This window comes from Coregonus clupeaformis, chromosome 40, assembly GCF_020615455.1.
Source record: "Coregonus clupeaformis isolate EN_2021a chromosome 40, ASM2061545v1, whole genome shotgun sequence".
NCBI lineage: Eukaryota > Metazoa > Chordata > Actinopteri > Salmoniformes > Salmonidae > Coregonus > Coregonus clupeaformis.
In genome coordinates, this window is record NC_059231.1 from 32,858,861 (window position 1) to 32,928,360 (window position 69,500).

The 69,500-nt window shown below is 44.3% G+C and overlaps 1 pseudogene; it reads right to left on the reverse strand.

Annotated features, from left to right (window-relative positions):
- Window positions 1-43,056: 43,056 nt before the first annotated feature.
- LOC121554941 lies at window positions 43,057-57,782 on the reverse strand (annotated as a pseudogene).
- Window positions 57,783-69,500: the final 11,718 nt, after the last annotated feature.

A 69,500-nucleotide genomic window follows, 5' to 3' on the forward strand; every position in this document is an offset into this window, starting at 1 on the left:
TATATATTCTTACATTATGGATGGACAGGATGTTGTTACATGTCAACGTTGAAGCTTCCATATGAGGTTTTTACCATTAAAAGAGGGGTAGCACCGGACACAGAAATCTGAAGCTAGGTTTGAAATTGGATGAAAAGAGACATGGAGACATGTCATAGTCTTCAAGCCTATCATTGAAGGATGAGTCTAAGGGAGAAGGGGGGACTTTTTCCATGATATGGTGTAACATTTGGGAAGATCATATTGATAATGTTAGTTATACTTTGAGTCCAGATAGTTCAGATATTATCACTAGGGTTATATATGCATTGAAGAATATAAGGGATGCATTTGGTATATCTGAAGGAGCTGGAAGTCAGCGAAGACTTGGTTGCAAGATCAGTTAGGCCCAGTAGGGGCAGTGATGGTTCAGATTTTAGTTGCAGCTTTGTTAACACTGTGTGTGATGTTTGTAATTTGTTACTGACCTTTGAGAAAGCTATGATATTGAGATAGGTTGGAGAGTGATGCCTGGAGACAACACTCAGATGCCGTTGTTGACTGTTCCTGATCTGGATGAAGATGGACAAGTGGAACTGAATGGATAAATATCATTTTTGATGATTTGATCATTTTTCAATTATTATTATTTTTTTTCAATATTAGGGTGATTTTGGTATGATTTTATGAATCAAAGGGGGGAAGTGTATGAATGAATAATTATCCTAGTTCATTATTCTATCATTAATGTGATTCATGCATCATTTAGATATCATTTCTATATTCTTAGTTGATATTGATGTTCAATTTGAAAGTGTTGTTTTGCAAAAGATACTGTTTGGTCTTTCCTTTTCTTCCAGAAGCATTTGGGGGAACATGTGGAGATTGAAATACTCAAACAAGGACAATATGAAGGGACAATGTAAAAGGACAATGACTGGAGGAGATGAAACAAGAAAGGTGTGGAGAGATTCCGATTCCATCATCAACAATCCATTGGAAGTCGAGACTACGGGGAGATGAAGTGTAGTGGACTACATTCCAGTGTCTGCAATGAAATATAGACATATTTGCATGTATAATACATAATTGTGTCATATTCTTACGTATTAATTTTTGTAGAATGATATTTGATGTTGTTGAATACATGTGAGGATCTTAGATGTTTTTGTTTATTTCGTGAATGCTTAGGGACAGGGAGTCTAGGCAGGGAGAGGTCCACTGTAGGGTCCAATGGGTTGACCAGCCTTAGAGTGGATATTTTTTGGATAGGATTTTGTTTGCAGGGGCTTACATGTGTATTTAATTGCATCATAGTTTCAAATGCATTTACATTGTTTATGAGTTTAGCTGGAGTACCGAGGTGGTTGCCTGGGGCAGAGGGACCGTGAGAGAATTTTACAGTCTTGATTGATGGATGGATATCTGAAAAGATGGCTGCCGGACAGTTTTTCGCTCTTACACTCCATAAAGATTTGTTCATATTTCAGAGTAATGTATTCACACTTCATAAACAGTTATTCATAGAAAGGTATTTACACTCTAGAGAAGAATGTTTTTGGTTTAATGTTAAAGATACTCAATAAGATAAATTGTTACTTGTCATAATCCTATTCTGTTTGTTTTCGAGACTTTTAGTTCGTCTCGAAGGGGGGAAATGTCGTGTATTGAGATTATGACGTTGTTAATGTTTTAAGTGGAACCAGAGAGGACGTTAATTTTAGTATCAAGAGGGAATGTTTTAGTGTAACGCCACATACAACAGACAGGAAGTGTGTTGTAGACAGGGGAGACTGGTGATTGGCCAGAAGAGGGAGCCCATCTTTTTGCATTGTTTATAAGTAGGGGTTAAACGAAGAAGAAGGGCAGAGCGGCCATTCTGAGGCGTCGCTCTCCGGATGTCATGACATCTGTCACTTATGCTGAAGCTTGTGATCTGAATAAACTTTATGATCAAAGTTCAGTATGAGCGGACTCCTTTGTTTATCAGCAATAATTGCCACCATTCACCCGATACGACAAGGCGTAAGGGAAGAAAGATTGCGGAATAGGAGAACATTGAGAAGACCTGAAAAATACAAGGGACAATATCCAATTATAATAAAAGGTACCCAGGCTCACTACAGTGGGGAAAAAAAGTATTTAGTCAGCCACCAATTGTGCAAGTTCTCCCACTTAAAAAGATGAGAGAGGCCTGTAATATTCATCATAGGTACACGTCAACTATGACAGACAAAATGAGAAAAAAAATCCAGAAAATCACATTGTAGGATTTTTTATGAATTTATTTGCAAATTATGGTGGAAAATAAGTATTTGGTCACCTACAAACAAGCAAGATTTCTGGCTCTCACAGACCTGTAACTTCTTCTTTAAGAGGCTCCTCTGTCCTCCACTCGTTACCTGTATTAATGGCACCTGTTTGAACTTGTTATCAGTATAAAAGACACCTGTCCACAACCTCAAACAGTCACACTCCAAACTCCACTATGGCCAAGACCAAAGAGCTGTCAAAGGACACCAGAAACAAAATTGTAGACCTGCACCAGGCTGGGAAGACTGAAACTGCAATAGGTAAGCAGCTTGGTTTGAAGAAATCAACTGTGGGAGCAATTATTAGGAAATGGAAGACATACAAGACCACTGATAATCTCCCTCGATCTGGGGCTCCACGCAAGATCTCACCCCGTGGGGTCAAAATGATCACAAGAATGGTGAGCAAAAATCCCAGAACCACACGGGGGGACCTAGTGAATGACCTGCAGAGAGCTGGGACCAAAGTAACAAAGCCTACCATCAGTAACACACTATGCCGCCAGGGACTCAAATCCTGCAGTGCCAGACGTGTCCCCCTGCTTAAGCCAGTACATGTCCAGGCCCGTCTGAAGTTTGCTAGAGTGCATTTGGATGATCCAGAAGAGGATTGGGAGAATGTCATATGGTCAGATGAAACCAAAATAGAACTTTTTTGGTAAAAACTCAACTCGTCGTGTTTGGAGGACAAAGAATGCTGAGTTGCATCCAAAGAACACCATACCTACTGTGAAGCATGGGGGTGGAAACATCATGCTTTGGGGCTGTTTTTCTGCAAAGGGACCAGGACGACTGATCCGTGTAAAGGAAAGAATGAATGGGGCCATGTATCGTGAGATTTTGAGTGAAAACCTCCTTCCATCAGCAAGGGCATTGAAGATGAAACGTGGCTGGGTCTTTCAGCATGACAATGATCCCAAACACACCGCCCGGGCAATGAAGGAGTGGATTCGTAAGAAGCATTTCAAGGTCCTGGAGTGGCCTAGCCAGTCTCCAGATCTCAACCCCATAGAAAATATTTGGAGGGAGTTGAAAGTCTGTGTTGCCCAGCGACAGCCCCAAAACATCACTGCTCTAGAGGAGATCTGCATGGAGACTTACAGAAAACGTTTGACCTGTGTCATTGCCAACAAAGGGTATATAACAAAGTATTGAGAAACTTTTGTTATTGACCATATACTTATTTTCCACTATAATTTGCAAAGAAATTCATTAAAAATCCTACAATGTGATTTTCTGGATTTTTCTTCCTAATTTTGTCTGTCATAGTTGACGTGTACCTATGATGAAAATTACAGGCCTCTCATCTTTTTAAGTGGGAGAACTTGCACAATTGGTGGCTGACTAAATACTTTTTTTCCCCACTGTATGTTCCGTGGGGATCACAGGACCTGGAAGGATTGGTTGCCCGTCTGCCAGATTTGCATGATGGGGCAGGAAAATGGATAAGGATTTTTGAGGAACAAACCATGGGGAAACTGCTGGCTGTGGGGGATCTGAAGGCACTGTTGGCAAGGGTGGTTGGAAAGGCAAAAATGGAGTATATACTGGGGAACAGTGACCTGGGTAGAGAAGTGAGTGACCCACAAGGAGATGGGATGGACTTTGATTCACACCGCCCTGAAGTCTGGCAAGCACTAAGACTAGAATACCCGGCGAGAATTGACCCCAAGTCACTGAAAGGGGGGACACTGGGAGAAACTGAGAATCCAGCTCCCTATTTACATGAACAGATGAAACGATGGAGACTGGAAACAGAACGAGATCCAGAAGGGGACCCACTGATGACAACTCTATTCCAAAACTCAATAATAGAGGCCATGCCCCAGTCAGTGAGAAGCAGGCTGGAGGATGTGGTGGGATTAACCTCAAAGACACACAAAGAATTCTGTGACCATGTGATACATGGAGTAGAAAAACACAGAAAGGATGAACAGAGACTTATGGAGCAGGGGGAGAGACATTAAGAGGAAACTGACTCAACTCCAATTGGAAGAACTGACAAACAGAGGGAAGAAGAAAATCCAGGCCCCAGTAACAGCACCTGCGAATGAAACAGGAATGATGGCTGCAGTCACTCCAGGAGGGCCATATCTGCCTCCCGCGCCACAGGCCCAAGTACAACCCACAGCACCAGTAGTGAATGTGTATGCACAACAACCCCGGCAATGGAATAATAACAATAAACAGCAAAAATTTCAGCAAAATAATCAGAAAGGAGGAAATCGGAGCCCACAAGGGCCACCTGTAATTTACTGGGGATGCCAGCAGCCAGGGCATACCAGACGAAATTGCCCCACAAACCCCTGGCAACAACAGGGGAACAAAAACCAAAATAATTGGAAGCAAGCAGACGGCTGGCAACCAAAGCAACCTGACGGCTGGCAACAAAATCAGCAACAAATCCAAGGTCCTGTGAATCCATGGGCAGGGCCCAATCAGGGGTACTAGGGGTGCCCAGAGAATCCTACCGGGGAGGGTCAGTTTCCAGTACTAACTACACGAGCTGATCAAGAACCTATGTTGCAGGTTCAAATAGAGAACAGAGGCACACCCATGATGGTTGACACTGGAGCCACTTACACCTGTGTAAGTCCAAATTATGCCTCTCACCTCCCCATGTCTGGCAAATATGCCAAAACTGTAGGATTCTCAGGACAAACGCAGTTAATTCCAATGACAGCTCCAGTTCGCCTGACAGCGGATGACAAATCCGCAACCCTCCCTATACTTGTATCAGAACACACCCCTGTCAATCTATTGGGAAGAGATGCCCTATGCAAAATGGGTATACAAATTCAATGTTCCTCCGAAGGGGTAATCATAGACAGGGCAGGGTTAAACTTACAAATGGTAATGAAACAGGATACAGCAAATGTCTATTGGTTAGGGGATATTGAGACAGAAGTAGATAGGGTAGTCAAGAAATGGGGTAGGTTTATTCAGGCTCAGATACCAGAAGCAGAAAGAGGAAAGTCAGAATATCACTGCACCATTCAATATGATCCCTATCGTGATTATCTTTTAGAGCAACTGTTGTTATTAAATGCAAATGGGAAATCAGTACCTATAATGTCTCAGTACATAATTATAGGAAAACAAGGAGCAGCAATGGAGGTGACGGACATGGATGGCTCAGACTTTGTGGCAAAATGGTACAATGTTTCTGAAGCTGCCCCACACATTACCTTGCTGGTGAACAAGGGAATGGAGGCCAAGGATTTGGGCCCCATGATGAAGCGAGCAAAAACAATTCAATGGAACAAGACAGAAAACCCACTGATTTATCACTCCAAAGATAAAGCCTTAATCAAGATACACCATACTACAATAATGACTGGGGACCCAAGGGAAGTGGACACAGCTAGGGGAAGCAACATAATTTAAGGACCAGCAAAAACAGGAAATGGAGATAAACATACCTCATGAGGTATATCACAACATGATACAGATGTTGGATTGGTAAAATCAGCAAGTCCTGTGTTTGTCAAAACAAAGCCAGATGATATAATAAGGATGCAGGAAAGAGCAGGACCTTATGAACAGACTATGTGGCACCAAAGAGGGCCACCAAAGATGTGAAGGGATTATGGAGATATCATGAAGGAACCATAGTAGCACCTAACCCTACTGATAACTGATGCGCATGGTTTTGACCATTGCGCAAGGGGGGAGATAATAAGGAAAATTAAAAAACAAGGATACTGGTCTCCATACTTACAGGCAAAAATAGATGAGGCATTAGCAAGATGTGAGGTGTGTGCACAAAACAATGTAAGGAAAGGAATAACAACGCCTATAGGGCACATACCAGTTCCTGAAGGACCATTTCGACACTTAGTCATGGACTATGTAGACATGATAAAAAAGGTGAATGGCAAAAGGTATATGCTAGTGATCATAGATAGATTCAGTAGATGGGTAGAAGCGGTACCCTCAGCAGATCTAGGATCAGGAGCAGTACCCTCAAGGCTAAACTGAATAAAATCTGTGCCAGTGCAAAGCTCAATTGGGTGGATGCACTACCACTAGCGTTGATGAGTTATCGCATGCAAACTAACAGAAATACGCATCTAACCCCACATGAAATGCTTACAGGTCGACCCATGCCAGTGCCAGTTCAAAGAGGGCCCTACAAAGGACCCTCATTGGAACAATTAGAGATGGAACTTAAAGCATATGTAAGACAACTAACTGCTATACATAAAGTGATCTATCTCCAGGAAAAGGGGCAAGAACCTGAACCTGGACCAGAGGAGCCAGGGCCGGTGATTCCAGGAGATCGAGTCTACATCCAAGTGTTTCGCAGGAAGTGGAACGAGCCCAGGAGAGAAGGACCATACACGGTGATCCGAGCGACGCCCACAGCAGTACAGGTGGAAGGAAGCACGACCTGGTACCATCTGAACCACTGCACCAGGGTCCCGAAGAGAACCGGTCTGCCGTCGGCGAGCCATGGGGAAGCGGAGGATGTCGAGGCACCAGATGGAGTCCAAGAAGAAGAAGCAAGCACGAGTCCAAGTGCCAACGTCGAAGGATAACAGGCACTCCCTCCTGAAAATCCGGAGAGTCGGGAGGTGGGGCCTGATGATGTGGGGAATACTGCTGATAGGATACCTGCCATGGCAGATGCCCCAAACACAAGCAGAGACCCAGGGAATGGAGGGACAACAGGAGAAGGAGGAGGAAGCGATCTTTCTACCATTTAAGGAAGAGTCTCCTCTGCTGTTGAGGAAGGGGACTTTCCCACCATTGACTTCTCTGCCCTCACATGGTCCCCGACAATTTAAGAACTGTGGAATTGCTCTAACGGTAATAGCAGTTAACCTAGGAGAGATGGTGGTGAGTCTGCCTACAACTATACAATATTCTAGAGATAGTCTTACTGAGCCAGGAAGAATTGTTGTTGTGAATAAAGAACAAGTATCGTACACAGGATGGCCTAGATAGGGGAAATGTCAGATTGAAGGATATGCAATGTTTAAAATAAAATGCCTAAAAAATCATTGTGTAGAAGTTGAGCTAAAAGGGAATGGACATGAAAAAATAATGGATATAAAACAAGCCAAACATCTCATGATTTCGTCAGTACTTAAGAAATTGGTTCCTGAAGCTAAAATATGAAATATGTACCTTTGGAAATAGCTCGAACCAGTATTTCTATTCCAGCCCAAGTACTGACAGCTACTGAAACTCAAAAAACCTTTTCAATACGAAGGATAAAACCTCTGCCAGAAAAATCACTTTGTGGGTGGGCTAATCATCAAACAAGAGGAGAAGCAATCTGGGATGAATATGGCTGCCAAATAGAAGTTAACAAAGGAGACACTAGTTGGGAAATTACCTTAAAGGAATTGACTCAAGAAAATAATGCAAAGTACATATTGGAAATAGTTAGCACTAAAGGGTCAGAAGGGAATAGTATAACAACAATGGACATTGATCATATTTCCAAACACCAATCTAGACAGGAAGAAGAACCTGAAATAGTTAATGTAACTATGACAACTACCCAAGGACCACTAATTACTATAGCAGTTGAACCAACAAAGACAGGATTAGATAAAATAGGAACAACTGGGTTTTTTCAAAATGTATGGGATTCTTTAACTAATTGGGGAAATCAGGAAAATAGACAATCTACCTCAGCCCCAACAGTAATACCGAAAGTAATGAAAGCACCAACAAAATTAGAAAGGCTATGGGAGGGAGCCATGCAAAATGATTGGTACAAATGGGCACAATATTCAGCTAAAACAATTAATAGAAAAACAAATTGTTTAGTATGTGCTCCTTCTCCATTAAAATAATTGATAGTAATACCAAATCCACACAGTTACAAGGACTGTGCTAACTTTAAACGAAGCTACTCTCATCTTAAAAGAGGAGAAAGGCCCTACTGTCCTGCAGAATGTTTATCATTTTTGGGAAATCCCTATCATTACAGATTCTATAATCAAGTAGGATGGGGAGAGTCGTGTAAAAAATTTGATATCAGAATAGAGCCCGGAAAATGGAAGCACCGGAAAAATACAGTATAGACTATAATCAAAATTATGAATGCTACAATAAAACGGATGGGGAGCACGATTTGGGAAAATTTAAGGGAAAGTGTGAGACCACATGGCACCTAAATAATGATATGTTCTGGAATGCAGATACCCCCCACAGAGCAGTTTATCAGGCAGCAGGGTCAAGTACTGGGGTAATAGCTACAAATGGAGGGCCGGGTGACCCTGGGGAATGTGAGAAGCAAACACTGGCAATGCCATTGATTTCTCCTTATGAGGATCAATCGGTGGCAGTGGCAGATTTCTTTTGGGTATGTGGAGAACAAAATATTAGAGCTACTTTGCCTAAAGGATGGAAGGGAGTATGTGCTAGTGTCATGCTCTGGCTCCGGGACTTTGTATGTTGAGCCAGGGTGTGTTCGTTTTGTTGTGTTTTGGTGTGTTGTCTTGGTTGTTCGTGTGACTCCCAATCAGTGGTAACGAGTGTCAGCTGTCGGCTCGTTATCTCTGATTGGGAGCCATATTTAAACTGTGTGTTTTCACCTTGGGGTTGTGGGTTTTTGTTCCTTTTCAGTCATTGTAACTGTGGACTTCACTATCGTCATTTGGTTTGTTGTTTTCGTGGTTGCTTTTATTTAATAAAGTCAACATGTTTGCTCAACACGCTGCGCCTTGGTCCGCTTCCTTAGACAGAAAAACCCACCAAAAAAGGACCAAGCAGCGTGTCCAGGAGCAAGGAGACTGGACATGGGAGGAAGCGCCGGGTAAGGAGATCGAGAGGCTGGCGATGGCCCAGGTGGGCAAATCGTGGTCCTGGGAGGACATGCTCGGGGGCAAGGGACCTTGGGGGAGGATCAAGGCCCTGGCGAGAGAGGAGCAAAGGCGTCAGCAGGGTCATCGTCGGAAGGACGAGAGGCAACCCCAAAAAGTTTTTTGGGGGGGGCACATGGCTTGGGCGGCAGGGCAGCAGGAGGCTGCCACAGGGAGACGTGGAGAGAAGGCTACCGGATTACGGGAGCCATTGGCGAGTAGAGGGAGGGAAGTTGTTGTGGCACGGCGTGAGAGACTGATGTGTGTTACCAGTCCGGTCCGGCCCGTTCCTGATCCCCAGTTAAGGCCAGTGGTGTGTGTTCCCGGTACGGACCGGCCTGTTCCTACTCCACGCACCAAGCCCACGGTGTGCGTCGCCAGTCCAGCCCGGCCTGTTCCTGCTCCACGCACTAAACCTACGGTGTGCATCGCCAGCCCTGCCCGGCCTGTTCCTGCTCTACGCACCAAGCCTACGGTGTGCGTCGACAGCCCTGCCCGGCCTGTTCCTGCTCTACGCACCAAGTCTACGGTGTGCGTCGACAGCCCTGCCCGGCCTGTTCCTGCTCTACGCACCAAGTCTACGGTGTGCGTCGCCAGCCCGGTCCGGCCTGTTCCTGCTCTACGCACCAAGCCTACGGTGTGCGTCGACAGCCCTGCCCGGCCTGTTCCTGCTCTACGCACCAAGTCTACGGTGTGCGTCGCCAGCCCGGTCCGGCCTGTTCCTGCTCCACGCACCAAGTCTACGGTGTGCGTCGACAGCCCTGCCCGGCCTGTTCCTGCTCTACGCACCAAGTCTACGGTGTGCGTCGACAGCCCTGCCCGGCCTGTTCCTGCTCTACGCACCAAGTCTACGGTGTGCGTCGACAGCCCTGCCCGGCCTGTTCCTGCTCTACGCACCAAGTCTACGGTGTGCGTCGACAGCCCTGCCCGGCCTGTTCCTGCTCTACGCACCAAGTCTACGGTGTGCGTCGACAGCCCTGCCCGGCCTGTTCCTGCTACTCGCACCAAGCCAGGGGTACGAGTCGTCGGCCTGGTCCAGCTCGTTCCTGCTACTCGCACCAAGCCAAGGGTGCGAGTCGTCAGCCTGATCCAGCCCATTCCTGCTACTCGCACCAAGCCAAGGATGCGAGTCGTCAGCCTGGTGAGGTCCGTTTCGGCTCCACGCATCAAGCCAAGGGTGCGTATCGTCAGCCAGGTCCGGTCCGTTCCTGCCTCACGCGCCAAGCCAGGGGTGCGCGTCGTCAGTCCGGGGCCTGGTCAGGTCAGCTACTCCACTACGGAGTTTGAGCAATCCGCTCCGTCTATGTCCGGTCCAGATCCAGCCAGCGGGGTCAGACCGGACCGGGGTCGCTACGGGGGGATTGTGGAAGGGTGGTGGTCAAGCCCGGAGCCGGAGCCGCCTCCGAGGAGTAATGCCCACCCAGCCCTCCCCTGTTTGGGGTTTTTGAGGCGCGGTCGCAGTCCGCGCCTTTAGGGGGGGGTACTGTCACGCTCTGGCTCCGGGACTTTGTATGTTGAGCCAGGGTGTGTTCGTTTTGTTGTGTTTTGGTGTGTTGTCTTGGTTGTTCGTGTGACTCCCAATCAGTGGTAACGAGTGTCAGCTGTCGGCTCGTTATCTCTGATTGGGAGCCATATTTAAACTGTGTGTTTTCACCTTGGGGTTGTGGGTTTTTGTTCCTTTTCAGTCATTGTAACTGTGGACTTCACTATCGTCATTTGGTTTGTTGTTTTCGTGGATGCTTTTATTTAATAAAGTCAACATGTTCGCTCAACACGCTGCGCCTTGGTCCGCTTCCTTAGACGATCGTGACAGCTAGAGTACAAATGCTTCAGGAGGTGGTTATATCAGAGTGGGAGGTAGACAAAACAACAAATAGGGATGCACAGAATAGTAATAAAAGGGTAAAAAGATCATATGAACATGACCCCAATGTATATTTAGATGCAATAGGTCAAACCAGAGGAATTCCAAATGAATATAAGGCAAGAGATTAAATTAAAGCAGGATTTGAATCAATATTTGTCTGGATTCCAACCAACAAAAACCTAGAATGGATCAATTATATTTATTACAATCAACAAAGTTTTATTAATTACACAGACTCTGCATTATCAGCCTTAGGAGAGCAAGTACAGGCTACCAGTAGAATGACATGGCAGAATAGGCAGGCTCTAAACTTTTAGCGGAAAAAGGTGGAGTTTGTGTTATGTTTGGAGATGAATGTTGTACTTTTATCCCCAATAATACTGCCCCAGATGGTTCATTCACTGAAGCAATGACTAAGCTCAAAGGACTACGAAAATATGTTAAGGACAATGGTGGGCATGATGCTCATGTTTGGGACTGGATGGACTTAACTTTGGGAAAATGGGGTGCAATGTTTACAAAAATGGCAATAATGATAGGAATATCACTTGTAGTGATGGGAGTAGTGTTTTGTTTTATACTACCTCTGTTAAAATCACTTTTGATTCAAACCACAGTAAAACAAATGACTGTACAGACCATTGTTACTAGTTCAGCCAAAGAAATACACCCAGTTCAGGGAGCTCCAGGACAGTATGTTAATGAATTTGGGAATCCTGATTGTTTGTATGGAGTTGTTCCTGGGGGTGGATGGGCTTGCCATGGTTACAAAGCCCAATAGAAACATTTGGAGGTTAATTTAGAGGAAAACCTTCCAGACCTGTAACCAATACATGACTGGGCTCTGGGACCTCATCAGTATGGGTCAAGTAATGAGGAAGATATATTGGTTTAAATATATGCATGTAAAATGTAACCACATATGGCAAGGCTAAGAATAAGTAAATGCACATGTTTACATTCATTTTTAAAATGTATCTTTGTATTATTGGGACTTTGTTGGAAAGTCCCAAGGGGGGGATTATATAGAGATATTTTATGTATCATTAAGGCAAAAGGTAAAATATAATAAACAATATTTTATAATCCAGATGCATGCTTAAATAAGGAATATAGCCATGCAGTATGTAACTGTGCTTTAAATGAATGTATGTATATTCTTTTTTAAGAAAGGGCCTGAGCCACGCAACCAACAGAATGAGAGGCTTCATATAGAAAATAATTCATGACCTTTTGGAGTGGACCATGTGTGACAGCTGGACGTTGAAAGAGAAGGGTGGCGCAGAACTAAAATAAGTAAGGAATTTGCCATAAGGGGGTAACTGTATATGCCATGTAAGCATGTTTGTGCATTTGTGTGTGTATAAAAGGGATCTCTAAGCCAAAGAGAGACAGTTGTTCCATGGAACTGCTCGGCTTTTGTTATTAGATAATAAAAGTCTAATTTTTGGATTCACAAGCTCCAGTTTCTTGAGAGACATTTTTGAGTTGACTACTTTTGAGTCAAATATTTCTACCACAGTAACTTACCCGCTGGGAGGTGCCTAGGTGTCTTACTCTGGGCGCACACCGAGCAGGAGGAGACGTACACCCTCACGTCCTTAGCCAAGGTAGGCCACCAGTACTTTCCGATCAGGCAGCGCACTGTTCGACCGATACCGGGGTGACCAGAGGAGGGTGACGTGTGTGCCCAGAAGCTCAGACGATCACGGATAAGAGCAGGCACGTACCGCAGCCCAGCTGGACATTGAAGTGGAGATGGATCTGTGCGTAATGCCTGCTCTATATCCGCGTCCATCGCCCATACTACCGGCGCCACAATGCAGGAGGCCGGGAGTATGGGGATGTTGTCTCTGGGCCTCTCCTCTGTGTCATACAGCTGGGACAGTGCGTCTGCCTTCATGTTCTTCGTACCCAGAATGTATGACAGTGTAAAATCAAACCGGGTGAAGAATAGGGCCCACCTGGCCTGGCGATGATTCAGCCTCCTCGCTGCCCGGATGTACTCCAGGTTACGGTGGTCCATCCAGATGAGGAAAGGGTGTTCCACCCCTTCGAGCCAATGCCTCCACACGGTCAAAGCTCGGCCAACAGCCAACAGCTCCCGATCACCAACGTCGTAGTTCTGCTCCGCCGGGCTGAGCTTCTTAGAGAAGAAGGCACAGGGGCGGAGCTTGGGTGGCGTGCCCGAGCGTTGGGATAGGACAGCACCTATCCCTACCTCGGACGCATCCACCTCCACTACGAACGGTAGTAATGGATTGGGGTGGGCCAGTACCAGGGCTGAGGTGAACAGACCCTGCAGTCTCCTGAAGGCCAGGTCAGCCTCAGCAGACCAGTGGAGCCGGGATGGCCCACCCTTCAACAGGGATGTAATGGGAGCTGCGACCTTAACAAAGCCCTGGATAAACCTCAGATAGTAGTTGGCAAAGCCAAGGAAGTGCTGCACCTCCTTAACCGTGGTTGGAGTCGGCCAATTACGCACGGCTGAAATGCGATCTCCCTCCATCTCCACACCTGAGGTGGTAATGCGGTATCCGAGGAAGGAGACGGACTGCTGGAAAAACATACACTTCTCTGCCTTGGCATAAAGGTTATTTTACAACAGTAGGGCCAGCACTTTGCGAAGCAGGGACACATGCTCGGCGCGCGTAGCGGAATACACCAGGATGTCATCGATGTAGACCACCACACCGCGACCAAGCATGTCCCGAAACACCTCATTCACAAAGGACTGGAAGACGGATGGAGCATTCATCAAACCGTAGTGCATCACCAGGTATTCATAATGCCCCGTGGTTGTGCTGAATGCTGTCTTCCACTCATCCCCCTCACGAACACGCACCAGGTTGTATGCACTCCTGAGATCTAATTTGGTGAAGAAGCGCACCCCATGCATTGACTCAATCACTGAAGGAATGAGGGGGAGAGGATAACTAAATCTTATAGTCTCCTTGTTCAGTGATCGATAATCAATGCACGGGCGCAGACCGCCGTCTTTCTTCTTCACAAAGAAGAAACTCAAGGAGGCGGGTGAAGTGGAGGGACGTATATACCCCTGGCCCAGGGACTCGGTGACGTATGTTTCCATAGCCTCCGTTTCAGCCTGCGACAGGGGGTACACATGACTCCTGGAAGGTACAGCGTCTACCCGAAGGTTTATCGCGCAATCCCCCGCCCGATGAGGTGGTTTTGTCGCCTGTGTCTTAAAAAACGCGTGCGCCAGATCATGGTATTCGGGGGGAATGCGCACGGTGGAGGTACCGTCTGGACTTTCCACCGTGGTTGCACCAACGGAAACACCTAGACACCTACCCTGACACTCTCGCGACCACCCCGTGAGAACCCTCTGCGGCCATGAGAAGGTGGGGTTGTGGAGTGCTAGCCAAGGGATACCTAATACCACAGGGAAAGCAGGAGACTCAATAATCTCACAATGAGTCTTCTGGGTGATCATGGTGACTGGTACAGTGACTTCCTTTACAAACCCGGACCCTAATGGTCGACTATCAAGTGCTCTGATGGGGAGTGGAATGGACAGGGGAACCAATGAAATGCCTTGACGGCATGAGAATGCCCTGTCCATAATGTTCCCAGCTGCGCCTGAATCGACTAGCGCCTTAACTGGGGAACTACCATGTGATCGGGAAAGTGGATAGGTAGGGTACAGTGCGCAGCAGAGGGTTCTGAACAAGTATTGGGTGTTCGATACCGGGGGTGATGCTAGAGTGCCCTGCCTGCCGCCTCCAGGCCCTAAAGAGTGTTGATTACGACGTGTGTATACTGTCCCTTTGTGCCACCAGAGTGACAATGTCGCTGTCTTCCTCCACTCTCTCGGACGGCGGCTCCACCCAGCTCCATCCTCTCGGGATCCGAGTCCTCCGGGGTGGAAACGGGAAGACCCCTACCAGGATGTCCTCTGGCTGCCACCAGTTTCATGAAAGACAACATGGTGTCCCGGCAGGCTAGCTCCCGTCAGACGCCCTCCCGCAGATGGCACCGGAAATGGTCGATCAGGGCCCGCTCGTTCCACCCGGACCCCGCTGCCAGAGTCCGAAACTCCAACGGTCCTCGTCCCCTGCCTCAGGTGGTCAAGCCGCTCGCCCGCCTCTCGACCCTCGGGCGGGTGATCGAAGACCGCCCGAAAGAGTCGAGCGAACTCCCCGTAGTCCTCGAACGCAGCTCCTCCTTCGTTCCAAACCGCGTTGGCCCACTCCAGGGCTTTCCCCAAGAGGCAGGAAACGAGGACGGACACCTTCTCCCGCTCCGATGGCACCGGCCTGAGGCTGAAGAAGTAAAGCTCCAGTTGGAGGAGGAATCCTTGGCAGAGCGCCGCCGTCTCGTCGAACGTCCATGGTCGGGATATCTGGATTCCTCCAGTTGCTGGGGTGTAGGTGGCTGGATCCGGTTGGCCAGCTGGTCTCGACAGATCGGGTTATCTCCTCTCCAGGCATTGGACGACCTGAAGAACCCGATCCATTGCTTCCCCCAAGCTGGCCAGCATCATGGAATGCTCCTGGACCCGTGCCACGACTCCAGGTATGTGCTCTTTTCCCGCTGACTCCAACTAACTGTAAGTCGCTCTGGATAAAAGCGTCTGCTAAATGACGTAAAATGTAAATGTAAATGTGATTCTGTGATGAGTGTGATAGAAGAAGTCAGGCGCAGGAGGGTAATCACCGAATGCAGAGTTTATTCCGTCGTACACACAATAGCGCTGGATAGCGACAAACGAAACAGGCACAGGGGAAAATCTTCCCTGGCAATACAAGGTAACGGTAGCTCCAACAATAACAGGCACAGGGGAAATATCTACCCCGGCAATAACAAGGTATGAGTAGCTCCACCGAGCTACACTACTCTCACAAATAAACAATCACCCACAAGGACAAAGGGGGCAGAGGGAACACTTATACATGGACTAATAAGGGGATAAGAACCAGGTGTGTGTGATTGACAAGACAAGACAAATGGAATGATGAATAATGGAGTGGCAGTTGCTAGTAAGCCGGTGACGACGAACGCCGAAGCCTGCCCGAACAAGGAGGGGAGGCAGCCTCGGCGGAAGTTGTGACAGTGTGTGTGTGTGTGTGTGTGTGTGTGTGTGTGTGTGTGTGTGTGTGTGTGTGTGTGTGCGCATGTGTTCCTTGATGCGTGTGGTTGAATGTACTGTATCATAGGTTGCTTGAGTTGGTGAGGCTGATGACAAAGTCTGATGATAGACCATCGGACCATCAAATAATTGGCATATGCATTACTCTTACTGAATTTCCACGTGGGCAAGGATATTGGAAATTTAATCAAAGCCTATTGGATGACAACTTGTTTTTAACCAGGGCAGAATAATTTATAACATTTTATGACATAATATAGGTACAGCAGATCCCTTTATTGTATGGGACACTTTTAAATGTGCCTTTACATTTACATTTTAATTATTTAGCAGACACTCTTATCCAGAGCGACTTACAGTTAGCGAGTGCATACATTATTTTATTTTTGTATTTTATTTTTTCATACAGGCCCCCCGTGGGAAACAAACCCACAACCCTGGTGTTGCAAACGTCATTCTCTACCAACTGAGCTACATCCCTGCCGGCCATTCCCTCCCCTACCCTGGACGACGCTGGGCCAATTGTGCGCCGCCCCATGGGTCTCCCGGTTGTGGCCGGCTACGACAGAGCCTGGAATCAAACCAGGATCTCTAGTGGCACAGCTAGCACTGCGTTGCAGTGCCTTAGACCTTTAGAGGCCATGCAATTGAATATCCATCTTTAAAACAAAAGCAATTTAGGTCCAAATAATTCATATTAACAAAGGAAATAGAGGGACTAACGGTACAGATAGATAGCAATAAAAACTGTACCATAGAGGCACAGAATACGTTAGAGGAAAAACCAAAAGAAATGGAGGAACTTATTCAAGAAAGATCAAGTATAATATATTATAAAAATAAAGCAACATAGAAATGCTACTGATTTTTCTGAAACTTGTTAGAAATGATGGAGTCACCAATGATTCACCAAACAATATTTTGAAAGAGAAAGAAAAGTACTTAAAGCATATGTTTAAGTTTCAGTCTCCTCCATCTCCACTCACTGAAGTTAATTGTAAGGGGAAAAAATTATATTAGTAATGTAAAGTTAACAGCTGTACAGAAAGACTCTTTTACAGAGGAGGAACTTCTTGATGCAATTAAAGCCTTTAAGTCGGGAAAACTTCAGGGCTGGATGGCATACCAGTTGAGGTATGCCAAACCTTTTTTTCTGTATTCAGAGGACTGTTATTAGCATGTTTTAACCACTCCTATAAAAATGGTAGATTATCAGATACTCAACAAGAAGGTCTGATTTCATTATTACTGAAACAGGACCAAAGTGGTAAACATAAAGATCCAGTCCATCAAAAAAATTGGAGGCCCCTTACATAGCGCATATAATTCAAAAGATATTGTCGGATGTTATTCATCCTAATCAGACAGGTTTTTTACATGGAAAATACATTGGTGATAATATAAGACAAGTATTGGAAACACACAACCAGGCCTGGTATTCATAGATGACTTTGAAAAGGCTTTTGATAAAGTACGACTAGAATTTATATATAAATGCCTGGAATATTTCAATTTTGGAGAATCTCTTATACAATGGGTTAAAGTTATTTATAGTAACCCTGGGTGTAAAATAGTAAATAATGACTACTTCTCAGAAAGTGTTAAACTGTCAAGAGGAGTAAAACAAGGTTGTCCACTATCGGCATATCTATTTATTATGGCCATTGAAATGTTAGCTATTAAAATCAACAATAATATAAAGGGCCTAGAAATCCAGGGCTTAAAAACAAAGGCGTCATTGTACATTGATGATTCATGTTTTCTTTTAAATCCACAATTTGTATTCCTCCACAGCCTTATAGAGGATCTAGATAATTTTTCTTACAACCAAATTATGATAAATGTACTATATTACGCATTGGATCACAAAAAAATACAGTTTTTACATTACCATGTCGTTTACCAATAAAATGGTCTGATGGTGATGTGGATATACTCGGAATACATATCCCAAATGAAATAAATGATCTCACTCCAATACATTTTAATAGAAAGTTAGCAAAAAATAGATACAATCTTGCTACCATGGAAAGGAAAATATCTGTCTATTTGTGGAAAAATTACCCTGATTAACTCTTTAGTCATATCCCAGTTTACCTATTTGCTTATGACCTTGCCTACACCTAGCGTTGTTTTTTTAATTATATGAGCAGAAAATATTCAATTTTATTTGAAACGGCAAGACAGACAAAATTAAATGGGCCTATTTATATAATGAACATGATTTCGTAGGGCAGAAGTTATTAAATATTAAAGCATTGGACCTCTCACTAAAGGCTTCAGTCATACAAAAGTTATACTTAAATCCGAACTGGTTCTCTAGCAGATTAGTAAGAATGTCTCACCCCATGTTTCCCTTTATTAAGATTACAACCTCTCACTTTTGGTTATTTGAAAATGAAATCTTCTCCAAAATATCGCTATTTTTAAAACATGCCATAGAAAGTTGGTTTCAATTTCTGTTTAATCCACCAGAAAAGACAGAACAAATATTATAATAAATAAAATATACTAATTGATAAAAAAACTAAAACAGTGTAATCTTTGTAAATTATATCATAAATAGGACTGGTGGAGGTATGTCACACATGCAGCTAACAAAAATATATGAAAATGTCTGCTCTACTAAAAATGACAACCAACTAATTGCAGCAATACCGCAAAAATGGAAGAGACAAGTGGAACTTGTCTGTCGGCCCTGCGTTAAAGACCAAAATTGGTTAAAGGAAAAACCAGTTTCATTTAAGGACCACAAAATTGACAGCTGTGCCATATAGAGTGCTAAATAGTTGTTAAGAGATGTTCGATGTACCGATTTCATGGCACATGGTTTATGAACTTAGAGTTTTTCCATTTATATGATTATACAAAATTCTTGCAACCAATAGAATGTTATACACTGCTCAAAAAAATTAAGGGAACACTTAAACAACACAATGTAACTCCAAGTCAATCACACTTCTTTGAAATCAAACTGTCCACTTAGGAAGCAACACTGATTGACAATCAATTTCACATGCTGTTGTGCAAATGGAATAGACAACAGGTGGAAATTATAGGCAATTAGCAAGACACCCCCAATAAAGGAGTGGTTCTGCAGGTGGTGACCACAGACCACTTCTCAGTTCGTATACTTCCTGGCTGATGTTTTGGTCACTTTTGAATGCTGGCGGTGCTTTCACTCTAGTGGTAGCATGAGACGGAGTCTACAACCCACACAAGTGGCTCAGGTAGTGCAGCTCATCCAGGATGGCACATCAATGCGAGCTGTGGCAAGAAGGTTTGCTGTGTCTGTCAGCGTAGTGTCCAGAGCATGGAGGCGCTACCGGGAGACAGGCCAGTACATCAGGAGACGTGGAGGAGGCCGTAGGAGGGCAACAACCCAGCAGCAGGACCGCTACCTCCGCCTTTGTGCAAGGAGGAGCAGGAGGAGCACTGCTAGAGCCCTGAAAAATGACCTCCAGCAGGCCACAAATGTGCATGTGTCTGCTCAAACGGTCAGAAACAGACTCCATGAGGGTGGTATGAGGGCCCGACGTCCACAGGTGGGGGTTGTGCTTACAGCCCAACATCGTGCAGGACGTTTGGCATTTGCCAGAGAACACCAAGATTGGCAAATTCGCCACTGGCGCCCTGTGCTCTTCACAGATGAAAGCAGGTTCACACTGAGCACATGTGACAGACGTGACAGAGTCTGGAGACGCCGTGGAGAACGTTCTGCTGCTTGCAACATCCTCCAGCATGACCGGTTGGGTGGTGGGTCAGTCATGGTGTTGGGTGGCATTTCTTTGGGGGGCCGCACAGCCCTCCATGTGCTCGCCAGAGGTAGCCTGACTGCCATTAGGTACCGAGATGAGATCCTCAGACCCCTTGTGAGACCATATGCTGGTGCGGTTGGCCCTGGGTTCCTCCTAATGCAAGACAATGCTAGACCTCATGTGGCTGGAGTGTGTCAGCAGTTCCTGCAAGAGGAAGGCATTGATGCTATGGACTGGCCCGTCCGTTCCCCAGACCTGAATCCAATTGAGCACATCTGGGACATCATGTCTCGCTCCATCCACCAACGCCACGTTGCACCACAGACTGTCCAGGAGTTGGCGGATGCTTTAGTCCAGGTCTGGGAGGAGATCCCTCAGGAGACCATCCGCCACCTCATCAGGAGCATGCCCAGGCGTTGTAGGGAGGTCATACAGGCACATGGAGACCACACACACTACTGAGCCTCATTTTGACTTGTTTTAAGGACATTACATCAAAGTTGGATCAGCCTGTAGTGTGGTTTTCCACTTTAATTTTGAGTGTGACTCCAAATCCAGACCTCCATGGGTTGATACATTTGATTTCCATTGATAATTTTTGTGTGATTTTGTTGTCAGCACATTCAACTATGTAAAGAAAAAAGTATTTAATAAGATTATTTCATTCATTCAGATCTAGGATGTGTTATTTTAGTGTTCTCTTTATTTTTTTGAGCAGTGTATATATGGGGGATACAAGCATCCCAGCTCTGCAGATTTTACTGCGAAGAGACATAATCATTAGATCATTTGTTTTAGTACTGTCCATCTGTAGCTTGTTTTTGGTCGCATGTTCAGGAATGGCTAAATAATTGGAAATGATGCAAACAATTACATTGATGGGAAAAGAAAGTCTGATGATAGATATAGAGGTGTTAACAACCCAAGGTGCTGCTGTTTGAGTGCTGTACAGAACTCCCTCTCTGTTCTCAGAGCCATGGCTAGCCTATTGAATAGACTCCACTCTATTCTCAGCCGAGGAGACAAAGGGAAATGTCTGTCTGGTTATAACAGACCTGTGTAATGAAATGTGACTTCAGGGCATTGTGTACATCTGAGCCTCTTTAGCTAGTGCTCAAGGTTTCTGAAGAAACGTACATACAAGTACAAAGAAATAAGCACACACACACAGCGACAGGGGACAGCTGAATGCCTGACAAGGTCACATCAGTAATTAACTCCAGCTCAATTAATTATGTTCTAATCTTACTGGCCCTGGCCCCTGTACCCTTTCAATTGGGCAGAGAGAGGCAGGTCCCTACTGAGGGCCTCACACATGCATGCACACACACATGCAGGCACGCATGCACAGCCATGAGCTCACAAACACACAGGCACACACACAAAGACACACACACACACTTGCAAGGAAGCATACACGCACGCACATACACAGACACACACACACACTTGCATGGAAGCATACACACACACACATACACAGACACACACACACGGACAAACACACACAGGGACACATGCAGAAACACATACAAGCACACACACAGCAGGTCTACGTTGACGGCCCTTGTCTGAATAGATTATTGCTCTCATTACCACGCCTTGGTGTGGGCCACATTCATTCCCACATTGTTTTGAGTGTGTGTGTGTGTGTGTGTGCACATGTGCGTGCCTGTGTACATGTGTGACTGCTTGTGGGACTGTGTGCGCGTGTGTATGTGTGTGTTTCTGCGTGCTTTGCATTGTGTCCAGAGCCCATTACGGGACTCCGGTAGACGGACTGCACTGTGCTGATACGGAGAGTCTTTTGTCTGCCTTTGCAGTGCTCCATATTAACAATCAAAAAGATGCAAATCTCTCTAAGAGTCAGTTCATTACTCTGCACTCCAACCGATAATGGGGACATTATCCAGTGTGAATAGCCATAACAGTTTTGATACATTCTGAATTTACACACAACCTTTACAGTATGTTTCTGAAAGGCTGTAGAATATGTCAAATCTCTAAAGAGACAGCTGAGTGGCTTTATATTATATTCCCAGTTTTCTTTTACTTATTTTACTGCCTCAATTCAATGAAATATTGAACTATTTGAACAATGATTATACAGTTGTTCCTCTGTGTTTTAATAACAGGCTATTGTGTGTGCTTTTCGTACCCTGGGTATTCCCCTCAGAGTGGAACAGCAGTGTGGATTAAACTTTGTCTCAGGGCTTTATTTAATCGCTGAAGCGTTACAGATTGCGTGATAGAAATGTTAAGATAATTTCATATTGAGCCTACATAGGCAGCATTTACTGTGAAATGCAGTCTCTGCTAACACGGGAACATTGCTTTTAAATTTCAATCACCCTGTAACGCTGAACTCCCGAGAGCCCTTACGATACTCTCAAAAGTCAACATATACTCATGTTCAAATCAACATTCCTGTCTCCCTAACCTCGATACAAAAATCTTATTTGAGGCTAACATTCACTTTATTTTCATTGCCTTTCTTTGTCGCAAAGGTGGAAAGGCAGGTGGTCTACTTATCAGTCTGCTTATCCTGGACAGATTTTGACGAGAGTGAACCCTCTCGCTTCGCCTCTTCCTCTCTGACTGGACCTAAACAAATTTACCTCATTACCTGGGTGTTCACTGGATTGCCTGTCAGAAAATTCTACACACGTCTAATGTGTATTCATGTGGTATTTGAGTGACTAAAAAATTACAACAATATCTATGGGTTAAAAAACCTAAATAAATAAAATGTTAGCTGACATGGGCTAGTTGATCTGGAGATTTCTGACAAGTTAAAAATAGCTCACTAAGGTATGCAATGACTAACATGACAACAGGAACTGATAATGCACTACCCAAATGGACCTTGTGCATTCTACTATTACAACTTTCAAGAGTAAGTTCCGGACTGAACCACTGGTATAGACAACAGTCTGGCCATTTGTGTGTACGCGTGTGTTCAGAGCCAGGTGGCATGGTTTAATTTTGTCTTACACAAACAAAATAAGAAAAACTTCAATCAAATATATAAGAAAAAAGGTTTAGCGTTAGGATTGAGGCTAGGGTCAGGGCTAAGCTGAACTAGGATGTGGATATAAAGCTAGGGTCAGGGATAAGGGCTAGGTAGGGTTAGAGTTAGAGTTAGAGGCGATGGCCTTGGGTTCTCTCTTCCTTCCCATGGTCAGTGCTGCCATTTTCCATCCTTTCAGCGACCCGTAACCTATGCTGTTGGTGGAGATGGGGGAAATCATTAACGTCCAATCTATCTGAATGTCACATGTCAAAGATAGTGTTGCAACTATGTCCCTCCCAAAAGTAGTGCTTATTCAAACATACCGTGCATTCGGAAAGTATTCAGACCCCTTAACCTTTTACACATTTTGTTACATTACAGCCTTATTCCAAAATGGATTATATGTTTTTCCCCTCATCAATCTACACACAATAAACCATAATGACAAAGCAAAAACAGGTTTTTAGAAATGTTTGCAAATTTATACAAATAAAAAAAACTGAAATATCACATTTACATAAGTATTCAGACTCTTTACTCAGTACTTTGTTGAAGCAGCTTTGGCAGCGATTATAGCCTTGAGACTTATTGGGTATGACGCTACAAGCTTGGCACACCTGTATTTCTCCATTTCGTCTCTCAAGCTCTGCACAGCTATTTTCATGTCTCTCCAGAGATGTTCGATCGGGTTCAAGTCTGGGCTCTGGCTGGGGACTCAAGGACATTCAGAGACTTCTCCCGAAGCACCACCTGCGTTGTCTTGACTGTGTGCTTAGGATTGTTGTCCTGTTGAAAGGTGAACCTTCGCCCCAGTCTGAGCTCCTGAGCACTCTGGAGCAGGTTTTCATCAAGGATCTCTCTGTACTTTGCGCTCTGTACATCTTCCCCTCGAACCTGACTAGTCTCCCAGTCCCTGTCGCTGAAAAACATCCCCACAGCATGATGCTGCCACCACCATGTTTCACCGTAGGGATGGTGCCAGGTTTTCTCCAGACGTGAAGCTTGGCATTCAGGCCAAAGAGTTCAATCTTGGTTTCATCAGACCAGAATGCCAAGCTTCACGTCTGGAGAAAACCTGGCACCATCCCTACGGTGAAACATGGTGGTGGCAGCATCATGCTGTGGGGATGTTTTTCAGCGACAGGGACTGGCTGAGAGTCCTTTAGGTGCCTTTTGGCAAACTCCAAGCGGGCTGTCATGTGCCTTTTACAGAGGAGTGGCTTCCGTCTGTCCACTCAACCATAAAGGCCTGATTGGTGGAGCGCTGCAGAGATGGTTGTCCTTCTGGAAGGTTCTTCCATCTCCACAGAGGACCTCTGGAGCTCTGTCAGAGTGACCATTGGGTCCTTGGTCACCTCCCTGACCAAGGCTCTTCTCCCCCAATTTCTCAATTTGGCCAGGCGGCCAGCTCTTGAAAGAGTGTTCTTCCATTTAAGAATGATGGAGGCCGCTGTGTTCTTCGGGACCTTCAATGCTGCATACATTCTGTGCCTCGACACAATCCTATCTTGGAGCTCTACGGACAATTATTTCGACCTCATGGCTTGATTTTTGCTCTGACATGCACTGTCAACTGTGGGACCTTATATAGACAGATGTGCGCCTTTCCAAATCATGTCCAATCATTTGAATTTACCACAGGTGGACTCCAATTAAGTTGTAGAAACATCTCAAGGATGATCAAATGAAACAGGATGCACCTGAGCTCAATTTCGAGTCTCATAGCAAATGGTCTGAATACTTATGTAAATAAGGTATTTCTGTCTTTTTTTGTTGTAAATTTACCAAAATTTCTAAAAACCTTTTTTCGCTTTGTCATTACGGGGTATTGTGTGTAGATTGATGAGGGAATTAAAAAAATATATAAATTTCAGAATAAAGCTGTAACGTAACAAAATGTGGAAAAGGCGAAGGGGTCTGAATACTTTCCGACTTTACTGTATGCTGCTGTGGATGCCAGCTGTGGTTTATGTGTGTGCGTGATCATACATATGCATGTGTCTCCTGGGCCAGTGCTGCCTAGATTGGCTGGTGGTTTGCGGCCCGGCCTAGGCCTCATGAGGAGTGGCTGTGACCAGACTGTAACAGGCAGTCTGCGTCCCAATTGGCACCGTTTTTAGTGTCAAAAGTAGTGCACTAAATAGGGAATAGGAAGCCATTTGGGACGCGTCTGGAGCCTCCTGTTTTCCTGACACACAACGTAACCTTTGAGATGATGGATCCTGACACAGCGGGCCATATTTGACTTCACAGCCAGGGAATGTGAGAATCAAACTGTCAGCAGCAAGAAATCATCAGCACAGCCCTGCTTGCTTCACCTCAGACACTGCCCTGAACACACACGCAACCATGCACACAGACGCAACATGCACACACACACACACTGCCGACACTCCTCTCCTCGGAAGGAAATGTTTCCTTAGCATGCCGTGTAGGAGAAGTGAGGTGAATGATTGCTCTGTTTCTGTGGGCCAAAATGTTTTGCTGTTTTGATTCTATCATACGTTTAAGAGAATCTTAATGGAAGGATGGACCTGCTGTATGTTTATTGCTTTGATTATTTCAATTATTCTGTTAAGTTAGGGCCTAAATGAAAGGAGGACTTGTGGTTGGGCTGGGGCAAAGAGATAGTTATAGGACTCAACTTGGATATAACCTGTTTTTTGAATGGGCATTGCCATTGAGGGCTTCCACCATTTTAAAGTAGTCAACTGGGTGGGGACTCCTATGGGTTAGGAGCGATCAGCCAATGATCAGAGCATTGTCTTCTTCTTCAAATTGGGTGCTATGGTTTGTAAATGGCTTTAAGATATAGAACAACCATCTAGTGGCCACAATAAATGATTGAATAATGATTTGGTTCAGGACTCCAGCACTGCAGGTGGCGGTAAATCACCAATATTAGCTTTACACTTTTTTCAAACACAAAATAAGAAGAAAATCGACTACTTTAAAATGGCCTCAATGGCGCTGCCAATGCCATCACAGACGCCATAATGGCACAGATACTAAGTTTAGACCTCTTTCCATCTCTATGGGCTGGGGTTAGATGGTGGAGAATGGATGTGTTTCCTAGGTGGATGAGTTACAGGGGGAAGCATCTCACTGGCTGTAACTGAAATAAGAGCAGGTTAGGCGTGCATATCTGGCTCACAGAGGGAGACGTGGGTTGCGTTCAGGAGAATGTGGCATTGGAGAACACTGAGGATAGAAATGTAGCGTAGACCTGATGAGATAATTATGTCTGTTCTACACAACCTATTTCTATCTGCAGTGGTCTTTAACATTTCAACCACATGAAGGCACCCAATGTATACTGGTATCTGCAATGAAGGGGAGCTTCTTCATCTGCATTGCTTGCTGTTTGGGGTTTTAGGCTGGGTATAGCACTTCTGCTGATGTAAAAAGGGCTTTACAAATCAATTTGATTGATTGATTGACTGTCTGTAGGGCAAGGGGAGATAGCTGAAATGGATATTTGATTGGTTAAGGGGACATGGAGAGGGTCTTCTGGCTTTCTGGGCCTTGACGACAGTCAGACAGACCACCCTTTGGGGACCACTGTGATGATCAATGACGCCATTACCAGTACAATGACGCCATTATCAGCAACCTCTCCGGACCAATACACCTCTAGCCCATCTCCCCCCCCCCACATACACACAAATAGGGAATACATGAGTGTGGTCAATGGTCTATGAAAGGAGTAGGTCAGTGCTGTATGCTGGTGTATGATATAGTATATGCCACCCAGCTCTCCTCCATTACCCAAGTTGCAGAGGGTGTTGACATCTGAACACCATCTACAATAACAAGCAGGGAGAGAGAGGATGGCTTTTGTCTCGGATTCTCTGAAAGTCAATGGGAAGAAATATACTAAGTACGGTAGGGGATGTAAATGTCAACAGAAATATACAGTGGGGAGAACAAGTATTTGATACACTGCCAATTTTGCAGGTTTTCCTACTTACAAAGCATGTAGAGGTCTGTAATTTTTATCATAGGTACACTTCAACTGTGAGAGATGGAATCTAAAACAAAAATCCAGAAAATCACATTTTATGATTTTTAAGTAATTAATTTGCATTTTATTGCATGACATAAGTATTTGATCACCTACCAACCAGTAAGAATTCCGGCTCTCAAAGACCTGTTAGTTTTTCTTTAAGAAGCCCTCCTGTTCTCCACTCATTACCTGTATTAACTGCACCTGTTTGAACTCATTACCTGTATAAAAGACACCTGTCCACACATTCAATCAAACAGACTCCAACCTCTCCACAGTGGCCAAGACCAGAGAGCTTTGTAAGGACATCAGGGATAAAATTGTAGATCTGCACAAGGCTGGGATGGGCTACAGGACAATAGGCAAGCAGCTTGGTGAGAAGGCAACAACTGTTGGCGCAATTATTAGAAAATGGAAGAAGTTCAAGATGACGGTCAATCACCCTCCGTCTGGGGCTCCATGCATGATCTCACCTTGTGGGGCATCAATGATCATGAGTAAGGTGAGGGATCAGCCCAGAACTACACGGCAGGACCTGGTCAATGACCTGAAAAGAGATGGGACCACAGTCTCAAAGAAAACCATTAGTAACACACTACGCCGTCATGGATTAAAATCCTGCAGCGCACGCAAGGTCCCCCTGCTCAAGCCAGCGCATGTCCAGGCCCGTCTGAAGTTTGCCAATGACCATCTGGATGATCCAGAGGAGGAATGGGAGAAGGTCATGTGGTCTGATGAGACAAAAATAGAGCTTTTTGGTCTAAACTCCACTCGCCGTGTTTGGAGGAAGAAGAAGGATGAGTACAACCCCAACAACACCATCCCAACCGTGAAGCATGGAGGTGGAAACATCATTCTTTGGGGATGCTTTTCTGCAAAGGGGACAGGACGACTGCGCCGTATTGAGGGGAGGATGGATGGGGCCATGTATCGCGAGATCTTGGCCAACAACCTCCTTCCGTCAGTAAGAGCATTGAAGATGGGTCGTGGCTGGGTCTTCCAGCATGACAACGACCCGAAACACACAGCCAGGGCAACTAAGGAGTGGCTCCGTAAGAAGCACCTCAAGGTCCTGGAGTGGCCTAGCCAGTCTCCAGACCTGAACCCAATAGAAAATCTTTGGAGGGAGCTGAAAGTCCGTATTTCCCAGCGACAGCCCCGAAACCTGAAGGATCTGGAGAAGGTCTGTATGGAGGAGTGGGCCAAAATCCCTGCTGCAGTGTGTGCAAACCTGGTCAAGACCTACAGGAAACGTATGATCTCTGTAATTACAAACAAAGGTTTCTGTACCAAATATTAAGTTCTGCTTTTCTGATGTATCAAATACTTATGTCATGCAATAAAATGCAAATTAATTACTTAAAAATCATACAATGTGATTTTCTGGATTTTTGTTTTAGATTCCGTCTCTCACAGTTGAAGTGTACCTATGATAAAAATGACAGACCTCTACATGCTTTGTAAGTAGGAAAACCTGCAAAATTGGCAGTGTATCAAATACTTGTTCTCCCCACTGTATATGCTAACTACAGTAGGGGTGTGGCATGTTTGTCAGAGAGAGAGAGAGAGAGAGAGAGAGAAGGTAATCAGGTAATCCTTCAGTCTTTCCATACAATCACAAATTGGGACATTTCTGTACTGTGTCCCTGTAGACATGCATGCAGGTGTAAGGTCAAATATTAGCACCACAGCAGGTGTAGACGAATCGGCTGTTCCAACAAACCCACCTGTTTACCGTCCCAGAGGGTACACAGTGATCTGACAGAAGTGTTATCATTCCAACACTGTGTGCCTGTGTGTGTGTCACTAACAACGTTCCCATTCACAGTTTTTAAGTCATACCGTATAAAAAAAAAATCATAACAGCTATGATGGAAACAGGAAGATTTGGTACAATTTAATGAATTCCAACAGATCATTTGTTAGTTCAACATGGTGGGATCTTTTTGTGTGGTAAAATTAATTATGCGAGAAATGGCAAATATTGATATACAGTGCCTTCGGAAAGTATTCAGACCCCTTGACTTTTTCCACATTTTGTTACATTACAGCCTTATTCTAAAATTGATTAAATAAATAAAAATCCTCAGTAATCTACACACAATACCCCATAATGACAAAGCAAAAACAGAAATACCTTATTTACATAAGTATTCAGATCCTTTGCTATGAGACTCGAAAATTGAGCTCAGGTGCATCCTGTTTCATTTGATCATCCTTGAGATGTTTCTATAACTTGATTGGAGTCCACCTGTGGTAAATTCAATTGATTGGACATGATTTGGAAAGGCACACACCTGTCTATATAAGGTCCCACAGTTGACAGTGCATGTCAGAGCAAAAACCCAGCCATGAGGTCGAAGGAATTGTCCGTTGAGCTCCGAGACAGGATTGTGCTGGGGCACAGATTTGGTGAAGGGTACAGGGGCCTCCATCATTCCTAAATGGAAGAAGTTTGGAACCACCAAGACACTTCCTAGACCTGGCCGCCCGGCCAAACTGAGCAATCGGGGGAGAAGGGTCTTGGTTAGGGAGGTGACCAAGAATCCAATGGTCACTCTGACAGAGCTCTAGAGTTCGTCTGTGGAGATGGGAAAACCTTCCAGAAGGACAACCATCTATGCAGCACTCCACCAATCAGGCCTTTATGGTAGAGTGACCAGACGGAAGCCACTCCTCAGTAAAAGGCACATGACAGCCCGCTTGGAGTTTGCCAAAAGGAACCTTAAAGACTCTCAGACCATGAGAAACAAGATTCTCTGGTCTGATGAAACCAAGATTGAACTCTTTGGCCTGAATGCCAAGCATCACATGTGGAGGAAACCTGGCACCATCCCTACGGTGAAGCATGGTGGTGGCAGTATCATGCTGTTGGGATGTTTTTCAGCGGCAGGGACTGGGAGACTAGTCAGGATTGAGGCAAAGATGAACGGAGCAAAGTACAGAGAGATCCTTGATGAAAACCTGCTCCAGAGCACTCAGGACCTCAGACTGGGGCGACGGTTCACCTTCCAACCGGACAACGACCCTAAGCACACAGCCAAGACAACGCAGGAGTGGCTTCGGGAGAAGTCTCTGAATATCGTTGAGTGGCCCAGCCAGAGCCCGATCGAACATCTCTGGAGAGACATGAAAATAGGCTGTGCAGCAACGCTCCCCATCCAACCTGACAGAGCTTGATGATATGCAGAGACGAACCGGAGAAACTCCCCAAATACAGGTGTGCCAAGCATGTAGCGTCATACCCAAGAAGACTCAAGGCTGTAATCGCTGCCAAAGGTGCTTCAACAAAGTACTGAGTAAAGGGTCTGAATACTTATGTAAATGTGATATTTCATTTTTTTATTTCTAAAAAACTGTTTTTGCTTTGTCATAATGTGTAGATTGATGAGGGAAAAAAATCAATTTTAGAATAAGGCAGTAACCTAACAAAATGTGGAAAAAGTCAAGGGGTCTGAATACTTTCTGAAGGCATTGTGATAACCATCATATCGAAGTGAACTTGGAGTCACGCGATGATATGGTGTGTGGTCCTCCTACTACGACTCAGGAAACCATGCAGTTTATTACCAGTCTTATTCTGGTGACATGATGATCGGTTCTTGACTGCCGTTTGACTAGTGCTGAGAGATTAGTGCTTTTTGAGGTCGGTTCGGTTTTGGTTTGATTATTTAAAAAATATCACGTTTTCGATTTCGGTAGTTTTTAGTAGTTCTTCAAAGTAAATATGGCATACTTTATGACTGCTGAATACCAACTATCAATCACTTAGATCAGGGTTTCCCAAACTCCTGGGGCCCACCCTGGGTGCATGTTTAGTTTTTTGCCCTAGCACTACACAGCTGATTCAGATAATCAGTGTATGTTCTCTCTTCTCTCAGTTTCTGTGTCTGCTCCACACAGACCGGACAAGTTTAAGCGGGCGTGCAATGGATTATGGTCGTTGTAGTTAATGACCACGTTTTCTGCACTAAATTATGTAGAATACTGGCCTGTTGGAAACTACAACTCTCTACTACATCACACAGTTCAGACTTCATCTGATTTATCTCTACAGAAACTGCACATCTAGCTCACAGAAAACCCCCGAAAGAAATGGAATTTAAATAATTGAACTGGTCAATTAGTTGTTTAAAAACGGTCCAAAAAATGAAATGTCGGTTAATCGTTCAGCACTATGTTTGACAAATTGAAATATTCTTATCTGTAATAATATTATTATTTAGACTAGCCTAAGCGACAGCCTACCGTGCACCTTATAGACACATTTGCTGTTTAACGCAACAGTTTCTGTGACTAAACTATGTGAAAATGCGATGGAAAGACATTGAACTTTAGATTTTTTATTCAGTACATAAAAACTTAAGGGAAAAAAAGTACATTTTGTGTGCACTACATCATCACGCACTGATTTTCATCCGCAACAAGTCCGTTTGGTGAAAACACAACACTGGCAGGAAAATTTGCAGATTTTAGAATATTCGCATGAAAGTCGGTCGCCAATTGAATGGAAACCTAGCTAGTGTTATCATTCCATGCTGTGTGTGTTCACACTCCAATAGCAGCACAGTATTTGTGGATCTGGACCTTCTGTTTGCTCATTTTAATGGGTTCAAAGGCACGGCTCCAGGTGCATGATAAAGCCAGAGAGAGAGGGGGTAAGACTGTAGAGAGAGGGAGAGAGAGAGACGGAGGGAGTGAGACACAGGAGAATGAGAGGGAAAGAGACAGGGTAAGAAAGAAGGAGAGAAAAGAACGGGAGAGAGAGAGGAGAGAGGGTAGAGAGTAGAAGGGGGAGATACATGTAAGACAGAGAGAAAGAGAGTGAGAGAGAGGGGTGCAGCGAGAGAGAGAGAGGGTAGCGAGAGAGAAGAGAGAGCGAGAGAGAGGGGGGTGGCGAGAGAGGAGAGAGAGGGGGGTAGTGAGAGAGTAGAGAGAGAGGGAGAAGGTGAGAAAGTGACATAGGACAACCAGAGGGGGGCACCGTAGGACCGTCTATCCTCCTCTCTCCTCTTCTCTGCACAGACAGTTTAACAAATGGGGGCGGCAGACTCAGGGACATGTCCTCTCTCTCTCTCTCTCTCTCTCTCTCTCTCTCTCTCTCTCTCTCTCTCTCTCTCTCTCTCTCTCTCTCTCTCTCTCTCTCTCTCTCTCTCTCTCTCTCTCTCTCTCTCTCTCTCTCTCTCTCTCTCTCTCTCTCTCTCTCTCTCTCTCTCTCTCTCTCTCTCTCTCTCTCTCTCTCTCTCTCTTTCTCCCTTCATCTTCAGAGCCAGGCTGGGATGGTTTATTGTGCAGTAAAGAAGAATGGGATGGGGCTGCTCTCTCACAGCAAGGCTTCTTCCCTTCCCACAGACAGTGTGTGTGTGTGTGTGTGTATGCGTTTGAGTGTGTGCACCCAAGTGTGTGTGCGTGCACCCTTGCTTGTGTGTGTGTGTGTGTACGTGCTTGTGTGTGTGTGTTTTCCTCCCCGACACAGATAAGATGTCTCCCTCCTGGAGGTAACGTCCGTTTAACCCCATCAGATAATGACAATATTTGTTTGTCATTGTCATGCTGTGCTCCCTACAGGATCCTTTCCACTGACTCAATGGCCCATGATCCCCAGCAATGGCAAACAGGAACAGAGTCATGTGGAATAAAATGACACAGGAGGGGGGAAGAAACTAATGTATTGTAAACTTCTAACCAAACATCCCCAAGCTCTATGAGACCAATGGAGAGAAAGAAATGGAGGCAGGGGAAGAAGTACACTATATATACAAAAGTATGTGGACACTCCTTCAAATTAGTGGATTCTGCTTTTTCAGCCACACCCGTTGCTGACAGGTGTATACAATTGAGCACACAGCCATGCAATCTCCATAGCCAAACATTGGCAGTAGAATGGCCTTACTGAAGAGCTCAGTGACTTTCAACGTGGCACCGTCATAATATGCCACCTTTCCAACAAGTCAGTTCGTCAAATTTCTGCCCTGCTAGACCTGCCCCGGGCAACTGTAAGTGCTGTTATTGTGAAGTGGAAATGTCTAGGAGCAACAACGGCTCAGCCATGAAGTGGTAAGCCACACAATCTCACAAAACGGGACCGCCTAGTGCTGAAGGGCATAGCACATAAAAATTGTCTGTCCTCGGTTGCAACACTCACTACCGAGTTCCAAACTGCCTCTAGAAGCAACATCAGCACAAGAACTGTTCGTCGGGAGCTTCATGAAATTGGTTTCCATGGCCGAGCAGCCGCACAGAAGCCTAAGATCACCATGCGCAATGCCAAGCGTCGGCTTGAGTGGTGTAAAGCTCACCGCCATTGGACTCTGGAGCATTGGAAACGCATTCTCTGAAATTATGAATCACGCTTTACCATCTGGCAGTCCGATGGACGAATCTGGGTTTGGCGGATGCCAGGAGAACGCTACCTGCCCCAATGCATAGTGACAACTGTTAAGTTTGGTATAATAATGGTCTGGGGCTATTTTTCATGGTTCGGGCTAGGCCTCTTAGTTCCAGTTAAATAAAATCTTAACGTTACAGCATACAATGACATTCTAGACAATTCTGTGCTTCCAACTTTGTGGCAACAGTTTGGGGAAGGCCCTTTCCTGTTTCAGCATGACAATGCCCCCGTGCACAAATCGAGGTCCATACAGAAATGGTTTGTCAAGTACGGTGTGGGAGAACTTGATTGGCCTGCACAGAGCCCTGACTTCAACCCCATCGAACACCTTTGGGATGAATTGAAACACCGACTGCAAGCCAGGCCTAATCGCCCAACATCTGCGCCCGACCTCACTAATGCTCTTGTAGCTGAATGGAAGCAAGTCCCTGCAGCAATGTTCCAACATCTAGTGGAAAGCCTTCCCAGAAGAGTGGAGGCTGTTAGAGCAGCAAAGGGTGGACCAACTCCATATTAATGCCCATGATTTTGGAATGAGATGTTCGACGTGCAGGTGTCCACATACTTTTGGTCATGTAGTGTAGACGGCACCCTAATCCCTTTATAGTGCACTACTTTTGATCAGGGCCCATACTGTTGACCAGGGCCCATAGTGCTCCATGTAAGGAATAGGGTGCCATTTGGGACGCAGCAAGCTCAGTTGATATAAGGAACCCATCATCTCATCCACCTGCAGAGAAGTAGAAAATGTCTCTATTTCCTCCAGAAGTAGCCCTGAGGTTGTGGTGATGATTGTATAACAATGCACAACAGATCTTATATATACTGCCTAACAACATAAATCCCTTCTAACAATTTGTTATGCTGTAATTGTTTTCTATCCAACCATGCAATCTCTTAGATAAACCTTGTATCCAGTCAATTAAACTCTCAGTGAACCATGCCTCATTAGAGTTCAGTTGCCTGCGAGTCAGCAAATGCAATATGGTTAATAGCGTCATTTAGAGGGGAATGGAAGACATAGTGTGTGTCTCAAATGGCACCCTATTCAAATTTTGACCAGAGACTTATGGGCCCTGGTCAAAAGTAGTGCACTATGTAGGGAATAGCGTGCCATTTGGGATGCATGCATTGTTCCCATTGGACACCAGGACTGATCTGATGGGGCTCAGCGAAGGGGAAAAAGGAGGAACATTACGAAGTGTAATTACTTTAAGCACCATTAGGGATGCAATAACTTGGAGTGTTTTGCTACAAAACAAGTCCAGCTAGGCTGGTCTGAATTGGACAGAGAAAAAGCTATGTTGTTTCAGTATACACACAGTCCTAATCAACTGACTAACTGTCTGGTAGAGACCAGGGTTGGAGTCAATTCGAATTGAAGATAGTCAACTTAAAAAATAGCTTTTCATTTTTAAGTTTATTGAGAAGTCACTGAAAATAGACAGCCTTTTTACAATTATTGAAATGGAATTTCAGTTTACTTCCTGAATTGACTGCTTTCAATAAACATTTTAACTAAACCATGCTACCTGCAGTAGCTTGTTACTACGCCTGAGGGTAAATTGCTACAGGCAAAAAGGTCTCTGCTCACCTTGCCATGTCATGCATCATCTTCTGTTTCTAATTAAATAGGAAGTAAATGACAGCAGCAATTGCCAGTGTTTTGGGAATTACATCTGACAGCTGATTATTGTGGATGACAATCATTCGACTGCAATGAAGCATGGCTTCGATCGTAGACAGAGACAGGTTCCTTACCAATACAGTCATTACCTCACCACACTCTCTCCAGTGTTCACTCCTGTCTGTCTGTGACCTCCCAGTAGGTAACATTCTCTCCAGCCAGGCCTGTGAAGCTTTTATTAGTGTCCCACTGAGAAGCTATGGAGTGTTACACTGTGAGGGCCAGTGTAGGCCCAGCAGGCACTGAGAGATAGGGGTTGGGGTAATTGGGTATACACAGCTCTCATAGCGGACTGCCTAGTCTGGCACAGTGGTGTAGTGTGTGTGTATGTACTTGTGTGTCCGTGCATGTGTCCGTCTGTGTGTGTGGATGCATTTTCGTTTGTGTGTGTGTGTCTGTCTTGTGAATGGTCAGTCCTCTCATGGCCTGCTGTGATGGGGGCCAGGTATCAGGGTGTTTGAAGTGAGAGTGTTACAGACTCATTGATCTGTGGCAGTCTCACAGGAGTTCTTTGCTGAGACATGGAAACAGAAGGACTGTTACAATCAATAGATGGATAGAGCCCTGCAGCAGCCAGCAACAGTTTGGGTTCCCTCCTCTGATGCTGGTTCTCTCTCCTGTGCTCACAGCCACCACCTCAGGAAATACAAAACACTCTTTCTCCATCTCTCCCTCTCAGAGGGGGTGGCAGTTAGCCTAGTGGTTAAGAACGTTGGGACTGTAACCAAAAGGTCGCTGGTTCAAATCGCCGAGCAAGGCAGTTAACTGCCAACAACAAGAACTCCCCGGGTGCCGATGATCTTGATTAAGGCAGCCCCCGCACCTCTCTGATTCAGAGGGGTTGGGTTAAATGCGGAAGACTCATTTTGGTTGAATGCATTCAGTTGTGCAACTGACTAGGTATCCACTTTCGCTTCCCTCATCAATGTGGGATATCTTTCATTATCTTAGAAAACGCTAACCTTTTAAGGCCCCGAATGGTTTGCTTACCCAGTTCTGCATCACATGGCCTTATGATTAATTCCGCATCGCTGCATTGGCTCCTTACCTGGAGTGGTTGTTTCTCTTGCCCATTAGAATGCATTACCTGAGCCCAGCTGTGGCTCCTTTAGGGCCTGAGACCAGGGATCAGTGTAGACAGGTACTATCCTGGGATCTGACAGAGCGGAGCTGTCTCAAAGTGGATGGGAATGGAAACTCATCATCCGGGTAAAAATGCAAGTGTAATCACACTCACAATGAGTTGTCTCCAATCTCCGTCCAGTTTAGATGTGAGCCGAGGACAGCAGCTGGCTGTGTGTGTGTTTATTGTTCTGTCTCAGGACAAAGGCCGGGTTCTAGAGGAGAATGAGACAGTGGGTCCCGACGGGAACGTGACCCGCAATCCGCCTTCAATGAAGACACAGTGAAGCCCGAGAGACGGGAAAGAGGGAGGAAACGGAATGTACTCTGCGGGTAGGAAGAGGAGATCGGAAAATTACCTTGCTTCATTGCCATGCTGGTCCAGATAGCACCATAATGTATGGGCCATATCAAAAACATTGAGCGAGACGGGGTGGATGAACAAATGTGGCCGAGGCAAAATATCTCTCCATCGGACGCCAGGGGAGAAGAGACGAGCTAGAGCTAATTTATATCTCCCCTGCAGTCGTTTTTATGTAATAAGCCCATTAAATGCTCTGGCATCTCATTCGTCCCTTTCCCCAGTAAAGCATATTTGTCAGTGGAATGGGCTTTGTGGCGCATCCAGCATTATGGAAGACCCTTCGAGATAACAGGGAAACATGTATTGGTTTCATGAGGTATATTTACAATAACATCCTGTAAACCATGCCAAGAGAGGATAGGGATACCAGCCACAGACAGGGCTGAGTCTGGGGCCCGTTTTTCAGTCTGTGCCTTTGTGTGTGGCAAATGTCCTTCCCTGTTAAAGGAATGACAAGAGAAGAGACACTGAGAAGAAATTAAAAAGCAACATACAGTACCAGTCAAAAGTTTGGACACACCTACACATTCAAGGGTTTTTCTTTATTTGTACTATTTTCTACATTGTAGAATAATAGTGAAGACATCAAAACTATGAGATAAGACATATGGAATCATGTAGTAAACAAAAAAGTGTAAAATCAAAATATATTTTATATTCGAGATTCTTCAAAGTAGCCACCCTTTGCCTTGATGACAGCTTTGCACACTCTTGGCATTCTCTCAACCAGCTTCATGAGGAATGCTTTTCCAACAGTCTTGAAGGAAGTCCCACATACGCTGAGCACTTGTGGCTGCTTTTCCTTCACTCTGCGGTCCAACTCATCCCAAACCATCTCAATTGGGTTGAGGTCAGGTGATTGTGGAGGCCAGGTCATCTGATGCAGCACTCTCCTTCTTTGTCAAATAGCCCTTAGACAGCCTGGAGGTGTGTTTTGGGTCATTGTCCTATTGAAAAACAAATCAGATCGGATGGTGTATCGCTGCAGAATGCTGTGGTAGCCATGCTGGTTAAGTGTGCCTTGAATTCTAAATAAATCACTGACAGTGTCACCAGCAAAGCACCCCCACACCATCACACCTCCTCCTCCATACTTCACGGTGGGAACCACACATGCGGAGATCATCCGTTCACCTACTCTGCGTCTCACAAAGACACGCCAGTTGGAACCAAAAATCTCAAATTTGGACTCATCAGACCAAAGAACAGATTTCCACCTGTCTAATGTCCATTGCTCGTGTTTCTTGGCCCAAGCAAGTCTTCTTATTATTGGTGTCCTTTAGTAGTGGTTTCTTTGCAGCAATTAGACCAAGAAGGCCTGATTCACGCACTCCTCTGAACAGTTGATGTTGAGATGTGTCTGTGACTTGAACTCTGCTAAGCATTTATTTGGGCTGCAATCTGAGGTGCAGTTTCTCTAATGAACTTATCCTCTGCAGCAGAGGTAACTCTGGGTCTTCCTTTCCTCTGGCAGTCGTCATGACTGTCCCACCCCCCATACACGCGGAGACCGACTCAATTGGTGCCTCCAGTGATGCTATCTCTTTCATTGTTACCCAACGCTTAGGTTTACCTCCACTTTACTCATATCCTTCCATATCCTTGTCTGTACATAATGCCCTGAATCTTTTCTACAACGCCCGGAAATCTGCCCCCTTTATTCTATGTACCCAACGAGCTAGAAGACCAGTTCTTAAAGCCTTTAGCCGTATCCTTATTCTAGTCCTCCTCTGTTCCTCCGGTGATGTAGAGGCTAACCCAGGCCCTGCAGCCCTCAGTATCACTCCTACTCCCCAGGCGCTATCATTTGCTGACTTCTGTAATCGCAAAAGCCTTGGTTTCTTGCATGTAAATATCAGAAGTCTACTTCCTAAGTTTGAGTTATTCACTGCGTTAGCACACTCCGCCAACCCTGATGCTCTAGCAGTGTCTGAATCCTGGCTAAGGAAGGCCACCAAAAATTCTGAAATTTCCATCCCCAACTATAACATTTTCCGTCTAGATAGAACTGCCAAAGGGGGTGGAGTTGCAATCTACTGTAGAGATAGCCTGCAGAGCTCTATCATACTATCCAGGTCTGTGCCCAAACAGTTTGAGCTTCTACTTCTAAAAATCCACCTTTCCAGAAATAAGTCTCTCACTGTTGCCGCTTGCTACAGACCCCCCTCAGCCCCCAGCTGTGCCCTGGACACCATATGTGAATTGATTGCCCCCCATTTATCCTCAGAGTTTGTACTGCTTGGTGACCTAAATTGGGATATGCTTAACACCCCGGCCATCCTACAATCCAAACTAGATGCCCTCAATCTCACACAAATTATCAACGAACCTACCAGGTACAACCCTAAATCCGTAAACATGGGTACCCTCATAGATATCATCCTGACTAACTTACCCTCTAAATACACATCCGCTGTCTTCAACCAGGATCTCAGCGATCACTGCCTTATTGCCTGCGTCCGTACGGGTCCGCGGTCAAACGACCACCCCTCATCACTGTCAAACGCTCCCTAAAACACTTTAGCGAGCAGGCCTTCCTAATTGACCTGGCCCAGGTATCCTGGATGGATATAGATCTCATTCCGTCAGTAGAGGATGCCTGGTTGTTCTTTAAAAGTAATTTCCTCTCAATCTTAAATAAACATGCCCCATTCAAAAAAGACAGAACTAAGAACAGATATAGCCCCTGGTTCTCCTCAGACTTGACTGCCCTTGACCAGCACAAAAACATCCTGTGGCGTATTGCATTAGCATCAAATAGCCCCCGCGATATGAAACTTTTCAGGGAAGTTAGGAACCAATATACACAGGCAGTCAGGAAAGCAAAGGCTAACTTTTTCAAACAGAAATTTGCATCCTGTAGCACTAACTCCAAAAAGTTTTGGGACACTGTAAAGTCCATGGAGAATAAGAGCACTTCCTCCCAGCTGCCCACTGCACTGAGGCTAGGAAACACTATCACCACCGATAAATCTACAATAATCGAGAATTTCAACAAGCATTTTGCTACGGCTGGCCATGCTTTCCACCTGGCTACCACTACCCCGGCCACGAACTCTGCACCCTCCGCTGCAAGTTGCCCATGCGCCCCCCGCTTCTCCTTCACACAAATTCAGACAGCTGATGTTCTGAAAGAGCTGCAAAATCTGGACCCCTACAAATCAGCTGGGCTAGACAATCTGGACCCTTTCTTTCTAAAACTAGCCGCCGAAATTGTCGCAACCCCTATTACTAGCCTGTTCAACCTCTCTTTCGTAACGTCTGAGATCCCCAGAGATTGGAAAGCTGCCGCGGTCATCCCCCTCTTCAAAGGGGGTGACACTCTAGATCCAAACTGTTACAGACCTATATCCATCCTGCCCTGCCTTTCGAAAGTATTTGAAAGCCAAGTTAACAAACAGATCACCGACCATTTCGAATCCCACCGTACCTTCTCCGCTATGCAATCCGGTATCCAAGCTGGTCATGGGTGCACTTCAGCCACGCTCAAGGTCCTAAACGATATTATAACCGCGATCGATAATAGACAGTACTGTGCAGCCGTCTTCATCGACCTGGCCAAGGCTTTCGACTCTGTCAACCACCGCATTCTTATTGGCAGACTAAATAGCGTTGGTTTCTCAAATGACTGCCTCGCCTGGTTCACCAACTACTTCTCAGATAGAGTTCAATGTGTCAAATCGGAGGGCCTGTTGTCTGGACCTATGGCAGTCTCTATGGGGGTGCCACAGGGTTCAATTCTTGGGCCGACTCTTTTCTCCGTGTATATCAATGATGTCGCTCTTGCTGCTGGTGACTCTCAGATCCACCTCTACGCAGACGACACCATTTTGTATACATCTGGCCCATCATTGGACACTGTGTTAACAAACCTCCAAACGAGCTTCAATGCCATACAACACTCCTTCAGTATCCTCCAACTGCTCTTAAACACTAGTAAAACTAAATGTATGCTCTTCAATCGAACGCTGCTGGCACCCGCCCACCCGACTAGAATCACCACTCTCAACGGGTCTGACCTAGAGTATGTGGACAACTACAAATACCTAGGTGTCTGGTTAGACTGTAAACTCTCCTTCCAGACTCACATTAAGAATCTCCAATCCAAAGTTAAATCTAGAATCGGCTTCCTATTTCGCAACAAAGCCTCCTTCACTCATGCTGCCAAACATGCCCTCGTAAAACTGACTATCCTACCGATCCTTGACTTCGGCGATGTCATTTACAAAATAGCCTCCAACACTCTACTCAGCAAATTGGATGTAGTCTATCACAGTGCCATCCGTTTTGTCTCCAAAGCCCCATACACTACCCACCACTGTGACCTGTACGCTCTTGTTGGCTGGTCCTCACTACATGTTCGTCGTCAAACCCACTGGCTCCAGGCCATCTATAAATCACTGCTAGGCAAATCCCTGGCTTATCTTAGCTCATTGGTCACCATAGCAGTACCCACCCGTAGTCTGCGCTCCAGCAGGTATATCTCACTGGTCATTCCCAAAGCCAACACCTCCTTTGGCCACCATTCCTTCCAGTTCTCTGCTGCCAATGACTGGAACGAATTGCAAAAATCTCTGAAGCTGGAGACTCTTATCTCCCTCACTAACTTTAAGCATCAGTTGTCAGAGCACCTTACCGATCACTGCACCTGTACACAGCCCATCTGAAATTAGCCCACCCAACTACCTCATCCCTATATTGTTATTTATTTTGCTCTTTTGCACCCCAGTATCTCTATTTGCACATCATCTCTTGCACATCTAGCATTCCAGTGTTAATACTAATTGTAATTACTTTGCACTATAGCCTATTTATTGCCTTACCTCCATAACTTGAAACATTTGCACACACTGTATATATATTTTCTGTTGTATTTTTTGACTTTATGTTTTTTTTTTTACCCCATATGTAACTCTGTGTTGTTGTTTTTATCGCACTGCTTTGCTTTATCTTGGCCAGGTCGCAGTTGTAAATGAGAACTTGTTCTCAACTGGCTTACCTGGTTAAATAAAGGTGAAATAAATAAATAAATAAAAAATGAGAGCCAGTTTCATCATTGCTTTTGATGGTTTTTGCGACTGCATTTGAAGAAACTTTCAAAGTTCTTGACATTTTCTGGATTGATTGACCTTCATGTCTTAAAGTCATGATGGACTGCCATTTCTCTTTGCTTATTTGAGCTGTTCTTGCCATAATATGGACTTGGTCTTTTACCAAATAGGTCTATCGTCTGTATACCACCACTACCTTGTCACAACACAACGGATTGGCTCAAACACATTAAGAAGGATAGAAATCCCACAAATTAACAAGGCACAGCTGTTAATGCATTCCAGGTGACTACCTCATGAAGCTGATTGAGAGAATGCCAAGAGTGTGCAAAGCTGTCATCAAGGCAATGGGTCGCTACTTTGAAGAATCTAAAATATTTGTTCACACTTTCTTGGTTACTACATGATTCCATATGTGTTATTTCATAGTTTTGATATCTTCACTATTATTCTACAATGTAGAAAATAGTAAAAATAAAGAAAAACCCTTGAATGAGTAGGTGTGTCCAAACTTTTGACTGGTACTGTACATATACCCACTACAAAACCTTGATGAAGGCTTTACATTTCTTAAAAGCCTCAAAGGCTACTGTAAAAAATCTATTTGCACTTGACACCAAAGTCACAATCTTAAAAAAAAAATGATGTTAACAACAAGCTAATATTAGCTTAAAAGCACTTCATTCATTCATACATATCAAATCCTAATCCACATCACAGGTTAGTTACATACAGTTTGTCATGTCATCTTGAGACCTGCAAGAGGAATGGATTACATAATATTCAGTCATTATAAAGCCTTCAGCAGGACTAGCCATACAAGACCCATGTGTTATCTGTGTTACAGTCAAAATGTTTCCCCTAGTCAGCTGGCTTAGTGAGTCAGGGTGGGACTGACATGGCACCTTTTGGTTCCACACAGATATATGTATTATACAGCAAAGAGACTCACATCAGCCAGTTCATCAGAATCTGACAGCCACAGAGACCATAGACCCACAGGGAACATTATAGCACTACCTGATTCACTCACAGCTCAGAGCTGAAATATAATCATGGCCATTCACAGCAACCAGTAATGATCTTGGAGAGGTTTCCAAAAGAACAGGCTGAGCCTCCCACAGTATTGAGAGTTTAGGTCTGTGTTTAGTTTCACAGTGGCAGATGATAGATGTGTGTGTGTGTGTGTGTGTGTGTGTGTGTGTGTGTGTGTGTGTGCATGGAGTGCGTGTGTGTGTCCTGGAGTTGGTTGATGTTTTGGCTGTAGGAGGCAGCATCTGTCTGTTGGCAGTCTGGTGTATAATTGTAACGGCGCTAACTCATTATGATGGCACTTTCACAAAGACATTACCCTACACACAGAAGACAAACCACTGCTAGTGAAGAGGGGTACTCTGCAGAGACAACTAGTCTTAACTAAGTAACTTCTAAATAGACTAACTGTTGCCCTGGGTGAAGATGTATCAGAAAATATACTTGACTGGGAAGGGTAAGCTCCATATGATAGCCTATATATCTTGTCAAAAGCGCAACCTGACAGCAATTCTCATCAAATAAATGGGAAGTCTGAAATACGAGACACATTATTTATTTATTTTTATTTTTATCAATGTTATGTTTTTATAAAATGTGGGACATGCATGTGTGGTTGCAGGATGAGGGATAAAGGGTCAAAATGCAGGACTTTCTAGCACAACTCAGGACAGTTGGTCACCCTCAGCTTGCCACGAGAGATTAGATTAGATCTTTCTATTACAGACCATGTGTATGCGTCAAGTGTGGCCCCCCTCTCGACGCCTCAGGCAAATAGTCTGATCAGCTGGCAGTGAACACTGTAGGGAGACAGAGACGCACAGAAGGAAAGTTACACATTCATCAATATGATGAGTGTTCGTTTCCAGTCTGACTTTACTGTCCATATCACAGATGTTTAAAACTAATGGAATGGAGCTGAAGTTCCAAGTTCAGAAGTTTATTGTCAATTTTAGAGTAAAAATTGAGATTGGTATTTAGCTTCCACGTGGCTTGGTTACAGAAACACTGTGATGAGACCTGGAATGGTCCGTTAGTAGTGTGGCAGTTGTTAATGCAGTATGGAGACCCCGACTTTAATAAAAGTTAAACTCAGATGATGCTGCAAAGACCATACAGATTTTATTTTCCAGTCAGTCACACTGGTGGTTCAATTAATATTTGTTTTCTTTCAAATACTTCAGCTGTGCTTGACTGAGCTTGCCTGGTGCAATGGAACCAATGGAAGAAAAAAAATTGAAGTCACCTACTGATATTCAGCAGTGAAAGAAAGCAGCCGATTTCTTTCTGTCTTCTTTTTTTTCTGATTGTTTTAGGGGCGATCAGGGTTATCACCATCAATTATCTCAGCTGCTCATTTGCTGACTCATTCCAAGAACAATTACTGGAGAGGAAAAAGGCAATAAATGAATGGACTTGTATTTTAATTAAAAGTGAGTAGGCTCTTAACAGTGGGAGGGATATTAAATTAGATATACTAGAATTACACAGCCATGCCTCATTGGCAAAGTATAACGGAGCATCAAGTAAATGATGTATTCAGGAGGAAAGCCACTGTCATGCTATATAAAAATCTCTACTGAAATCGTTGTGGTGGGGGGAGAGCCACCATCATGCCATATAATGATCTCTACTGATGTTGTGGTGGAAGAAGTGGGACCACTTGTGTGTGTTTGCGTGTGGGTAAACCTCAAACTTCCTAAATCTCTTAACAAAACCAATAGATTAAAATTGACTTGACTTGTATAGCCGCATGAGGCAGGATCTCCCCGTCACAGTTCCAGTTGCTATGGCCTGTGTCGTAGCTGGGATGGGCTGTACAGATCTGGTTAAAGATCTTCTTCTCGCTTGTCTCACTCAGGTCCACCTCTGAGGTCACGTTGCTGCGCTTCGGAATGAACCGGAACCGCCGCACACGGTGAACCTCCATGAAGGACATGTCAAACTGTGGAGGCAGAGAGGGAGGGATGGTGGGAAGTTAGGGGAGGGAGGTACAGTATATAGAGAATGAGGGAGTGAAGACGAGGGGATGGAGAGAAAGTAGGGAAAAGAGGCCGAAAAGAAAGGGTCAGTCAACAGTACCAAGGGCTCAATCTTTCACTGCCTCAGAAAACAATCTCTCTTTATCCTACCATCACTACTCAGTTCTACTCCACAGACTGTCTGAGAAGAGAGGAGAGAGTGTCTGAGAGCGATTTATTCTCCATCACACTCATACCAAGTGTCCCCTAAAAGGCTTTCTGACAAAACTATGAATACACTTAGTGGCCTCTCACTCCTTGTTTCGCTCCTTAATGGATTGGCTATGCAGATATTAAACAGGTATAATGCAATGAACATCCTACCATCCCACCTGTTTGTACAGTACCAGTCAAAAGTTTGGACACACCTACTCATTCCAGGGTTCTTCTTTATTTTTACAATTTCTACATTGTAGAATAATAGTGAAGACATCAAAACTATGAAATAACACATATGAAATCATGTAGTAACCAAAAAAGTCTTAAACAAATCAAAATATATTTTATATTTGAGATTCTTCAAAGTAGCTACACTTTACCTTGATGACAGCTTTGCACTCTCTCAACCAACTTCATGAGGAATGCTTTTCCAACAGTCTTGAAGGAGTTCCCACATATGCTGAGAACTTGTTGGCTGCTTTTCCTTCACTCTGCGGTCCAACTCATCCCAAACCATCTCAATTGGGTTGAGGTCGGGTGATTGTGGAGGCCAGGTCATCTGATGCCGCACTCAATCATCCTTCTTGGTCAAATAGCCCTTACACAGCCTGGAGGTGTGTTTTGGGTCATTGTTCTGTTGAAAAACAAATTATAGTCCCACTAAGCGCAAACCCGATGGGATGGCGTATCGCTGAAGAATGCTGTGGTAGCCATGCTGGTAAAGTGTGCCTGCAATTCTAAATAAATCACAGACAGTGTCACCAGCAAAGCACCATCACACCTCCTCCTCCATGCTTCACAGTGGGAACCACACATGCGGAGATCATCCGTTCACCTAGTCTGCGTCTCACAAAGACACGGTGGTTGGAACCAGAAATGTCAAATTTGGACTCATCAGACCAAAGGACAGATTTCCACCGGTCTAATGTCCATTGCTCGTATTTCTTGGTCCAAGCAAGTCTCTTCTTATTATTGGTGTCGTTTAGTAGTGGTTTCTTTGCAGGAATTCGACCATGAAGGCCTGATTCACATTGTCTCCTCTGAACAGTTGATTTTGAGATGTGTGTTATTTGAACTCTGTGAAGCATTTATTTGGGCTGCAATCTGAGGTGCAGTTAACTCTAATGAACTTATCCTCTGCAGCAGAGGTAACTCTGGGTCTTCCTTTCCTGTGGCGGTCCTCATGAGAGCCAGTTTCATCATAGCGATTGATGTTTTTTAGCGACTGCATTTGAAGAAACTTCACAAATTCTTGAAATGTTCCGTATTGACTGACCTTCATGTCTTAAAGTAATGATGGACTGTCGTTTCTCTTTGCTTATTTGAGCTGTTCTTGCCATAATATGGACTTGGTATTTTACCAAATAGGGCTATCTTCTGTATACCACCCCTACCTTGTCACAACACAACTGATTGGCTCAAACGCATTAAGGAAAGAAATTCCACAAATTAACTTTTAACAAGGCACACCTGTTAATTGAAATGCATTCCAGGTGAGTACCTCATGAAGCTGGTTGAGAGAATGTCAAGAGTGTGCAAAGCTGTCATCAAGGCAAAAGGTGGCTACTTTGAAGAATCTCAAATATATAAATATATGTTGATTTGTTTAAGACTTTTTTGGTTACTACATGATTCCATATGTGTTATTTCATAGTTGTGATGTGTTCACTATTATTCTACAGTCGTGGTCAAAAGTTTTGAGAATGACACAAGTATTGGTCTTCACAAAGTTTGCTGCTTCAGTGTTATGAGATATTTTTGTCAGATGTTACTATGGTACAGTGAGGGAACAAAGTATTTGATCCCCTGCTAATTTTGTACGTTTGCAGGGGATCAAATACTTTTTTCCCTCACTGTATATGTGCTTTCTTGAGCAGGGGGACCTTGCGGGCGCTGCAGGATTTCAGTCCTTCACGGAGTAGTGTGTTACCAAATGTTTTCTTGGTGACTATGGTCCCAGCTGCCTTGAGATCATTGACAAGATCCTCCCGTGTAGTTCTGGGCTGATTCCTCACCGTTCTCATGATCATTGCAACTCTACGAGGTGAGATCTTGCATGGAGCCCCAGGCCGAGGGAGATTGACAGTTCTTTTGTGTTTCTTCCATTTGCGAATAATTGCACCAACTGTTGTTACCTTCTCACCAAGCTGCTTGGCGATGGTCTTGTAGCCCATTCCAGCCTTGTGTAGGTCTACAATCTTGTCCCTGACATCCTTGGAGAGCTCTTTGGTCTTGGCCATGGTGGAGAGTTTGGAATCTGATTGATTGATTGCTTCTGTGCACAGGTGTCTTTTATACAGGTAACAAGCTGAGATTAGGAGCACTCCCTTTAAGAGTGTGCTCCTAATCTCAGCTCGTTACCTGTATAAAAGACACCTTGGAGCCAAAAATCTTTCTGATTGAGAGGGGTCAAATACTTATTTCCCTCATTAAAATGCAAATCAATTTATAACATTTTTGACATGTGTTTTTCTGGTTTTTTTTGTCTCTCACTGTTCAAATAAGCCTACCATTAAAATTATAGACTGATCATGTCTTTGTCAGTGGGCAAACGTACAAAATCAGCAGGGGATCAAATACTTTTTTCCCTCACTGTACATGCCCGTCTGAAGTTTGCTAATTAACATCTGAATGATTCAGAGGAGAACTGGGTGAAAGTGTTGTGATCAGATGAGACCAAAATGGAGCTCTTTGGCATCAACTCAACTCGCCGTGTTTGGAGGAGGAGGAATGCTGCCTATGACCCCAAGAACACCATCCCCACCGTCAAACATGGAGATGGAAACATTATGGTTTGGGGGTGTTTTTCTGCTAAGGGGACAGGACAACTTCACCGCATCAAAGGGACGATGGACGGGGCCATGTACCGTCAAATCTTGGTTGAGAACCTCCTTCCCTCAGCCAGGGCGTTGAAAATGGGTCGTGGATGGGTATTCCAGCATGACAATGACCCAAAACACACGGCCAAGGCAACAAAGGAGTGGCTCAAGAAGAAGCACATTAAGGTCCTGGAGTGGCCTAGCCAGTCTCCACACCTTAATCCCATAGAAAATCTGTGGAGGGAGATGAAGGTTTGAGTTGCCAAACGTCAGCCTCGAAACCTTAATGACTTGGAGAAGATCTGCAAAGAGGAGTGGGACAAAATCCCTCCTGAGATGTGTGCAAACCTGGTGGCCTACTACAAGAAACATCTGACCTCTGTGATTGCCAACAAGGGTTTTGCCACCAAGTACTACGTCATGTTTTGCAGAGGGGTCAAATACTTATTTCCCTCATTAAAATGCAAATCAATTTATAACATTTTTGACATGCGTTTTTCTGGATTTTTTTGTTGTTATTCTGTCTCTCACTGTTCAAATAAGCCTACCATTAAAATTATAGACTGATCATGTCTTTGTCAGTGGGCAAACGTACTAAATCAGCAGGGGATCAAATACTTGTTTCCCTCACTGTATACTGAAGTATAATTACAAGCATTCCATAAGTGTCAAAGGCTTTTATTGACAATTACATTTATGCAAAGAGTCAATATTTGCAGTGTTGACCCTTCTTTTTCAAGACCTCTGCAATCCGCCCTGGCATGCTGTCAATTAACTTCTGGGCCACATCCTGACTGATGGCAGCCCATTCTTGCATAATCAATGCTTGGAGTTTGTCAGAATTTGTGGGCTTTTGTTTGTCCACCCGGCTCTTGAGGATCGACCACAAGTTCTCAATGGGATTAAGGCATTGGTCGTCACCAAACAGTTCTTGGATGGTTGGGAGAAGTTGCTCTCGGAGGATGTGTTGGTACCATTCTTTATTCATGGCTGTGTTCTTAGGCAAAATTGTGAGTGAGCCCACGCCCTTGGCTGAGAAGCAACCCCACACATGAATGGTCTCAGGATGCTTTACTGTTGGCATGACACAGGACTGATGGTAGCGCTCACCTTGTCTTCTACAGACAAGGTGTTTTCCGGATGCCCCAAACAATCGGAAAGGGGATTCATCAGAGAAAAGTGAGTGGCGCAGTGGTCTAAGGCACTGCATCGCAGTGCTAACTGTGCCACTAGAGATCCTGGTTCGAATCCAGGCTCTGTCGCAGCCGGCCGCGACCGGGAGACTCATGGGCGGCGCACAATTGGCCCAGCGTTGTCCAGGGTAGGGGAGGGAATGGCCGGCAGGGATGTAGCTCAGTTGATAGAGCATGGCGTTTGCAATGCCAGGGTTGTGGGTTCGATTCCCACGGGGGGCCAGTATAAAAAAATATGTATTCACTAACTGTAAGTCGCTCTGGATAAGAGCGTCTGCTAAATGACTAAAATGTAAAAAATGTAAAATGTAAAATGACTTTACCCCAGTACTCAGCAGTCCAATCCCTGTACCTTTTGCAGAATATCAGTCTGTCCCTGATGTTTTTCCTGGAGAGAAGTGGCTTCTTTGCTGCCCTTCTTGACACCAGGCCATCCTCCAAAAGCCTCACTGTGCTTGCAGATGCACTCACACCTGCCTGCTGCCATTCCTGAGCAAGCTCTGCACTGGTGGTGCCCCGATCCCGCAGCTGAATCAACTTTAGGAGACGTCCTGGCGCTTGCTGGACTTTATTGGGTGCCCTGACGCCTTCTTCATAACAATTGAACCTCTCTCCTTGAAGTTCTTGATGATCCGATAAATGGTTGATTTAGGTGCAATCTTACTAGCAGCAATATCCTTGCCTGTGAAGCCCTTTTTGTGCAAAGCAATGATGACGGCACGTGTTTCCTTGCAGGTAACCATGGTTAACAGAGGAAGAACAATGATTTCAAGCACCACCCTCCTTTTTAAAGCTTCCAGTCTGTTATTCTAACTCAATCAGCATGACAGAGTGATCTCCAGCCTTGTCCTCGTCAACACTCTCACCTGTGTTAACGAGAGAATCACTGACATGATGGCAGCTGGTCCTTTTGTGGCAGGGCTGAAATGCAGTGGAAATGTTTTTTTGGGATTAATTTCATTTTCATGGCAAAGAGGGACTTTGCAATTAATTGCAATTCATCTGATCACTCTTCATGACATTCTGGAGTATATGCAAATTGCCATCATCAAAACTGAGGCAGCAGCCTTTGTGAAAATTAGTATTTGTGTCATTCTCAACACTTTTGACCACGACTGTATAATGTAGAAAATAGTAAAAACCCTGGAATGAGTAGGTGTGTCCAAACTTTTGACTGGTAGGGTATGCATGTGTGTGTGTGTGGCAGTATGCGCAGGAGGTTGATGCAAGTTATCCAGATCGCTTTGCAGAATTGGGATATTTACGAAAAGTGAGAGAGCGGAGTGGGAAGCAAATGTCTGAACTGAGGTATACCCTGATTTAGAAAGAGCTGTGTCAGCCAACTAAACCAGGAAGCAAAGTACAGGGAAACTCTCTCCCACTCAATCCCCATCTCTCTCTGTGAAGGCTGAGTAACCCATGACATGCAGTACGTGGGAGAGCTGAGAGTGACTGAGTGAGTAAGTGACTGAGGCATTCTCCATCTCCACCTGAAAGTTTTACTGGCTTGATCCACAATACATTACCTGAGATTAATATGGTTTGAAAATAATAGTATTTACTTTGCAAATTTCTTTGCTAATTCTTATAACCTTTTTGGGGGGATGATATCCCCCTCTGATTGAATCATCTTACATCTAATGATCTTTTATGATTGCCAATGTGAAAATGAATAAATAGCAAAAAAAGAATAACAATAACAACTCAAAGAGTTACCTACCTGGTTGTCCTTGTTGGTTTGTCGTATGAGGTGTTGGAGGAAGTCGAGGCGGGAGGCCTTGCGTACCAGGATGAGGTCCGTGGTGCCATCGGCCAGGTGGGCAGAGGGCGACAGGCCTCTAGGGCTGCGAGGACAGGCACAGCTCATACTGGCAGCGTTGATTGCTAGGAACTTCCCCTGGATCACCCGCCATAAACTATCACCGCTGGTCTCTTTAAACACACGAGGAGTTGATCGATTAAACGTGCCATCTTTGGGGTGCTCTTAAATCAGGAGCGAGGCTGGACAAAATATTATGTGTTATTACACTCATGTGATACCACTCAGTAACACTCAGGTGAATCAAAGTATTCTGCCATTAAATTAGTGGTTGAGTGGTTTAATGGGGGATGTACAGTAACTCCAAAATGTCTGAGTGTTTTACGATAATATCTCTGATCGCAGGGGGAATATTATGTGATCCGAGGCCATAAAACGCTTAGTCTTCTCCTTGTCTCGTAAAACAAACTCACGGGAGCGATAACCTGACCCAACATTAACAAGTCCACAGGGATTAAAAAACAAATACATTTAATTGGAAAGTAAATTATTAGATGTCTTCAAAAACTACCAATCGGATTATGATTAGACATTTACAATCTTTATTGTGGGCCTTGGCATCGTCTTAGCTCGGGAACCTCTCAAGTGTCCCTCACACATTAACATTTCGGGAGGCTTGTTTGTGACGTGGCACCCAGCCGGCATCTTGCCCCATTGCTTAAGCAGTTGTTGGAGATTTGATCGCCAAAACGAGCACAGCAAGTCCCCCGCCAACTCCGGCAGCCAGGCCGACTATCTCCCTAATTAGTGGGGTTCTGTCTCCCTCTGTGTGTTTTGTGTCCCAGCCAAGCACAACAGAGAAGCCGGGAATTAACACCAATTAGAGTGGGGGGCTGTGATGAGAAGAGTGGGCTGTGAGGAGTGTGTGTGTGTGTGTGTTCAACACCAAACGGTCTACTCTGACTGTCTGTAGGGAGTCATAGCAGTGAGGGAGAGACAGACAGACGAGGGAACAGACGTGAGGACAGGAGGGACATCATGCTTATGGCTGGGTAATTGTCAGCTTTATCAACAGACATGGCAACAGGGAAAAGACTACACACAGCACAGACTTACAGAGGGCAATAACCTCTTACCCTTGTCAGAGTTCTCTTCAGCCATGTTGTAGACATGATCCACTGAGAGGGGCTGCCTATTGTTGGCACCCTGCTCACAGATATGGCACCCAGTTTTGCACTTGATCTTGTCTCTAGGGTTCCCCAGGTTGTCGTCAGCGGGCAGGAAAGCGACGGTCCCTTCATAGTACTGATGGGTCAGGAACGTCTTTAGACCTGCAACAGAAGCAGTGTGTGGCTTTGAATATCCTGATGGTGACGTGTGAAATGTTTATTTTCTCCACTCATTCCTCCCTTTCACTGTAGGTCATTTTCGGGAAAATTTAGGATTGTTTCTATTACATAACATATTATCTAATAATAATACCGTTATTACATTGTTTGACTGCAATTGTAACTACATTCTAATAATGTGGTAATTACACTGTAATAACAATTATAACTCCATTATTTACCTGAGAGGTCGTATCTGGAAGGCCCCATCCAGCGCTTCTTCTCGCTGTCCGTCAGCACGTCTCCGTAGAAACCGTATCCGAACAGCGAGACGGAGTACCTGAGGAAGGTGTTGTTGTGATGGACAGAACACACGTCCATGGGTTGGGAGTCACCTGGAGGAGGAACAAACAGAATAGACAGAATAGACAGACAGAAAGGGCCTTATTCAATTGGTTGGAATGTCGTCACAGAACACTCCATATAGAATAGTCTTGGAGTCAGGGTTGGGGTCAATGCCATTTCAATATCAGTCAAGTCGGTTAAGCAGAGTGCAATAAGTAAGCTTTGGACAAGTAAGCCTTGTCCACGCTACCTGTTTCTGTGCCGTGAGGCACATTGATGTACAAGTACACCTCCTGGACAGGACTCTAGTAGAGTGCAATGTTATCTCTTTAAACCACACTCCAGACTGTGTGTGCATGGGACACCACAAGTGTACGTGCAGGACATAGAATGCTGTACTATTGAGAGATGTAGCTAATCGTGAGCATTGTGACAGAGATATATTGGTAAGAAAATCTATTAAATCTCTGCGTGGACAGGTAGACCTGTTTGGTATGGAGTGTGTGTGTGTGTGTGTGTGTGTGAGAGTGTGTGTGTGTGTATGTATGTATGTATGTATGTATGTATGTATGTATGTATGTATGTATGTATGTATGTATGTATGTATGTATGTATGTATGTATGTATGTATGTATGTATGTATGTGTGTGTGTATGGCTACTTTCCCATGAAGTCACTGGATCGTTGGTGCCTGTTGTAGCATATCAGATACAGTCAGTCAAACCTGTTGGATAGGAGAAATACAGGCCACATGTCAGTCACGTAATAGCACCTTGAGTCTCAGGACAAATCCCAAACCATCAACTTTGGGGGCCGTTTTCCCAGAAACAGATTAACCCTAGTTCTGGACTGTTCAATGTAAAATCTCTATTGAAATTGCTTTTTAGCCCAGGACTTTGTCTGTATCCAGGAAATCAGCACGGGGAGTTTTCATTGTTTAAATATTGTTTTATTGAATCATCAATGACCAGAAAAGTTTTTGAAGAAGAGAGTTTTGAGACAGAGTTAGAAAAACAGTTTAAGTAGTATTATTAGGCAGAAAATAGGTGATATGTATCAGAGCCAAAGAAAGATATCATAGCCAATGGGTCTGTCTGGGTCTGGGCAATCAGCACTCACTACACAGTAAATGAGGGGAAAGCGAGATGCAGACCCTGCCTGGCACTTGAGAGAAATGTTCAGTTTGACTTCGAAATCTCTGATTTGATATTATGGTAATAGGTCTCTATTGACCGTGCTCTACCGTTCAGCCGGGGGACAGTAATTTCAGGCATATCTGTCACAGTTTGATAATTTACTATCTGTTGAGACGCACCAATGACACCAAGACAGACCGGTGAGGAGACAGACTTATTTCCTATTTCCATCTCTACAGCTAGACAACAGACTGATGCTAGGAATGCTTCCCAAATGGCACCCTATTCCCTAATAGGCCCTGATCAAAAGTATTGCACTATATAGGGAATAGGGTGCTATTTGGGATGCAAGGTAGATGTTTTCAGCTGACTCAGGGAACCGTGACAGAACAGAGAGCAGCCTGGGAAATCAGACCTGCCGTTTACAGATGGACACAGAGATGAGTATGAAGAGGAGTTATCTTCCTCTCTTCATCATTGCTTAGTAATCACACTCCTCTCTTTTCAGATTGCTCTTATGAAGAATCTGACAATGACACAGCGGAGAGTAAAATGGTGACATTGGCTGATTGGTTTGCTTCTCCAATACTTTTTGAAAAGTTCCTGAATTTAAATCTAAACTTACTGTAGTGCTACAGACTGGTTTACACTTCCTTATTTCTTACTCAAGTGAAGACTGAAGATATCTGTGTGAAGGAAGCCTGGCTGCCTTGGGTGTGTGATTGTGTGAGCCAAGCGTGTAGTCATTTTCAAACAACAAATCTTAACACCCAGTCAAAATATTCACAGAAGAGAGGAAACTAGCTACTCTCTCAGCTAAAAATATCCCTCCGTGAATTTCCAGATTCTTATCTAGGAGATATTTTCTGCAGTTTTGACTCACTTCCTCATTTGAATCTTTCCAAAGCTTCTCTCACTATCACTGTCTGCCTAACTAATAGAATAACAGTCAAGGTTCAGTCATTTAACTAAACATAGTACCTAGAAAATATGTGATAAGACAATGTGAATGCGTTGAATTACACACAGCCACTAGGTATCTAGGTAGGTTACCTGATAAAACTGGGGACGTGTAACCAAGGCTGTATGTGTGCTGTGTTGACTTTGTAAACACTCATATTATTCAGTGAAAGTCTATTTGATACTGAGAGGTTCTGTTCGTTATCTTACCACGTCTGATTAATACATCATTATTACTTTGAGTTATTATTTCTCCTAGTATATGGAACTGAAGTACACCATGATAGTTTTTTATCACTATCACTTATCAGCCTCAAAACTATGTAATGATTGATTGATAGGTAACAATATTTAAAAGGTTTATACAGGCTAAGCAGTCGCAGCAGAAAAAGCCATACTTGACCTCATGAAACCTGTCAGTAGGAAACCAACCAAGGCAAATGCACAACAAAAACTGTGATACTGTGATAACTTTTCTGTAGATATAATGAAAAATAATTTCATCTTCGTCTGACTGACTGGAAAAAGGCTGTAATTCTGGACCACAGCAGCAGCAGCCACTCAATGCTAAGAAGTAGCATTAACCTGCAGAATCACTGAAGCTATAGGCCTAACCAGCTGTGACTTGATTCTCCTCCTCCATCTTCAACCTTGGGTATTGTGAAGTAATGGATTTCACGGTGGTGAAATGTATGATGATTTTTTTTTTTTAACTGTCACGAAGCACAACAGGCCCCCTTCTAATGGAGTTTTGAGTGATAGACCCTTCACAACACCCTGTGGGACCCCAAGCCCTGTTGCTATAGAAATTGCTACCCGTAACTCAGCAACAGCCAGATAACAGAACATGGGGGCTAAGGTTAGCTACCGTGGGAGTCAATCATAGCCATGGCCACTAACAGAGGAGGTATAACACAGTCCTACTCTATGGGCTATAACTGGCCTTTACCTTACCTTCTCCCCTTCTTTATCCTCTCCTCCATTTCTCTCCTTTGCTTCTCTCCTCCCTTCCCCTCTCCTCTCCCCACCCCTCCTCTCTCACCTGCAGGGATGATTCCGATGCAGGGCGCACATGGAACCAGGTCCTGGTTCAGTTGGTTCTGGTCCACTCTGGAATCACTCTTGGTCCTAGAGACCAGGCCGTGGACAACCTCGCTGAACATCCCGTCCCCTCCCACACACACCACCCTGAACAGGGAAACACACCCACGATGCATGAAAACACTCCTTTGAGACCAGCCTTAGAGTGTCTGCTGGTTTTTGTTATTTCCTTTCAATTTGTGTCCAATTAAGATCTAGACAACCAGGTGAGGGATTTCCTGACTAATCAATTAATTGATCAATCAAGTACAAGGGAGGAGTAAAAACCCGAAGACACTCTGCCCCCCTAAGCTTTCATGTTAATGTTGTTGTTGCATTGATACTGCCATTAATGTCCACTTCGCTCTCAGCAGTCCCCTTCCCTCAGATATGAATGCATTGTGGTTGGACATGGACTGTTTTGTACGGAAATCTTCACTTAGACTTTTGCACCAACAAAGTAATTTCTGACTGAGATAATAAAGTCTATGCCAGGTAATGGAAGTGTCTTCCTACTGGGTCTAAAACTCACCCGTCACATTGCTTCAGATCTACCTTAGTCTTCAAGTGATCCCTGGCATGATTGGCACTCTCCGTAACTATGGAAACAAGTTATTTTGTCAGTATTAAAAACCCATGACGAATATCTCAAGTCTATCTAGTCAAGACATTGCACACACAACACAAAATAGTTAAGCCAAGAATCCTGCACACAGTATTGCTCCTCCCATTGTCTTAAAGGAAAAAAATATATTTTTTACCATTAAGGTGTTCCAACGAATGGTGAAATGCCAACACCAATTAAAACACCTCGAGCTATGGGGCTGGGTCCAGCCTTAAGCCCATGACGGTTCTATGGTCACGAGCTGCCAATACCCTAGACAAGGGATCGGCAACTCCAGTTCTCGGGGTCCTGATTGGTGTCACACTTTTGCCCCAGCCCCAGCTAACACACCTGACTCCAATAATCAACTAATCATGCTCTTCAGTTTAGAATGCGATTAGTTTAAAATCAGCTGTTTTTGCTAGGGATGGGGAAGAAGTTAAACACCACTCCGGCCCCCGAGGACTGGAGTTGCCCATCCCTGCCCTAGACGATCCATGATCTTCCCAAGCTATGTGATGCCTCCCCCTGCTAATACCCTAGACCCCTCAAACTCAACTCTGGACCTCGAAGCCAGTTCCAGTCCTCGTTTTCATTGTCCCCCTCTAATCATGGTTCTGATTTAGACCTGGCACACCAAGTGGGTGCAATTAATTATCAGGGAGAACAGAAAATCAGCAGGCTCCAGACCTCGTAGGGTAAGAGTTGAGTACTCCTGCCCTAGACGCTCCATGGTCTTCCCAAAGCATCCCATGAATCATAGATGTGTTTGGAATGGATTCCCATGTTTATCGACTATCACAGCTTCCATTACAGTGTTCCCTTGATGGATGGTGCTATAAATAAAATCATATTCTTGGGAGTGGTTGGTGGGTATAGGCTGTTTGCCAAGTCAACAAATAAATATTTGCCGGCCATAAAAGCTAATTTTTTATTTAAATGTTAATGTAGGCCCTCTGACAGGAACTCACCGATCACGTCGGTGGAGATGGAGGCTCGGGAGAAGAGTGGGGCTTACTCTCTGCTCGTAAATCCGCTTCCCGTGTTGTTTTCCACTGTAGGGATTGATGTACACTAGCAAGCGTTTCGGTCGGCTGCTTGCAAAGTGAAGGAGAGTCTGGTTTGGTCATTAAAATGGAGGACTCAACATTTAGTTTAATGGACGGTAGAGTGTGACTGTCTGACAACTTCATGAAGTTTTCATTAACCAACAAAACTTTACAGAAATGCTCCGTCATCATCAAACTGACATCCTCTGACTGATTCTCTTAATGTTCTCTAGAATAAATTGTTGGGATATTGAAGGCTAGATGAGCAAAAAGCATTGGAAAGGTACTTCTTTGTAAGATGCTAAATAGTGTGTTAATGGTTGGTAAAATGGTCTCACTTTACACAGACAACATATTAGGCCTTTATAGATGTTTCTCAAATCATGAACCTTTAAAGTTGGTGTTTGTTTAAAGTAAGGCCAGTAAAACAGTCTGCATTGAAAAGGACATACTGAGTAGTGAGAGCTGGTTGTTGATGGTCTGGACCCACTGTTAACGCTGTGCCTCATCTAAGCAATGGAAGATGATATCTTTACACCGCAAGCAGTGATGTTTGGTCCTCTCCGTGTAGAACAATATATTTAGAAAAAGGTGAGAGAGAGAAATAGAAAAATAGATAACAAAGACAGAAAAACTGAAAAGTCAAGAAGGATACTATCATTCCAACAAAAAACGGAATTCCTGGCTTGTTAGGGTAGATGAAACAAAACAAAGATGTTGTCTGCCTCCACAAACCATCCCATGTCAGATTATGTATCCCTCCCCTACCTGTGAATGCATACGGATACAACAGAACTTGCTTCCTTCTAACATCTTTGTTTGTTCGGTCTTCTTCTTCAGTCTCTCTGGCACCAACTATCTCAGACAGCAGGAGAAAATGGTGGTCTGCTGTAAACATTAAGAAACAACACAGAACAACAGTTTAGTGCCCCATAACAACACAGCAACTACACAAAGGACAGTTTGACCTGCGGTCAGGATTTACAATTCAACGATAATAGAGATACGCTATTAAAAGGCAAAGATAACCTGAGGTTAACTTTACTTGAATGGTCGTCTTTTTAGGGTCATATTCCCAGTGGGCGCATGAATGAAATCAAATAACATTATTTCTGTCTTGGAACCATGTGAATGCTTGGAATGGTCCTTCCTTTTTTGTTGACTTTCCTATTAACAGGCTGTGGGCACTATAGCTTGCATCACTGTATGCCAGTAAACATATCATGTGACTGTGTCATACTGGGAGTAGGCTGACAGTATCAGAGTGATTATGGCTTTGTTCAAGAGGGTGGAGGGTTTAGACCAGACACTAGGTTAAATTAATGATCTACCTCACAGTCATATACAGTAAACCACCTAACGTTGACATACATAAACGTTTAGTTCTACAGCCTAATCTGCATCATGATGAAAGCCATTGGAGGAAGTTAACTGACACCATGAAAATGATACAGGGCAGCAAGAACAACGCTTGAAGAATTATCACTCAAAATATGAGCTGCTCCTCATACACCCTACAGCAGGGTTCCCCAACTGACAGCCCTCTGGTGATTTTATTTGGCCCCCCAAGTTCTGACCCCCCCAAAAGAATGTGTTTCAATTGTTTTATTGTTGGACATAAAAGACTGTAAAAAAACACTGAAATCTGTTCAAAGGAATCTTATGAATAAGAGAGAGATATATGTGATCGTATACAAATGTAAGCAAGGTTTGAAATCATTGTTTTAGTCAAATGGTTGGGCTACTTGCGGTCAATTTGCAGCTACAAATTATTTGGAATATGTTCCGGCCCCCTGACCATCCTCTCAAGAATCTAGTTGATGATCCCTGCCCTATAGGAATTTGTGTGTGTTGTACCTTTTAGTGTTGTGACATGGGCAGTCAGCCAACTTACACCAGCTTGGTCAAGCATAACATTTACATTTACGTCATTTAGCATCTTATCCAGAGCGACTTACAGTTAGTGCATCATTATTCTTTTTTATTTTCATACTGGCCCCCCGTGGGAATCGAACCCACAACCCTGGCATTGCAAACGCCATGCTCTACCAACTGAGCTACCTCCCTGCCAGCCATTCCCTCCCCTACCCTGGACGAATTGTGCGCCGCCCCATTTGTCTCCCGGTTGCGGCCGGCTAGAGCAGAGCCTGGATTCGAACCAGGATGTCTAGTGGCACAGCTAGCACTGCGATGCAGTGCCTTAGACCACTGCGCCACTCGGGAAACACGATTCTATACTTAGTTCTATACTTAGGTTCTATACTTAGTCATAATATCATATTTTATTCTCAACATAAAGCACAATGGAGCTTTGGAAACATTCCAGTACTGGAAATGCTAAACAATGAGATGGGCGGTATTCCTTGTACATTCTCCAGTATATTAGCGACAGTATATCAACAGGAGGGGTTATTCTTTAGTCACATATGGATTGTCTGATTAGTGATAGCAGAGAGATGGGAAGGGTGACTCCAGGTTTACAGCCCGTCATAATCATAAAATAAGAGAGGTACCTGAGAAGCAGTCAACCCATCCCTGGGGCACCCCAGTATGAAGACAACAACCCTCACTAAACTGGGTAAGTGGAAGTTCGCTGGAACATTCCAACGGACCCAAAGATGCTCTGCCTTTACATGGCATAACGCCTAAGAACAAAAAATCTGGAAGAAAAACTGGTCAGCAAGTAAACTACAGTGTCATGTGTGCATTGCTGGGCCTCAGTCATCTATGATTGGGTCTTCATCTTCAAGATACTTCAGTATTAGAAGCTGATGATTATAGAGCAGACCCAATTTGCGTAAAGCCTCTAAAGTCGGTGGCTAAGTAAGCGCTGCCTTGAATCACTGGCTTGCACAGCTGACTCACCATCCACGCTGAACACACAACCCAATTACTGTTGCTGGACAGTATGTGACCTGACCTGATGGTGTGACACAGGTTAGAAAACACAGGAGCTTTTTCACACACAGTTCACTGATCTGGCACAGCTATAACCAAAATAAGTTGTCTAACAACTACTGTGTATAGAATGCACAGGGCTTCGAGATTATATTGACAACATGACCTAACTGGGACCCAGAGTTTTTATAGTCAGGTCATATGGTCAGGAAAAACAACTTGGTCCTAATGAGTACAGTCAGATATAACCAAGGGAAGAAGTGTGAATATTATCTCATAATATCTGGATTATACAAATACCCCAAAGGGGGAATTGGCAGTCCTCCAGCTACAACATATTAAACATCCATAGAAAGGTGAGCTGTGTAAAGCAAAGCATGGGGTTTTTATAAAGTACCTACTCAGCCGTTTTTAACCTCAAACCCATTGCTACTTGGCCTGATAATGGAATAGTACAATTTCTAAATGATAACCTTCCTAAGATCTCCCATGTCACCCCACTCCTCCGCACACTCCACTGGCTTCCGGTCAAAGTTTGAATCATCTTCAAGACCCTGGTGTTTGCCTACGGAGCAGCAAGGGGAACTGCACCTCCTTACATTCAGGCTATGCGCAAACCCTACATTCCAACTCGAGGACTCTGTTCCGCCACCTCTGGGAGGGAAGCTTCCGCTCAGCCCAGGCAAAGCCCTTCTCTGTCCTGGCACCCCAACAGCAGAACAAGGCAAGCTTCCCCCTAAAGTCAGGGCAGCGGTGTCCCTGCCCATCTTTCGAAAACATCTCAAACCCTACTTCTTTGAAGAGCATCTTAAATAACCTTCACGGTGCCCCCAACCACCCCTTCCCACTAGCACTGACTTTGCTGATAAATACTTTGAGGGATGATGTACATGATACAATTGTGATGTGTTGTTGTCTCACCTAGCTATTTTAAGATGAATGCATCACCTGTAAGTTGCTCTGGAGAAGAGCGTCTGCTAAATGAATAAAATGTAATATAAATTAGGGCTGTGGCGGTCATGAAATGATTGCCAAGCAAATAACTGCCGGTCTCATGGTAATTGACCGTTAATTAACAAACATGTTTAGTATCTCCTGGCTTCAATGCATAGCCTACAAGCCACTGATGCAGACCTTTGGAACATCTACATTTTAAAAAGTTGAATAAATCATTTAATATAGCCTACACCATCAAAATAAATCAATTATTTATTTTATACGGGTCTAAAGAAACATATGAAGAAAATGTAGTCTATTTCAGAAGAACAGAATAGCATACTCAGTTTTCCTTATGTTAGGCCCTGATATGGCTATACCATCCTGTGGGCTATACTAGCTCATTTAGCAGACAAGATTTGCTTAGAATTCCGTAGGCATTCTTTAAAAATGTTTTACAGTATAAAGAATACAATTGAACATATCTGAATAAAATAGAAAGGATATTTTCTCCAGGAAGTACGCAAATGCGCATATTCTGTGTTGAGCGGTTAACAAAGAAACAGGTCCTCCTATATGCTTAATTTAGAGTTATTTATGCAACTTTAGTTCTGATACAAATGTTGGGCTATATGCATAGATTTTTAATACATTCTAAGGCAGCATGATGCGACTAATGATGATTTGAAAAAAGTTGTATGAAAGGCATGAGATCTGATTTGTTTCTTATGCAGGCTGCACACACTTCATCAGTCTCTCATTCACAATTTGACAAGCACTTGATAATATTCTCACCAGGCCTCGAATTTCCCGGCGGCATCCCCCTTGTGTGGCCGTAAAGCCCCCTAAAAAAAATCCATGCCTTTTGCGGCCAACGTGGCCATTGTGCCCTTGGGCTGAATATAATAATTATAATTCCCTTCTCCCGGCTGCCGTGCTCCTAAGCACCTCTCACTCACATGGCTCTCTCAGATATCTAAATTCTTATTAGCCAATGCCCGTCACGTGATCGGGTCCTTCTCACAGGCATCTCAGCTAAGATGTAGGCTACAAGTGAAGACAGACATATCGGGGATGCAACTGCGTGCGTCCCTCTTGTCGAATTCCGAGGCACATATTGAAGATGTTAGAAGAACGGTCCACATTTAGCCTACTTTTTGTCAGCCAACAAGATGAGTAGCCCTAACGAATAGCAAAAGCACTAGCCTATGTCGATCTACTATCCCCAATAGCACAAAAGTTGACCTATTCTATTGGTCAACTTGTCCTTCTCTGAAATAAATAAATATTCCAAACATACTCTGGGACAGTTGTGGGATGCTATATATTCCAAATTAATACAACCACTCACATTAAAAAACCATTTAAATGCAATGACGCTGATGCAACAGAATGTTTAGCTTAAAATGTTGATAATCTATTTGATAAACTATTTATTCACATTATAAGCGCAGCAATGCACACACGGCAGTAGGTTATAAGAGCGAACGTTCCAAAATGCAAAAAATTAGCGGGAAAACACTGTTCTCAAAAGTGACCGCAAATGCGATTATGCACGTAATGCTTTATTATAAAGGTGCATTTTATGGTGAAAATGTCTTCCCCAAACTTGAAACTCAGGTGCCGCCTATGTATGCCAGTTAGGCTCTACACCAGCTATAAAGCGGATTAATGTGCTTAAATTTTAAGAAGTTATTTGGCCACTTTAGTTGTGATATAAACCTTATCAAAACATATAGGCCTACATGAGGTGTGCAACTATGATTTGAAAAAGTCGCAAAAAAGGCATGCGCTGTTTCTTGCTTTACTGTACATGCTGGGCATCATTCAAAAGTGATAATACATCATTCACAAGTGATAGGCTAATATTGTCACCCATCAGACTATTCTTAATTTAATGTTGTCTTTACATATACTAAATAATATGTGTGAAATTTGTTTTAATTTAGAATGGACCATTATCATGCACCTGTCTCAGAACAGGGGCATGGGGAAAAAAATACATGTCATCTATGCACTTAAATAGCGAATGGAGGACGCTTTTCCCGTGGTTCATTTTCATAGAGCACTGAGTACCAGGCAGTTAGCAAGTTTGGTAGGCTACTAATGACAGCAGCATCAGAGCTTGGAGAAGCCTAGTTACCGTGACTAACCGGTCACGTGGAATTTGACTGCAGTCATGACTCATGATCGCCGGTGTGGCAGTAATACGGTCCCCATAACAGCCCTAATGTAAATGTAATAACCTTTGCCCGCAGTCTCCCATAATGTAGTCAGGTGGCATCCTGTCAGACCCGATTCCTGCTCTGTACTGTATGCACAAACAGAACATACTGTATTGTTTTGGATTCTCCTTCACGCTCCAAGATCTACCCCTATATACATAGGCCAAGAGGCCAAACTCTCAGCTCAAATACATTTCCTGTAAGAACAGCTAACCCTCCAACAATCCTACCCATAACCACTGTGGGAAAATAACAACATGCAGTCATTCTAAAATTCCTATTAGTGGTTCCTACTTCCTTTAGATACCCTGGGGTCATGGAAAGGCAATATATGAGCAGCTGTACTGCACAGGCTCAATATTAATTTCCTATATTGACTCAGTCATAAGTAAAGATATGGAGGGGATGATGACGTGGCAGGGCCTACGGTGCTTTTAATACGGCAGTGGCTCTCTCCCTCTCACTACTGTAATGTGCTCTAATGACTGTACAGTATTGTGCTGGACTATACTGTACTCACTGTACTGTACTATCCAAACATACGTCTATGATATATATACAGTGGGGAGAACAAGTATTTGATACACTGCCGATTTTGCAGGTTTTCCTACTTACAAAGCATGTAGAGGTCTGTCATTTTTATCATAAGTACACTTCAACTGTGAGAGACGGAATCTAAAACAAAAATCCTGAAAATCACATTGTATGATTTTTAAGTAATTAATTTGCATTTTATTGCATGACATAAGTATTTGATACATCAGAAAAGCAGAACTTAATATTTGGTACAGAAACCTTTGTTTGCAATTACAGAGATCATACGTTTCCTGTAGGTCTTGACCAGGTTTGCACACACTGCAGCAGGGATTTTGGCCCACTCCTCCATACAGCCCTTCTCCAGATCCTTCAGGTTTCGGGGCTGTCGCTGGGCAATACGGACTTTCAGCTCCCTCCAAAGATTTTCTATTGGGTTCAGGTCTGGAGACTGGCTAGGCCACTCCAGGACCTTGAGATGCTTCTTACGGAGCCACTCCTTAGTTGCCCTGGCTGTGTGTTTCGGGTCGTTGTCATGCTGGAAGACCTAGCCACGACCCATCTTCAATGCTCTTACAGAGGGAAGGAGGTTGTTGGCCAAGATCTCGCGATACATGGCCCCATCCATCCTCCCCTCAATACGGTGCAGTCGTCCTGTCCCCTTTGCAGAAAAGCATCCCCAAAGAATGATGTTTCCACCTCCATGCTTCATGGTTGGGATGGTGTTCTTGGGGTTGTACTCATCCTTCTTCTTCCTCCAAACACGGCAAGTGGAGTTTAGACCAAAAAGCTTTATTTTTGTCTCATCAGACCACATGACCTTCTCTCATTCCTCCTCTGGATCATCCAGATGGTCATTGGCAAACTTCAGACGGGCCTGGACATGCGCTGGCTTGAGCAGGGGGACCTTGCGTGCGCTGCAGGATTTTAATCCATGACGGCGTAGTGTGTTACTAATGGTTTTCTTTGAGACTGTGGTCCCAGCTCTCTTCAGGTCATTGACCAGGTCCTGCCGTGTAGTTCTGGGCTGACCCCTACCTTCCTCATGATCATTGATGCCCCACGAGGTGAGATCTTGCATGGAGCCCCAGACCGAGGATGATTGACTGTCATCTTGAACTTCTTCCATTTTCTAATAATTGCGCCAACAGTTGTTGCCTTCTCACCAAGCTGCTTGCCTATTGTCCTGTAGCCCATCCCGGCCTTGTGCAGGTCTACAATTTTATCCCTGATGTCCTTACACAGCTCTTTGGTCTTGGCCATTGTGGAGAGGTTGGAGTCTGTTTGATTGAGTGTGTGGACAGGTGTCTTTTATACAGGTAACGAGTTCAAAAAGGTGCAGTTAATACAGGTAATGAGTGGAGAACAGGGGGGCTTCTTAAAGAAAAACTAACAGGTCTGTGAGAGCCGGAATTCTTACTGGTTGGTAGGTGATCAAATACTTATGTCATGCAATAAAATGCAAATTAATTACTTAAAAATTATACAATGTGATATTCTGGATTTTTGTTTTAGATTCCGTCTCTCACAGTTGAAGTGTACCTATGATAAAAATTACAGACCTCTACATGCTTTGTAAGTAGGAAAACCTGCAAAATCGGCAGTGTATCAAATACTTGTTCTCCCCACTGTATATATATATATATATATATATATATATCCTTCAAATTAGTGGATTTGGCCATTTCAGCTACACCCGTTGCTGAAATATGTATGAAATCATAGTTATGCAATCTCCATAGACAAACATTGTCAGTAGAATGGCCTTATTAAAGAGCTCAGTGAATTTCAACGTGGCACCGTCATAGGATGCCACCTTTCCAACAAGTCAGTTCGTCAAATATTTTGCCCTGCTAGAGCTGCCCGGTCAACTGTAAGTGCTGTTATTGTGAAGTGGAAACGTCTAGCGGCTCAGCCGCGAAGTGGTAGGCCACACAAGCTCACAGAACGGGACCGCCGAGTGCTGAAGCGCGTAAAAATTGTCTGTCCTCAGTTGCAACACTCACTACTGAGTTCCTCTGGAAGCAACGTCAGCACAAGAACTGTTCGTTGGTAGCTTCATGAAATGGGTTTCCATGGCCGAGCAGCAGCAAACAAGCCTAAGATCACCATGCACAATGCCAAGCATTGGCTGGAGTGGTGTAAAGCTCGCCGCCATTGGACTCTGGAGCAGTGGAAACGCGTTCTCTGGAGTGATGAATCACACTTCACCATCTGCCAGTCCGACGGACAAATCTGAGTTTGGCGGATGCCAGGAGAACGCTACCTGCCCCAATGTATAGTGCCAACTGTAAAGTTTGGTGGAGGAGGAATAATGGTCTGGAGCTGTTTTTCATGGTTCGGGCTAGGCCCCTTAGTTCCAGTGAAGGGACATCTTAACGCTACAGCATACAATGACATTCTAGACGATTCTGTGCTTCAGACTTCGTGGCAGCTGTTTGGGGAAGGCCCTTTCCTGTTTCAGCATGCCCCCGTGCACAAAGGGAGGTCCATACAGAAATGGCTTGACGAGATTGGTGTGGAAGAACTTGACTGGCCTGCACAGAGCCCTGACCTCAACACCATCGAAAACCTTTGGGATGAATTGGAACGACGACTGCGAGCCAGGCCTAATCGGTGCCCGACCTCACTAATGCTCGTGGCTGAATGGAAGCAAGTCCCCACAGCAATGTTCCAACATCTAGTGGAAAGCCTTCCCAGAAGAGTGGATGCTGTTATAGCAGCAAAGGGGGGACCAACTCCATATTAATGCCCTTGATTTTGGAATGAGATATTCGACGAGCAGGTGTCTTTTGGTCATGTAGTGTAGGTTCAGATTTGGCCAGTCCGGTCAGTCTGTGGACATTAACATTAAGGCCAAAGGAGACTGACCAAATGACAACTACTTTTTAACGTCAATCGGTGCTCAGTGGGTGAGGATGCTGGTTAAAGTAAATGGAAAGAGAGGTGGCTGATGGGTAGGTGTCAGTAAGAGCTGGGAGAGGTGACATTAACGAGAGAGAGAGAGAGCAAGATTGTCCAGACACAAGACTTGGTTTGACCAACAGACAACATCAAGACAAAGAAAACAGTTATGAGCTGAACATAACAGTATGCCAGTGGAAGGGAGGACAGTAGAAGGTGACCCAACTGTGGTTTGTGATTTCCCATTGTAGCCAATTTGGTAACGGAATTACGAGTTTCAATCACTTAATAATTAGTAAACAAAATTAATATCAGTAAAATCACTATAACTAAAAGGTCTACCATTACTTGTTACTTTCATTATCCTCCCACCTCATGAGGAAGAGAAAGTAGAAAATATCTTTAAAATATGTGGGTTTTGGTAACGGAATTACGCTGCACAAGGCAATATTGATATTGAGTTGATATTAGTTGTCAGGGGTCATACACCAACATTATTGTGTTTTGATGTACACTACCAGTCAAAAGTTTGGACACACCTACTCATCCAAGGGTTTTTCATTATTTGTACTATTTTTTACATTGTAGACTAATAGTGAAGACATCAAAACTATGAAATAACACATGGAATCATGCAGTAACCAAAAATCAAATGAAAATATATTTGAGATTTGAGATTCTTCAAATACCCACCCTTTGCTTGATGACAGCTTTGCACACTCTTGGCATTCTCCCAACCAGCTTCATGAGGTAGTCACCTGGAATGCATTTCAATTAACAGGTGTGCCTTCTTAAAAGTGAATTTGTGGAATTTCTTTCATTCTTAATGCGTTTGAGCCAATCAGTTGTGTTGTGACAAGGTAGGGTGGTATACAAAAGATAGCCCTATTTGGTAAAATACCAAGTCCATATTATGGCAAGAACAGCTCAAATAAGCAAAGAGAAACGACAGTCCCATCATTACTTTAAGATATGAAGGTCAGTCAATCCGGAAAAGTTCAATAACTTTTAAAGTTTCTTCAAGTGCAATCGCTATGATGAAGCTGGCTCTCATGAGGACCGCCACAGGAATGGAAGACCCAGAGTTACCTCTGCTGCAGAGGATAAGTTCATTAGAGTTACCAGCCTCAGAAATTGCAGCCCAAGTAAATGCTTCACAGAGTTCAAGTAACAGACATCTCAAAATCAACTGTTCAGAGGGGACTGTGTGAATCAGGCCTTCATGGTCGAATTGATGCTAAGAAACCACTACTAAAGTACACCAATAAGAAGAAGAGACCTGCTTGGGCCAAGAAACACAAGCAATGGTCATTAGACCGGTGGAAATGTGTCCTTTGGTCTGGAGTCCAAATTGGTGATTTTTGGTTCCCAAACGCTGTGTCTTTGTGAGACGCGTTGTGGGTGAACGGATGATCTCCGAATGTGTAGTTCCCACCGTAAAGCATGGAGGAGGAGGTGTTATGGTGCTTTGCTGGTGTCACTGTCTGTGATATATTTAGAATTCAAGGCACACTTAACCAGCATGGCTACCACAGCATTCTGCAGCGATACGCCATCCCATCTGGTTTGGGCTTAGTGGGACTATCGTTTGTTTTTCAACAGGACAATGACTCAACACACCTCCAGGCTGTGTAAGGGCAATTTTACCAAGAAGGAGAGTGATGGAGTGCTGCATCAGATGACCTGGCCTCCACACTCCCCCGTCCTCAACCCAATTGAGATGGTTTGGGATGAGTCGGACGGCAGAGTGAAGGAAAAGCAGCCAACAAGCGCTCAGCATACAGTGAGGGAAAAAAGAAAAATGCATGTCAAAAATGTTATAAATTGGTGGAAAACCATGGATATCATAGAGTAAATACACTGAACAAAAATATTAAACGCAACATGCAACAATTTCAAAGATTTTACTGAGTTACAGTTCATATAAGGAAATCAGTCAATTGAACTAAATTCATTAGGCCCTAATCTATGGATTTCACATGACTGGGAATACATATATGCATATGTTGGTCACAGATAACTTTTTTTTAAAGGTAGGTGCGTGGATCATAAAACCAGTCAGTATCTGGTCTGACCACCATTTGCCTCAGGCAGCGTGACACATCTCCTTCGCAAAGAGTTGATCAGGCTGTTGATTGTGGCCTGTGGAATGTTGTGTCCCACTCCTCTTCAATGGCTGTATGAAGTTGCTGGATATTGGCCGAAACTGGAACACGCTGTCGTACACATCGATCCAGAGCATCCCAAACATGCTCAATGTCTGATGAGTATGCAGGCCATGGAAGAACTGAGACATTTTCTGCTTCCAGGAATTGTGTACAGATCCTTGCAACATGGGGCCGTGCATTGGGGCCATGCATTCTTGTTTGTTTTCCGTAGCTTATGCCTGCCCATAACATAACCCCACCGCCACCATGGGGCACTCTGTTCACAACATTAACATCAGCAAACCGCTCGCCCACATGACGCCATACACGCTGTCTGCCATCTGGCCGGTACAGTTGAAACTGTGACCATCGAAGGTGAGTATCTGCCCACTGAAGTCGGTTACGACACCAAACTGCAGTCAGGTCAAGACCCTGGTGAGGACGACAAGCACGCAGATGAGCTTCCCTGAGACAGTTTCTGACAGTTTGTGCAGAAATTCTTCGGTTGTGCAAACCCAGAGTTTCATCAGCTCTCCGGGTGGCCTGTCTTAGACGATCCCGCAGGTGAAGAAGCCGGATGTGGAGGTCCTGTGCTGATGTGGTTACATGTGGTCTGCGGTTGTGAGGCCGGTTGGACTTACTGCCAAATGCTCTAAAACGACATTGGAGGCGGCTTATGATAGAGAAATGAACATTTTATTATCTGGCAACAGCTCTGGTGGACATTCCTTCAGTCAGCATGCCAATTGCACGCTCCCTCAAAACTTGAGACCTCTGTGGCATTGTGTTGTGTGACAAAACTGCACATTTTAGAGTGGCCTTTTATTGTCCCCAGCACAAGGTGCAAACCCACAGTTTCATCAGCTCTCCGGGTGGTCTGTCTTAGA